This window comes from Pipistrellus hanaki (genome assembly GCF_964339955.1).
Source record: "Pipistrellus hanaki genome assembly, chromosome: 3".
In the NCBI taxonomy this organism is placed as follows: Eukaryota; Metazoa; Chordata; class Mammalia; order Chiroptera; family Vespertilionidae; genus Pipistrellus; species Pipistrellus hanaki.
The window spans coordinates 168,344,170-168,405,117 of record NC_140505.1 but is presented as its reverse complement, the minus strand read 5'-3'; the positions used below and the strand labels follow the sequence as shown (position 1 = coordinate 168,405,117).

At 38.6% G+C, this 60,948-nt stretch overlaps 1 protein-coding gene across 1 annotated transcript; it reads right to left on the bottom strand.

Annotated features, from left to right (window-relative positions):
• Nucleotides 1-3,797: 3,797 nt before the first annotated feature.
• On the bottom strand, nucleotides 3,798-55,220 carry LOC311619763 (NKG2-A/NKG2-B type II integral membrane protein-like; the record flags this gene model as incomplete). Its single annotated transcript, XM_084878288.1, has 6 exons — nucleotides 3,798-3,943; nucleotides 5,566-5,669; nucleotides 53,403-53,554; nucleotides 54,020-54,073; nucleotides 54,563-54,658; nucleotides 55,034-55,220. The coding sequence occupies 6 exons, from the start codon at nucleotides 55,218-55,220 to the stop codon at nucleotides 3,823-3,825; spliced, it is 714 nt and encodes a 237-aa protein (XP_084734414.1). The 3' UTR covers nucleotides 3,798-3,822.
• Nucleotides 55,221-60,948: the final 5,728 nt, after the last annotated feature.

Sequence of the window (60,948 nt, the reverse complement as noted above, 5' to 3'; positions counted from 1 at the left end):
CTGGTTTGGCTCAGTGGATAGAGTGTTGGCCTGTGGACAGAAAGGTTCCAGGTTTGATTGCAGTCAAGTCATGTACCTTGGTTGTGGACACATCCCCAGTTAGGGGTGTGCAAGAGGCAACTGATCAATGATTCTCTCTCATCGATGTTTCTAACTCTCTATCCCTCTCTCTTCCTCCCTGTAAAAATCAATAAAATATTTATATATTTTTTAAAAGTGTTTCCTCTGCAGCTCATGCGGCTCTTGCATTGTGTCCACTGGGCTATTGGCATGTCCCCACCACTCAGAGGTGGCCGCTGGGGTCTCCGCAGCCCCAGAGGCTGGTAGCCAGCCCCCTGTTTTGGGTGCTGGTCTGGGGGCGTGGACCTGAACCACAGCTTGGCGCTGGAGCACATGCAAGCGTCTGGGGGCGGGGCAGAAACATACCTGACTTTGAACACCCTCGAGGGGAGGCCAGCACCCAACTGGGCTGGTGGGCATGTGTGGACCTCTGGGACACGCATGGCAGCGGCTGCCAGTGTCTGCACATGCCCCAGAGGCCAGCAACCAGACCCCTGTCATGGGCCCTGGGCTGGGAACTTGGACCCAAAATGCAGCTTCACCCCAGAGCACCTGCAAGCATTGGGGACAAGGTGGGACCATCCCCCACACCTGTTGAAATTTTCCCACCACGCCTCCAGCTATTTGGTGCCTGCACTCATAGTCCAGGAGTGGTCAGGGGCATAAGCACAGGTCTACAGGCTAGGAGTGGCCTGTGTCTCGAGGATACTCTTGGGACCTAGGCAGCTCAGCACCTGCATATTCAAATTAACCACTATCTTTGTTAGGTTAATTTGCATACTCACTCTGATTGGGTGGTTGCTGTAGTGGAGGTGCAGTTAATTTGCATGTGTCTCTTTTATTAGATAACATTGGTTTTGGGGGAATCTATATTTTGTCCCTCTGGCCACTATGAGAAGAGTATACTTTGTACACAATGAAAAAGGTTGGCCATGTCACCTGTTTTGATAATATAGTGTGATCTGGGAAGTGACAGTTTATGAATTCTGAGTTCAAGCATCAAGAAGCACATTCCTGCTAGACATGCTGAGAGTTGCTCATCACTGCTATGAAGTTATGTACCAGTTAGTCCACTGTTCAGAGAATAAAATATTAAAACAAAGATATGAGCTTTATGTGTGGTCTTGAGCTGAGCTCATACATACCCAGTCTACATCAACTGAAAGCCAACCAAACCACAATACGGGAACTGAGAAATAAATGAATAAAATGAATGCTGGTGTATAAATGTCAAAGCAACTTCAGCAATTAGATACAAATTAACTTTGAATATTGACACATTTCTCTATGTGAACCTAAGGAATAAATGTACAGAACATAAAGACAACATCTATGTCCAAAGAGATAAATGCATATAACTATTAATTCATTTTGCAATTATTAAGTGAGTGCAGGATCTCTCCCACCTGTAATGGAATTATAGCAAAAATATCTCCAAATGATTGTGTCAAATTACTATGGTTCATCCCACATTCTGTCAATAACTAACTCTTTGATTCACACAGATATTATGTCCTTTTAATTTCTGTTTTCTTCATTACTTAACACTTGATAACACTTGATTGCGTCCATCAAACATGCTTCCAATGCATGTTTTTAAGTAATTAAGAGTGTCAAAAGGAGAGACAGAGAATTTAATAAAACAAGGTACATTCCAAAATATCTAAAATCCAGTAGAAAAACAAAACAAAACAGATATGTAAAATATAGCAAATAACTCTGATTATTATCCAGTGAAACCAACAGTCTGCACCAAAAAAAGATGAATCTAATGATTGATATTGCTGCACCAAATTAGATTTAGAAGATATGTGTGTTGGTTCCATATTCTGAATGAGTGGCACATATTTAAATGGCTGTTCTATAGAAATCTTGGGGTTGGGGCATAATAAAGAACCTTGAGTGTCGATTAAGAATGTATTACTCTGGGCTCCAAATCTATGTTTACTGCCTTTGGTGAGTGAATGGTGCTAGGTCTTCTACACCGTTTCTTCCCTGTCAGCTCACCTGATGTTTTCCTGGTAAAAGGCACCAGAGAGGTGTGCCAGAGAAAGGGCCCTTCTTCCTGGTTTCACGGTGCGTTATCATTTTTTGCTAGAGATGTGGTTAACAGCTGAGAGCATGCAGGAAGCTCCTGAGATGCTGGCCCTCCAGCAAGTGTTTGTGGCTGGTCATAGTTCACTCTCCTCCAGCCTCTGCCTGCTGACCTGTGGCAGGGAGGCCTTCCTGCTTGTTAGTCATGACTTGAGGTCCATCCTCACCAGTGTGGGCCAGCAGACTTGGAACTGCTCTGTCCTAGCACAGCCCAGTGAGCATTCCTGCCATAAAGCTTTCTGCAGTGACACTGTCTTCAATGAAGTCTAAAACCTGGCACCCGAGTGATTTTCCTTTTGGTAACCTTCCGTAGACCTAGGGTATATTTTGTAATTTCCTTTTATTCCCCTCTCCTCAGGCTCTCGCCAAAAAGTAGGTAATAATAACCTTGAATCAAACTTTCCTGAGTTTTTTCACTCCTGACTCAATACATGTATACACCTTGTAACCCTGGGATGTTCAGCCCCCATTTTGAACATTTAAAAGCTAGGTCAAGCACATTAATTTGAAAATATTTGCTCAATTATTCATGTGATTGGAGACTTAGAAATAACAGTTTTTTGTTTTGTTTTTTTAATTAATTTCAGAGATGAAGGGAGAGGGAGAGAGAGATAGGAACATCAATGATGAGAGAGGATCATTGATTGGCTGTCTCCTGCACCACCCCAACTGGGGATCAAGCCAGCAACCTGGGGCATGGACTGTTGACCAGAATCAAACCCAGGATCCTTTAGTCCAAATGCTGACACTCCAAACCAGGAAGGGCAGAAATAACAGTCCTTGATATTATGATTCATAATATGTACATGATTTATTTTAGTGAATATCAGAAGTTTAAAAGTGTATAATATGTAACTGGATAGATAGATAGATAGATAGATAGATAGATAGATAGATAGATTTAAAAATAAATTTGGAATACCAAGAATGAAACATCAAATAAACTATAGACTTTGAAATAGAAGTTTATAATGATTTTAGAATGAGGAATAGAGAGATAGAAAGATCGAAGGGAGAGGAACTTGACAGGCTGCCTCCTACACACCTCCTAATAGGGATTGAGCCTGCAACCTGGCATATTCCCTGATTAGGAATTGAACCATTGACTTCTCGGTGCATGGGATGATGCTCAATTGCTGATCCATGGCAGTCAGGCCAAACTATCGACTTTAAGTGCTATGAAGAGTCAAAGTACAATATGTACCAGGGTGGTGAGTGATGTTGATAAAAGGGAGGCTCTGGCCCAAACCGGTTTGGCTCAGTGGATAGAGCGTTGGCCTGTGGAACAAAAAGGTCCCAGGTTCGATTCCAGTCAGGGGCATGTACATTGGTTGCCGGCACATCCCCGGTAGGGGGTGTGCAGGAGGCAGCTGGTCGATGTATCTCTCCCATCGTTGTTTGTAGCTCTCTATCTCTCTCCCTTTCTCTCTGTGAAAAATCAATAAAATATATTTTAAAAAAAAAGGAGGGGGGGCCTCTGCTTGGATAGGGACAGAGGAATAAGGGAAATCCCAATAACTTCCTCTTCATTTTCTTGTGAGTCTAAAGCTGATCTCAAAATAATATCTTAAAAAATAGTTCTACAAAAATAATTGCGGTGCTTTTAAAGAAACTAGAAATGTATTATTTTTAGATGGTGCAGGTACCATTCTACTAGATTTAGCTAAGCTAATGTGGCTGGTGCTTACAAACATAGTTGTTACGTTGTAAACAGGATGCAGAAGAGATGTTGTGATTGTAAAGGATGGCAAATGTACAATTCTTAGGAAATCCTGACGTGATTGAGGATCTGAAATACAGAAATAATATATCATTAGTCTGATCATATATAACTTCATATTTTAATGAATAAACTCTTTACAGTAATATTTACATATCTAAATCTGAACACCTCTTACAATTTTTGAACAGAAACATTTAGTTTATGGTAAACACTGGATTCAATGGACTCAGGATTTAATGAACAAAATTTCAGGTTTGTATATAATATGTGAAATTAACACCTTGCTAATTTTTAAATGTTTTAAAGAAAGGTTTAGCCCTGACCAGTTTGGTGCAGTGGATAGAGCGTCGACCTACAGACTGAAGGGTCCCAGGTTCGATTCCAGTCTAGGGCATGTACCTTGGTTGCAGGTACATCCCCAGTAAGGGTTATACAGAAGGCAGCTGATCAATGTTTCTCTCTCAACCATGTTTCTTTTTCTTTTTTTTTTTTTTTCTTTTTTTTTTACAATAAGGAAGGGAGAGGGATAGAGAGCCAGAAACCTGGATGAGAGAGAATCATAAACTGCCTACTGCACACCCCCCACCGGGGAAGTTCCCACAACCAAAGCACAAGCCTTTGACTGGAATCGAACCCTGGACCCCGCAGTCCACAGGTCGACACTCTATCCACTGAGCCAAAAACGTTTTGGCTCTCATTGATGTTTCTAACTCTGTATCCCCATCCCTTCCCTCTCTATAAAAAAATCAACAAAAATACCCGAAACCAGTTTTGCTCAATGGATAGAACATAGGCTTAGTGACTAAAAGGTCCCGGGTTTGATTCTGGTCAAGGGCATGCACCTTAGTTGCAGGCATATCCCCAGTAGGGGGTGTGCAAGAGGCAGCTGATCAATGACTCTCTCTCATTGATGTTTCTAACTATCTCTCTCTCTTCCTCTTTGTACAAAATCAATAAAATATATTTTTAGAAATCAATGGAAATATTTTTTTTAAAGTTTACTTAAAATTAAATTAACAGATTATTTTTTCTTTTGTTCTTAATCACCATTATTTTTTAAATTTGGCAACTAGGCCATATGTTGGGAAAAAACAATGTAGTAATTTTACTGACATGAATAAATATTACATATTTACTACTAGATTCTACATATTTAAATCCAAGAGTCAAAGCTCATAAACAATGTACTGCTAATGGTTAGCACATGATCACACCACCTCAACTGTGGTAACTGGTGCTGTTGCCTGAGGCCAGACTCTGCAGCTGTTTTACAGCCTGAGGGCTGAAGCCACACCCCAGCCAAGAACATTTGTTCACAGGCCAAGACTGGTAATTGCCTGCATTTACTAAACCTTTCAGTATAAAATTTAAATTATAGTATTACATACAGAAAGCTTTCCTGTGAAATGAAACTTTTCATATGTACTTCATGTAAATTACACAAATGTGTCATCATAAGTACAAACAGGTGAACTAATTGGTCAATTTTTGAACATATATATTTGTAAAACCTACTTTCTAACATAATGGCTTTTGACTCTAGTGGGTAGCTCCTTACCTGAGTTAGTATGCTCTACCGAAGTTTTACTGTATTTATGTAATCGTTCATGCATTGATGTTCATTTCTAAGATTAATTTCTGACTTAAAGCACAAAGACATAAAATATATACGTTCTCAAGAAACTTACAGTTTGGAAGAGAAAGCTAAGCCATTTTGCCACACCAACAGATTATTATTGTCTCTCTGGTAGGGTTGAATCCATGAATATTTAACAAAAATGTACAAAAAATTCTATGAGAGATAAAAATGTTTAGGAGAAATTAGGTAATTGATTTCATACAAAGAACTAAGTTGGTCCCTGGCTGGAGGAGGAGAAGGGAAACGAGGAGGCTGGGTGACTGCAATTAGTGAATAAACTACCACTTGTGTCTCGCATATCAGGAATTGTCGTGACCCCACCCAGCTGGCCCACCATATCCAACATCCAGAAGATCCCACACTCTCCCGTGGAAACATAGAGGTCTTTGAATCCACTTGAAACACCTCAAGATTCATGTGAATTGAGGCAACAGCTGCAACAGAAGCAGCAGCATCCTAACAAACTTGCCAAAGGAACAGAAAAGTATAGAAAAAAATTGGAAAACTAAAAACATATAATATTAATTAATGCAGAAAAAGCATCTGATAAAATCCAACAGCCAATTTTGATAAAAAGTCTTTTAGGGCCATAGATGACATACCTACAGCTAACATCATACTAAATGGCCAAAACTGAAACCATTTCCCTTAAGAACAGGAACGAGACAAGGAAAACCGACTTCACCACTCTGATTCAGCTTAGTACTGGAAGTTCTAACTATAGTGAGCAGAAAGGAAGGAATAAAAGGCATCCAAATAGGAAAAGAAGAAGTAAAGCTGTCATTATCTGCAGATTATATAATACTGTACATAGAAACCCTTAAGGCTCCACTAAAAGACTACTAGATTAAAAAAATGAATTTGGCAACATAGCAGAATACAAAACTAACACCAGAAATCTATGTCATTTTTATACACCAAAATGAACTCACAGAAAGGGAAACTTAAAATAAAAAAATCCCATTTATCATTGGAACAAACAAACAAACAAACAAACAAAAAAGAAACATAGGAATAAACTAAACTAAGGAGGTAAAAGACCTATACTAAGAAAATTACAGGACATAAAAAAAAAAAGAGATAGAGGACCCTAACAGGTTTGGCTCAGTGGATAGTACATCGGCCTGCAGACCATAGGGTCTCAGAATAAATTCCTATCAAGAGCATGCACCTTGTTTGCAGGCACATCCCCAGTAGGGGTTGTGCAGGAGGCAGCTGCTCAAAGTTTCTCTCTCATCAATGTTTCTAACTCTCTATCCCTCACCCTTCCTCTCTGTAAAATAATAATAATTCTTTTTTCAAAAGAGATAGAGGAAAATATAACAAGTCAAAGAAGACACTGTATTCATGGATTGGTAGAACCAACACCATTAAAATGTCCATACTATACAAAGCAATCTATAGATTCAATGAAATCCCTAATAAAACAGTATATTTCACAGATCTAGAAAAATGCTTCAAAAATTTATATGGAAAGAAAAAAAGATCCCAAATAGCCACAGCAAAATTGAGAGATAATAACAAAGTAGGAGGAATCACAATACTAGATATGAAATTATACTACAAAGCCACTGTAATCAAAACAGCCTGATACTGGCACAAGAATAGGAATATACATCAATGGAGCATAATGGAGAACGTAGAAATTGACCCAAACCATTATCCTCAATTAATATTTAACAAAGGAGGCAAGAGCATACAATGGATTAAAGAGCATACAACTGAGTAAAGACAACCTCTTCAATAAATGATATGGAGAAAATTGGACAGGTACATTCAAAAACAAAATACAACTAGACCACCAGTTTACACCATACACAAGAATAAACTCAAAATAAATGAAAGACTGAAGTGAACGGTGTTGAACATTAAATTTTAGAAGAATCCACAGGCAGCAAAATCTTGGATATCTCTCATAGCAATATGTTTGTGGATACATCTTTAGGGCAAGAGTAACTAATGATAAGTAAATAAATGGGACTACATAAAAATAAAAGGCTTCTGCACAGCAAAAAAAAGAAAAATGCCAACAAAATGAAAAGGGAGCCCACTGCATGGGTGAACATATTTGCTACTGATACACCTGATAAAACATTAATATACAAATTATATAAGGAACTTAAATAACGGCAAAAAGAAAATAAACAAACCAATTAAAAATGGACAAAGGACCTAAAAAGGCACTTCTCCAAAGTTGACATACAGAAGGCCAAGGACAAATAAAAAATTGTTCAAAGTTAATAATCATCAGAGAGATGCAAATTTAAATGACAGTGAAGTATCACCTCATACCTTTCAGAATGACTACCATCAACAAAGCAACAAATGACAAGTTGCTGGTGAAGATATGGAGAAAAGGGAACCCTAGTACACTGCTGGTGGGAATGCAGATTGGTGCAACCACTATGGAAAATAGTATGGAGTTTCTCAAAAAGTTAAAAATTTCCCTGGCATTTGGCCCAGTGATCCCACTTCTGGGAATATATCCTAAGAAACCCTAAACACCTATCAGAAAGAATGTATGCACCCCTATGTTCATAGTAGTGCAATTTACAACAGTTAAGATGTGGAAACAGCTCAAGTGTCCATCAGTAGATGGGTGGATTTAAAAGGCATGGTATATTCACACCATGGAATACTATGCCAGAGTACAAAGGAAGGATTTCTTACTCTTTGAGACAGCATGGAAGACCTGGAAAATATTATGGTAAGCAAAAGAAGCCAGTGAGAAAGATAAGTATCATAAGATCTCACTCATGTGTGGAATCAAATGAACAAAATTAAATGATGAACAAAACAGACCCAAATATAGAAGCATAGGATAGACTGATGAATCTCAGAGGGAAGGCTGGGGTAGGTAGGTGGAGAGGAAGAGATTAACTGAGAAACCTATATGCATATATGCATAGCCCATGGGCACAGACAATGGTCTGGTGAAGGCCTGGAAGTGGGAGTAGGGTGGTGGGAGTCAATGGGGGAGAAGACAAGGGGAAGATCTGTAAAACTTTCAACAATGAAGATAAATTAAAAAGTGAAAAGAGTTTGGATCTCTGCCCGCCACCCCCAGTGAACAGTGTCAAAGGAAAATATAGAAGGATCACTTAGTTAATTTTGAGTTCACATTGACAACCTTTCTGAAGGTTCAAAAGCAAGCTGATGAGAAATAGAAAGTGTTTGTTGCTCCAGTGGGAGCCCGTTCCAGAGACTTTGGTAGTTTTTCCTGAGGAAAGCTCAGAAGAAAAGAATCTTATATCCTGGGAAAGCCAAAGTCCACCTCAGGAGCAGGTGCAGGATGAGGAAATTAGGGAGGATGACCTTTGCCTTGCTCATGAGAGTCTTCTGTTAGGTAATTTGAAGCTGATACTATGGATATAAAGGACCTATTAAAAGATTTGTGCATGCCAAAACTGGTTTGGCTCAGTGGATATAGCATCAATTTGGGGACTGAATGGTCCCAGATTCGATTCCAGGCAAGGGCATGTACATTGGTTGCGGGCACATCCCCAGTGGGGGGTGTGCAGGAGGCAGCTGGTCAATATATATCTCTCATCGATGTTTCTAGCTCTCTATCCCCCTCTCTTTCTCTCTGTTAAATATCAATAAAGTATATATTTTTTTAAGATTTGTGCATGTTAATTCATGAGCAAGGAGATGTGATAGATAGCATAGAAAGCAAAGTTGAAAGTGCAAGAGTGCATGTCCAACATGCCAACCACCCACTGTCAAGGGCAGCAGAATATCAGAGAAAAGGATTCCTGCATGTTGCTGTGCAATGCCCAAGCCATTAAAGAAGTATAGAAACCAACAAATGGCTAGCAATGAAGAATGGAACAAAACTCTTTACCTTTATATTTTGTGACTATATTATCATTACTTTGCCTCCGGTTTTAATTTGTATGTTGAGATTTTGGATGCAGTTTCCAGTAATAATAAACAAAGAAAATAATTTTTTGAGCAATTTTAAAAAAAGATTTTTCAGTTACAATTGACATCCAGTATTGTTTTGGTTTCAGGTGTACAGCATGTTGATTGGGCACATGTATACCTTTTGAGATGAACACCCCAATGGCTCAGCTACCCATCTGACACCATGCATGATTATTAGAATACTAGAGGCCCAGTGCACAAAATTCATGCAAAAAGGGGGTTCCTCAGTCCGGCCCGCACCCTCTCCAATCTGGACTCCTTAGGGGTTGTTCTATTGCCGGTTTAGGCCCAAAACTGGCAATCAGACATCCCTCTCACAATCTGGGACAACTGGCTCCTACCCTCTCACCTGCCTGCCTGCCTGATCGCCCCTAACTCCTCTGCCTGTTGGTCTGATTGCCCTGACCTTGCCCCCCTACAGGTCTAATCACCCCTATCTTACCCCCTGCCAGCTTAATTGCCCCAAGCTTGTCCCCCTGTCAGCCAGATCGCCCCTAACATCTCTTCCTGCCTGCTTAATTGCACCTAACTGCCTTCCCCTGCAGGCCTGCTCATCACCACTGCCCTCTCCTGCATGCTTGGTCCCCCTCAACAGCCATCTCAAGCAGGCATTATCCCTTCCAACTGCCCTGCCCTGCAGACCTGGTCCCCCCTCCAACTGTCTTCGCCTAAAGACTTGATCACTCCCAACTACCCTCCCCTGCAGACCTGGTTGCTCCCAACTGCCCTCGCCTGCAGGCCTGGTCCCCCACAACTGTCTTCTCCTGCTGGTCTGATCTCCCACAACTGTCCTCCCCTGATGGCCATCTTGTGGTGGCCATCTTGTGTCCACATGTGGGCAGTCATCTTTGACCACATGGAGGAGGCCATCTTGTGTGTTGAAGTGATGGTCAATTTGCATATTACCCTTTTATTAGATAAGATGGGTCATTTAAGTTTTTAATTAATGTGCACAATCATGATACCTTCAGTTTCCTTGATGTATAGTAAAATCAAGTAGTAAAGTTTACATTAGAAAAAAGCATTTATAGAAGCATGGCTGTCTATAAAATAAAATGGAAACATTTAAATCTTACCATTTCTTCTTCATTATCTATGTAAAGCAGGCTAGAGTTCTTAGAAGCACAGGCCTTTAAACTCTCATTCCATGTTTTTTTTTCAGTACCAATGTAATAGCAATTTTTGGAATATGTCAACCAATCCAGTGGACAATGACCACAATGATTTGCTAAAGAAAAATTATAAATGTTTAACTGAACACATTTTGAATAAAAAATTAATCTACATATATGCACAGATAATACAATGCATATTTGTGCACAATATCTATGTACATTCACAGGCTGATACATATACCCACTCACAGAGAAGGATCACCCCTTATTGTCTAATTCATGTGCTCACATAAAGAAATAACACATAGAAAAATATTCAGTCTCTAATACCTGGAAATCATTGAATGAAACCACTTTTTTTAGAATAGCAATTGGATTTTGTCTCAACATAATAGAGCAGTAGAAATTTTTAGATAATTGGCAATAGTGGGTATGGTGATTTTTAAGTAAATATTTTTCTTATTGTTGCATAAGAAGAAATACTTCCTTTACAATTATTTGTAAATATTTATTGCTCATTTTAAAATTTATGTTCTCCCCACTGAAAGGGTCTATTGTCATTTTTGCCCAACTTAGAATAGAGACAAAAATATAAACTTTGCTAGTATCAGAACTTTGAAAATCATTATGTACCTTTGAGGTTCTTTGTTTGGGGCGATGAATTGTTCTTCTCCAGTTTACCAATATCTTAAAAAATTAAAAAGTAATTAATCTAATTAAAACATATCACTTTTTGTTTTTAGCTTGAAGTCTTTTTAAATATTGTCTATGATGAGATTTATTTTTAACAAAATTGATTTTACTAAGAAAAATGAATAAAGTAATACAGACTTAGGGAGAAATATTTTAAAAGCCTATGGGAACAAATTAGAACATCACTTACAGTATTGACTTACCCAATATAAATAATTAATTTGTACTTCTAAATTAGGTCTTTTATATTCCTATAAAGAATGTGTTTAAGTTATGAAGTCAGAATATATAAATATTTGTAAAATATTTTCTACAAGTCACTCTATCTCTTTGCACTTGACAAATTCGGCATAGCACATTTATCTAAATGTAGACACTAAAATTAGAATTCTATTCTGTAATGCCGTATTATGAAATCCTTAGAACAATCAGATTCTTTAAAATTATGTCTCCTTGAAATCTTCCAAAAACTTACAAAGCATAAAATGTATCGCACTCACTACACTGTACATCAAGATCAGGCAGATAACTCCCAGGACACAAGCAAAGACCTTCTCTGGAGGTGATGGTGAATCTGCAGGAAGAGAAAGGAGAGATGGAGACATTATTTAGACAGTCTACATATAAGAGAACCCACATGCACAGTGAATCATATATAAAGTTAAACCCCCAAAAGCATATCTACCAGTGGAATCTTCCTCTCAGATGAACCATTTCATTTTCATGATTCTCCATGAGTTGTTGGTCAAAGACAACACCTTACAACAATGCCTGAATAAAATTAGCCCTCAGATTTCATTTTAGAATACTGTGTTCCAACTTCAAGCTCTGGCCCTTACAAATGAAAAAACGTGAGCTAATTCCCTACTCCTTTGCACACCTCTGTTTCTCAGCTGCAACTGCTAGGACCCTTATACCGTGAGTCTATTAAATGTGTCACCTTTGCTTTAGTCATCCCTGTAATTTTATTGAAGATCTTGAAAAGCACTTGAAAGTTTATTCCCACATAGAATACTTACTGTTCAGTTGGTACAAAGGAGCTTTTCACGCCCTTACCTTTCACTTGCTGTCTCCTTAAGTCCTTAGCCAGATTCATTTCTGAGTCATTTTCTTGTTGGACATCCATCTCAGAGGCTGAGTAATGACAGGATGGTGTTTAGGGTAACAGTACTTAAGTATTTATAAATGATGTGAACAATGACAAGACCCCAAGGAGAGCCTTTGGGGGTGGGGTGTGAGATAAGTAACAGTACTCACTTTGCATTTGACCAATGTGAAATCTTGTTCTAATTTACATAGAGATTTAAATGTGCTTCATGATAGAATAATAGTTCTTAAAATGATATTCTGTGTTTGGCATAATATGATTGTTTGAAGCAATGAAAACTAAGTTATTGAAGAATAAAGAAATTCTGAATAATGATATCATTATTAAAGTCAGAGTTCACTGAAACATTTTAATACAGTTAGAATAACTGTGAGAAGTAAAATGCTGTATAGAAATTGATGCCCTAATTTTTATGACAATTTTTAATTCAGTAATAAACATACTGAGTGTTTTAAAGTTGGGGGAATACTAGTATTAGAATACTTTTCTGGAAGAAATTAATTTTATTTAGTAACATACATTTATTTATTAAAAGGGCAAATTATATTTTAAAATTTCAAGTGATATTTTAAATAATTGTGGAGTTCTGAGAAATCATTATAATTTAAGAAAATATTTTATCTCTGAAAAATACTAATGACATACTAAAAGTGACCAAAACTTACAAATACTAAAAGCAATAGAACATTAAAAGAATTTTAAAAATACTAACTTTACACAAGTAACTTACAATTTATTTAATGGTTAAGATATGAAAACATAAAATGACTAAGAAATATCTATGTCATTTATGGAGGAACATTGTTGGTTCAAAATTCCAGAAAGATTCTATAGCGATCAAAGTCAGTGAAGGTGACTTAAGCGTGTAGGCAAATGAATAAATCTGATAATTTATTCAATAATTCAGTCAATGGGCTCTGCAATCAGTGAGAACTAGAATAAATTCTGGCTTTGAATTTATTAATAGTGTATTACCTTTAAAAGTTATTTAGTGTTTAAGAACCTAGCTTACTAATCTAAGGTGGGAATAAAAATATGTTAAGAGTCAATGCACGTAAAGATAACACTCAATCTGACATTTATTAACCCTCAATATGTCACTTGATTTAATTATTTTAACACAATTGTCTTGTTACTATTTTTGATTCTTATTAGACAATGAAAACATAATTCATTAGACAGGACTCTCTTATAAGTATGGCATATTTTTGCACGTGTTGTTCAATTTCTAAAAATATTTTGATTATTTATGATTAAGTTTAAATATTCAACAACAAACATTTTTAAAAGTTTAAATAAGCATTTTACCGAGACTACTAAATTCTGATTTTTATTGCAAGTCACACTGATTTTATTTAATTGAAGTGTATATATGAGGAATTATGTTTTACCTTCACGGCTTGATGAATTCTTGTTAAGAATTTATTTTTAAAATCTGGGATAAATATGAAATAATATACATTTATAATTATATCTATTAATTACAAAATGCAATGGAATTTTATGGAAGTTATAATGATTTTCAAGCCAAAACATACATGCATTTATGCTCTTTAGTAATTTTATACAGGCAAAAACTTGAATATTTTAAGATAGCTACCAACATATTTCATATTTTACCCTTTTTGCCCTAAATTGTTCAAATAAGGATAACAATGTTGTCTTTTATTTGGTTGTATGTGAATTGTACTTCAGTAATACCACATCTAGCATTTGCAATTTCCCATTAAATGAACTGGGCCAGTAGAGAGACAGGAGAGTAGACACACATACCTCTGGGAGCCAGAAAGTTATGAATCCTTAGTGAGAGGCCAGGTCACTCCTGCAAACAAACAATGTCTGTGATGTCCACAGACTGTCCTGTGAAGACTGGGAGTGAATCAAAAAAGAAAAAAAAAAAAAAAAAGTAGATTTCTCATCTCTGTGTCACTTAGAGTTTGAACAGGAAATTCTTACACTTGGGCAAATCTGAAGGTGATTTATCTCATCACACATCTTCCTAGTATAGGAGACTTTGGTCTTGCAATGTGTCACTTGGTTTGTCCATTGGGAAATGCCTCTGAGAAATTATTTTCATATTCTAAAAGATTTCTGGGACAAAAGACTTGACCCCTCACCATGTTAGCTTATTTCATATTAACATCATGAAATCTTAGGCCTGGTCAAGAGTATCTCAGATGTGTAAGTTCTATTCTTAGACAAGGTTGCTAAGTAATGGCCTCACCTCATTTTACTTATATACTCATTGTGTTATTTTAATTAGAATAAATCTAAAACCATAATTCCATTAACAATAGCTACTTAATGATATTTGTCACTAGGATTCTGTAGAATTACTACATTTTCAAAGTATAGTAACTGTTATAACTATTTATTCTCAAATATATCTTCTCACACTCTTGTTTTTAAAATTTCTATATTTAATTTTATTATTTATATATTAAAAATATAAAATTTCTCGATATTAATAAATGTCTGTGAAGGATAAGATAGTAAGCAACACTGAACTATACCATAATGTATAAAATTGAAATATCAAATTAATACTCATATTGTTGATTAATTCATATTCAAATTATAATCAGTAATTTATATTTTAATAGAAGTATTTGTTTTAAATAACGAACACCCAAGTCTAACTATGTAGGAGGAAAACAAATGTAATTTTTAAAAATTTCACTTGATCATAACTGGGGAGGCAAAAATATTAGACTTTGAAAACACATGTTAATTGGCACATGAACATTAGAAGAAATCAAACATTACATTAGAATTATCTAGTTTGTATCAGAATTTTTTCATCTGTCTCATATTACATCATGAAAAGAGGAAATGTTTATCTTCTTTAGTAAGTAAGTTAAAACTGGGAGTACCACATCATCCAGCAATCTCATTTCTGAATGTGCATCCAAAGAAACAACACAATTATTTTATAATTTTTAATTTATTGATTGATTTTCAAAATAGAGAAGAAGAGGTTAATAGATAGATAGATATAGATAGATAGATAGATAGATAATAGAAATAAGTCAACTTGTTTGATTCTTTTTTAAGATTTTTAATTCATTTATTTATTTAACATTTTTACAGTTTAAAATTTTTAATAAATTGACTGAATTGTGCATCTATTAAAAAAAAAAACACATCTAAAAACCAGGAAAACATTTTTAGATTCTTTTTTTTTTTTTTTAAAGAACAATATTTATTTATTCATTTATTTTTACATATTTTGATTTCTTTCTTTTTGCCCCCCTCCCTTCTTCCCACACATCCCCTTCCTCCCCAGAGTTTTATGTCCTTTGGTTTACTTATATGCATGTATACAAGTCCTTCGGTTGATGTATTATCTCCCCCAGATCCTCCTCCCCTCCCCGCTGAAATTTGACAAACTGCTTGTTGCTTTACTGTCTCTATATCTATCTTTTGGTTTATCAGTTTATAATGATCTTTATTATCCACAAATGAGTGAGGTCATGTGGTGTTTCTCTTTCATTGATTGGCTTATTTCACTCAGCATGATGTTCTCCAATTCCATCCAGGTTGCTGCAAATGATGAGAATTCCTTCTTTTTTATGGCAGCATAGTATTCCATTGTGTAGATGTACCATGGTTTTTGGATCCAATCATCTGCTGACTGGCACCTAGGCTGTTTCCAAATTCTGGCTATTGTAGATTGTGCTGCTATGAACATAGGGGTGCATATATCCTTTCTGATTGGTGTTTCTAGTTTCTTGGGATATATTCCTAGGAGTGGGATGACTGGATCAAATGGGAGTTCCATTTTCAGTTTTTTGAGGAAATTCCACACTGTTCTCCACAGTGGTTGCACCAGTCTGCATTCTCACCAGCAGTGCACGAGGGTTCCTTTTTCTCCGCAACCTCGCTAACACTTGTCATTTATTGATTTGTTGATGTTGGCCATTCTGACAGGTGTGAGATGGTACCGCATTGTTGTTTTGATTTGCATCTCTCGGATAATTAGTGACTTTGAGCATGTTTTCATGTGCCCTTTGGCCTTCCTTCTGTCTTCTTTTGAAAATATTCTATTTAGTTCCATTGCCCATTTCTTAATTGGATCATTCACCTTCCTTTTATTTAGTTGTATCATCTGTCTGTAGATGTTGGAGATTAAACCTTTATCAGTAGTGTTATTTGCAAATATGTTCTCCCACACCGTGGGCTTTCTTGTTGTTTTGTTGATGGTTTCTTTTGCTGTTAAAAAGCTTTTTATTTTGATGTAGTCCCAATTGTTTATTTTCTCTTTAGCTTCCATTGCCCAAGGGGCAGTATCAGTGAAGAAGTTCTTTTGGCATACGTCTGAGATTTTGCTGCCTGTGGATGCTTCTATTATTTTTATGGTTTCCCGTCTGATGTTTAAGTCCTGCATCCATTTTGAGTTTATTTTTGTATATGGTGTAAGTTGGTGATCTAGTTTCATTCTTTTGCATGTGTCTGCCCAATTTTCCCAACACCATTTATTGAAGAAACTGTCTTGACTCCATTGTATATTCGTGCCTCCTTTGTCAAATATTAATTGAGCATAGTGATTTGGGTTGATATCTGGGTTCTCAATTCTATTCCATTGATCTATATGTCTGTTGTTGTGCCAGTACCAGGCTGTTTTGAGAAGAGTTGCTTTGTAATACAGTTTGAAGTCTGGTATTGAGATCCCTCCTACTTTACCCTTCTTTCTCAGGATTGCTGTGGCTATTCGGGGTCTTTTATTGTTCCAAATAAACTTTTGGAGAGTTCTTTCTAGGTCAGTGAAATATGTCGTTGGTATTTTAATGGGGAGTGCATTGAACCTATAGATTGCTTTAGGAAGTATGGACATTTTGATGATGTTGATTCTACCAATCCATGAACATGGTATGTTCTTCCATCTCCTTACATCTTCCTCTATCTCTTTTTTCAGTGTCGTGTAGTTTTCTGTATATAGGTCCTTTACTTCCTTAGTTAAATTTATTCCTAGGTATCTTAGTTTTTTTGGTGCGATGGTAAATGGAATTGCTTTTTTAGTCTCTGTTTCTGTAGTTTCACTGTTGGTGTATAGAAATGCCATGGATTTCTTGGCATTAATTTTGTATCCTGCTACGTTGCCAAATTCATTTATTAAGTCAATTAGTTTTTTAATGGAGTCTTTTGGGTTTTTTATGTACAATATCATGTCATCTGCAAATACGGATAACTTTACTTCTTCTTTTCCAATTTGGATGCCTTTTATTTCCTCCTCTTGTCTAATTGCAATGGCTAGTACTTCCAGTACTATGTCAAACAGGAGTGGCGAGAGTGGGCATCCCTGTCTTGTTCCTGTTCTTAGAGGGAATGGTTTTAGTTTTTGCCCATTGAGTATAATGTTGGCTGTGGGTTTATCATATATGGCTTTTATTATGTTGAGGTATGATCCTTGTACTCCCACCTTGTTGAGGGTTTTTATCAGGAAAGGGTGTTGGATTTTGTCAAATGCTTTTTCTGCATCAATCGATATGACTATATGATTTTTATCTTTCAATTTGTTTATGTGATGTATCACATTTATTGATTTGCGGATATTGTACCATCCTTGCATTCCTGGAATAAATCCTACTTGGTCATGGTGTATGATCTTTGTGATGTTCTTCTGGAGTCGATTTGCTAGAATTTTGTTGAGGATTTTGGCATCTATGTTCATGAGGGATATTGGCCTGTAATTCTCTTTCATTGAGTTGTCTTTATCTGGTTTTGGTATTAGGGTGATGCTGGCTTCATAGAAGGAGTTTGGAAGTGTTCCTTCCTCTTGGATTTTTTGGAATAGTCTGAGGAGGATAGGTTTTAGTTCTTCCTTGAATGTTTGGTAAAACTCTCCTGTGAAGCCATCTGGCCCTGGGCTTTTGTTTGCTGGAAGCTTTTTGATGACTGTTTCAATTTCTTCCCAAGACATTGGTCTATTGAGATTTTTAGATTCTTCCTGATTGAGTTTTGGAAGTTTGTATTTTTCTAGGAATATGTCCATTTCCTCCAGGTTGTTCAGTTTGTTGGAATAGAGTTGTTCGTAGTATTTTGTAACAATCCGTTGTATTTCGGTGGGGTCTGTTGTTATTTCACCTCTTTTGTTTCTGATTTTGTTTATTTGGGTCCTCTCTCTTTGTTTCTTAGTTAGCCTGGCTAGAGGTCCATCTATCTTGTTTATTCTTTCAAAGAACCAGCTCTTGGTTTTGTTGGTCTTATGTATTGTTTTTTTGGTCTCTATGTCGTTTATCTCTGCTGTGATTTTTGTTATTTCCTTCCTTCTGCTTACACTGGGCTTTTCTTCTTGCTCTTTTTCAAACTCTTTGAGTTGTAGAGTTTACCAACCATTGCCTTAAACTAGGGGTGTCGAACTCAATCAGAGAAGGGGCCAAAATCTAAAATCCAGCCTAAATCGCGGGCCGAATGGTTTACTGAACAGTCATAAACTGACAATGTCATAAACTGACAGTGGAGTGCAGTGATGACAGCGCGGTGCGGGCCACATTGCAAGGCCTGGCGGGCTGGATTTGGCCCGCGGGCCTTGTGTTTGACACATGTGCCTTAAACAGTGAATAACTAGAGTCCTCGTACACAAAATTCATGCACGTGGGTGTGTGTCCCTCAGCCCAGCCTGACTCTCTCCAGTCTGTGACCCCTCAAGGGATGTCCAACTTCCCCTTTAGGTCTGATAAATGGGCAGTCAGACATCCCTCTCGCAACCAAGAAGGTTGTCTGGAAAGTTGTTTGGCTATTTGGTCTAATTATCTTATTACTCTTTTTATTATTATAAACTAGAGACCCAGTGCTCGAATTCGTGCACAAGTGGCATCCAGCAGGCCTGCCCTGATTGGAGCTGATCAAGCGGGGCCAGCTGAGGGGAGAGTTGCAGATGGTTAGCCTGCTGGCCCCACCCCCAATGGGTTGTGGGGGGCCAATCAGGGTTGGGGCCAGCCAGAGTGGGAGGGAACTGTGGGCTGTTGGCCAGTCAGCTTCCCCCACCGCCCCGGTTAAATTCCAGGTTGAACTCCCAATAAGGGTATAATTTACATATTAGCATTTTATTATATAGGATGGTAAGAGTATGGTAACATTCAAATGAGATATTAGGTAGAACCATGTAAAATTACAACCATTTGGCTATTTTTGAGTTGAAAAACCCTAAATTTATGTGGTTTAACATAACCAAGTGTTTAGCACAGGGGTTGGTGAAGAACAACTGCCCAGTATGTGCTAGTTTTGCTTCTTATTATCCAAACCAGTGACCGGTTGCACAAAATTTATGCAAAGTGGAGGGGTTCCCTCAGCCCAGCCTGTCCCCTCTCACAGACTGGGAGCCCTCAGGGGGATGTCCATGGGGAGCGGGCATCAGCCACAGTATGGGCTGATCAAGGGAATGTGCCAGCCCCATGACTCTGCTGCTGCAGCCACTGCAGCCGCCAAGCTCTTTTCATCAACACAAATGCCAGTCCCTTCACCACGAAAAAATGACAACTTTCTTTAGGCACTTTCAAGATGTGTCTTTCATAGGATATGACTTTTCTTTCTTTCTTTTTTATCCTCACCTGAGGATATGCTTCCATTGATCTTTAGAGAGCTTGTAAGGGAGAGAGAAAGACAGAGAGAAATGTCAAGTGAGATCACTGCAATTGGCTGCCTCCTGCATGAGCCCAGACCCAGGCCCTGGACAGGGAGGAGCCTGTAACCTAGCTATATGCCCTTGATCAGAATCAAACCCAGACCCTGTGGTGAGCAGGTCAAGGCTCTATCCTCTGAGCCAAACCGGCTAGGGCAGGATATGACATTTTTAGCCCCTCCAGCAGTGGACCTTCATTTTTTCCTCCAGGAGTGAGGTGGAATAACCCTAGATCACCTTATTGGATTCTTATTACCCAAGTTACCAAGAACACTGCAAGTGGAGGTGTACAGGAAGCTTAGCCAATGAGCTCTCAGAAAAGGTATTTACTCTTGAACTGGTTTGGCTCAGTGGATAGACTCTGGGTCTGCAGACTGAAAGGTCCCAGGTTTGATTTCTGTTAAGGGCATGTACCTTGGTTGGAGGCACATCCCCAGTGGGGAGTTTGCAGCAGGGAGCTAATTGATGTTTCTCTCTCATTGATGTTTCTGAATCTCTATCCCTCTCCCTTCCTCTCTGTAAAAAATCAATAAAATATATATATCTTTTTAAAGTTTATCCTCTGCTGCTCATGCAGCTCTTGCGTTGTGTCCACTGGGCTATTGGCATGTCCCCACCACTCAGAGGTGGCCGCCGGGGTCTCCACAGTCCCAGAGGCTGGCAAGCAGCCCCTGTTGTGGGCACTTGTCTGGGGGCGTGGACCTGAACCACAGCTTGGTGCTGGAGCATGCACAAGCGTCTGGGGTGGGGGCAGGAACATACTTGTCTTCGAACATCCCTGAGGAGAGGCTAGCTGCCAACTACATGTTGTCACTGGGTTGGGGGACATGTAGGGACCCCTCAGACATGCATGGCAGTGGCTGCCTGGGTCTCCACAGGCCCCAGAGGCCAGCAGCCAGACCCCTGAAATGGCCGCTGGGCTGGGGTCTGGGACCCAAACTGCAGCTTCACCACAGAGCACCTGTAAGGTCTGGGGACAAGGTGGGAACATCTCCCACCCCCATCGAAATTTTCCCACCCTGCCCCCAGCCACTTGGTGCCTGCACTCATAGTCCAGGAGTTTATATGGTTTAACATAACAAAGTGCTTAGCACAGGAGTTGGTGAAGGACAATTGCTCAGTATAGTCCCAGAGTGGTCAGGGGCATAAGCCCTAGCCTATAGGCTAGAAGTGGTCTGGGTCTTGAAGATGCTCCTGGGACCTAGGCAGCTCAGCACCTGTGTATGCAAATTAACTGCCATCTTTGTTGGGTTAATTTACATACCGACTCTGATTGGATGGTGGGTGTGGTGGAGGTACAGTCAATTTGCATGTGTCTCTTTTATTAGATAGGATTAGTTTTGGGGGGATCTACATTTTGTCCCTCTGACCACTATGAGAAGAGTATACTTCATAGACAATGAAAAAGGTTGGCCATGTGACTTGTTTTGATAATATAGTGTGATCTGGGAAGTAACAGTTTATGAATTCTGAGTTCAGGCATCAAGAAGCACATTTCTGCTAGACATGCTGAGAGTTGCTCATCACTGCTATGAAGTTATGTACCAGGTAGTCCACTGTTCAGAGAAGAAAATATTAAAAACAAAGATATGAGCTTTATCTGTGGTCTTGAGCTGAGCCCGTACATACCCAGTCTACAACAACTGAAAGCCAACCAAAGCACAATAGAGGAAATGAGAAATAAATGAATAAAATAAAAGTTATTTTTTAAATGTCAAAGCAACTTCAGCAATTAGATACAAATTAACTTTGAATATTGACACATTTTCTCTATATGAACCTAAGGAATAAATGTACAGAACATAAAGACAACATCTATGTCCAAAGAGATAAATGCATATAAACCATTAAATCATTTAGCAATTATTAAGTGAGTGCAGGATCTTTCCCACCTGTAATGGAATTACAGCAATAATATCTCCAAATGATTGTGTCAAATTACTAAAGTTCATCCCACATTCTGTCAATAACTAACTCTTTGATTCACACAAATATTGTATCCTTTTAACTTTTGTTTTCTTCATTACTTAATAATTTATTGCGTCCATCAAACATGCTTCTAATGCATAGTAATTAAGAGTGTCAAAAGGAGAGACATAGAATTTAATAAAACAAGGTACCTTCCAAAATATCTATAATCCAGTGGAAAAACAAAACAAAACAGACATGCAAAATATAGCAGAGGACACTGATTATTATCCAGTAAAACCACCAGTCCGCAACAAAAAAAAAAAAAAAAAAAAAAAAAAAAAAAAAAAAAAAAAAAAAAAAAAAAAGAAGAAGAAAAAGAAAAAAAAGAATCTAATGATTGATATTGCTGTACCAAAATAGATTTAGAAGATATATGTGTTGGTTCCATATTCTGAATGAGTGGGAAATATTTAAATGGATTTTCTATAGAAATCTTGGGGTTGTGGCATAATAAATAACTTTGAGTGTAGATTAAGAATGTATTAAGTTGTTTTCCAAATTTATCTTTACTGCCCTTGGTGAGTGAATGGTGCTAGGTCTTCGACAACTTTTCTTCCCTGTCAGCTCACCTGATGTTTTCCTGGTAAAAGGCACCAGAGAGGTGTGCCAGAGAAAGGGCCCTTCTTCCTGGTTTCACGGTGTGTTCTCATTTTTTGCTAGAGATGTGGTTAACAGCTGAGAGCATGCAGGAAGCTCCTGAGGTGCTCGCCCACCAGCAAGTGTTTGTGGCTGGTCACAGTTCCCTCTCCTCCAGCCTCTGCCTGCTGACCTGTGGCAGGGAGGCCTTCCTGCTTGTTAGTCATGACTTGAGGTCCATCCTCACCAGTGTGGGCCAGCAGACTTGGAACTGCTCTGTCCTAGCACAGCCCAGTGAGCATTCCTGCCATAAAGCTTTCTGCAGTGACACTGTCTTCAATGAAGTCTAAAACCTGGCACGCGAGTGATTTTCCTTTTGGTAACCTTCCTTAGGCCTAGGGCACATTTTGTAATTTCCTTTTATTCCCCTCTCCTCAGGCTCTCGCCAACAAGTAGGTAATAACAACCTTGAATCAAACTTTCCCGAGTTTTTTCGCTCCTGACTCAATACATGTATACACCTTGTAACCCTGGGATGGTCAGCCCCCATTTTGAACATTTAAAAGCTAGTTCAAGCACATTAATTTGAAAATATTTGTTCAATTATTGATGTGATTGGAGACTTAGAAATAACAGTTTTTTGTTTTGTTCTTTTAAATTCATTTCAGAGATGAAGGGAGAGGGAGAGAGAGATAGGCACATCAATGATGAGAGAGGATCATTGATTGGCTGTCTCCTGCACGCCCCCCACTGGGATCAAGCCAGCAACCTGGGGCATGTGCTGTTGACCGGAATCAAACCCAGGATCCTTCAGTCCAAACGCTGACACTCCAAAACAGGAAGGGCAGAAATAACAGTCCTTGATATTATGATTCATAATATGTACATGATTTATTTTAGTGAATATCAGAAGTTTAAAAGTGTACAACATGTAACTGGATAGATAGATAGATAGATAGATAGATAGATAGATAGATAGATAATTAGATAGATTTAAAAATGAATTTGTAATACCAAGGGTGAAACATCAAATAAACTATAGACTTTGAAATAGAAGTTTATAATGATTTTAGAGTGAGGAATAGAGAGATAGAAAGATCGAAGGGAGAGGAAATTGACAGGCTGCCTCCTACACACCTCCTAATAGGGATTGAGCCTGCAACCCAGCATATTCCCTGATTAGGAATTGAAGCATTGACTTCTCGGTGCATGGGATGATGCTCAATTGCTGATCCATGGCAGTCAGGCCAAACTATCGACTTTAAGTGCTATGAAGAGTCAAAGTACAATATGTACCATGGTGGTGAGTGATGTTGATAAAAGGGAGGTTCTGGCCAAAACCGGTTTGGCTCAGTGGATAGAGCGTTGGCCAGTGGACCAAAAAGGTCCCAGGTTCGATTCCAGTCAGGGGCATGTACATTGGTTGCAGGCACATCCCCAGAGGGGGGTGTGCAAGAGGCAGCTGATTGATGTATCTCTCCCATCGTTGTTTCTAGCTCTCTATCTCTCTCCCTTTATCTCTGTGAAAAATCAATAAAATATATTTTTTTTAAAAAAGGGGCGGGGGGAGTCTCTGCTTGGATAGGGACAGAGGAATAAGGGAAATCCCAATAACTTCCTCTTAATTTTGTTGTGAGCCTAAAGCTGATCTCAAAATAATATCTTAAAAAATAGTTCTACAAAAATAATTGCGGTGCTTTTAAAGAAACTAGAAATGTATTATTTTTAGATGGTGCAGGTACCATTCTACTAGATTTAGCTAAGCTAATGTGGCTGGTGCTTACAAACATAGTTGTTACGTTGTAAACAGGATGCAGAAGAGATGTTGTGATTGTAAAGCGTGGCAAATGTACAATTCTTAGGAAATCCTGACGTGATTGAGGATCTGAAATACAGAAATAATATATCATTAGTCTGATCTTATATACCTTCATATTTTAATGAATAAACTCTTTACAGTAATATTTACATATCTAAATCTGAACACCTCTTACAATTTTTGAACAGAAACATTTAGTTTATGGTAAACACTGGATTCAATGGACTCAGGATTTAATGAACAAAATTTCAGGTTTGTATATAATATGTGAAATTAACACCTTGCTAATTTTTAAATGTTTTAAAAAAAGGTTTAGCCCTGACCAGTTTGGTGCAGTGGATAGAGCGTCGACCTACAGACTGAAGGGTCCCAGTTTCGATTCCAGTCTAGGGCATGTACCTTGGTTGCAGGTACATCCCCAGTAAGGGTTATACAGAAGGCAGCTGATCAATGTTTCTCTCTCAACCATGTTTCTTTTTCTGTTTTTTTTTTTTTTTTTTTTTTTTTTTTTTTTACAATAAGGAAGGGAGAGGGATAGAGAGCCAGAAACCTGGATGAGAGAGAATCATAAACTGCCTACTGCACACCCCCCACCGGGGAAGTTCCCACAACCAAAGCACAAGCCTTTGACTGGAATCGAACCCTGGACCCCGCAGTCCACAGGTCGACACTCTATCCACTGAGCCAAAAACGTTTTGGCTCTCATTGATGTTTCTAACTCTCTATCCCCATCCCTTCCCTCTCTATAAAAAAATCAACAAAAATATCAGAAACCAGTTTTTTTTTTTTTAATTTATTTATTTATTTATTTTTTACATATTTTCTTGATTTTTTTTTATTGCCCCCCTCCCTCCCTCCCACACATCCCCTCCCTCCCCATAGTTTTATGTCCATTGGTTGTACTTATATGCATTTATACAAGTCCTTCGGTTGATCTATTATCTCCCCCTGATATCCCTTATAGAGAAAGTAAAGCAACAGGCAGACTGTCAAATTACAGAAACCAGTTTTGCTCAATGGATAGAACATAGGCTTAGTGACTAAAAGGTCCCGGGTTTGATTCGGGTTAAGGGCATGCACCTTAGTTGCAGGCATATCCCCAGTAGGGGGTGTGCAAGAGGCAGCTGATCAATGACTCTCTCTCATCGATGTTTCTAACTATCTCTCTCTCTTCCTCTTTGTACAAAATCAATAAAATATATTTTTAGAAATCAATGGAAATATTTTTTTAAAGTTTACTTAAAATTAAATTAAAAGATTATTTTTTCTTTTGTTCTTAATCACCATTATTTTTTAAATTTGGCAACTAGGCCATATGTTGGGAAAAAACAATGTAGTAATTTTACTGACATGAATAAATATTACATATTTACTACTATATTCTACATATTTAAATACTAGAGTAAAAGCTCATAAACACTGTACTGCTAATGGTTAGCACATGATCACAAACCTCAACTGTGGTAACTGGTGCTGTTGCCCTGAGGCCAGAACCTGCAGCTGTTTTACAGCCTGAGAGCTGAAGCCAAACCCCAACCAAGGACATTTGTTCACAGGCCAAGACTGGTAATTGCCTGCATTTACTAAACCTTTCAGTATAAAATTTAAATTATAGTAGTATATACAGAAAGCTTTCCTGTGAAATGAAACTTTTCATATGTACTTCATGTAAATTACACAAATGTGTCATCATAAGTACAAACAGGTGAACTAATTGGTCAATTTTTGAACATATATATTTGTAAAACCTACTTTCTAACATAATGGCTTTTGACTCTAGTGGGTAGCTCCTTGCATGAGTTAGTATGCTCTACCAAAGTTTCACTGTATTTATGTAATCGTTCATGCATTGATGTTCATTTCTAAGATTAATTTCTGACTTAAAGCACAAAGACATAAAATATATACGTTCTCAAGAAACTTACAGTTTGGAAGAGAAAGCTAAGCCATTTTGCCACACCAACGGATTATTATTGTCTCTCTGGAAGGGTTGAATCCATGAATATTTAACAAAAATTTTCAAAAATTTCTATGAGAGATAAAAATGTTTATGAGAAATTAGGTAATTGATTTCATACAAAGAACTAAGTTGGTCCCTGGCTGGAGGAGGAGAAGGGAAACGAGGAGGCTGGGTGACTGCAATTAGTGAATAAACTACCACTTGTGTCTCGCATATCAGGAATTTTCGTGAGCCCACCCAGCTGGCCCACCATATCCAACATCCAGAAGATCCCACACTCTTCTGTGGAAACATAGAGGTCTTTGAATCCACAAGAAACACCTCAAGATTCATGTGAATTGAGGCAACAGCTGCAACAGAAGCAGCAGCATCCTAACAAACTTGCAAAAGGAACAGAAAAGTATAGAAAAAAATTGGAAAACAAAAAACATATAATATTAATTGATGCAGAAAAAGCATGTGATAAAATCCAACACTCAACTTTGATAAAAAGTCTTGTAAGGCCATAGATAACAAACCTACAGCCAACATCATACTAAATGGCCAAAACTGAAACCATTTCGCTTAAGAACAGGAACGAGACAAGGATAACCGACTTCACAACTCAGATTCAGCTTAGTACTGGAAGTTCTAACTAGAGTGATCAGACAGGAAGGAATAAAAGGCATCCAAATTGGAAAAGAAGAAGTAAAGCTGTCATTATCTGCAGATTATATGATACTGTACATAGAAACCCTTAAGGCTCCACTAAAAGACTACTAGATTAAATAAATGAATTTGGCAACATAGCAGAATACAAAACTAACACCAGAAATCTATGTCATTTTTATACGCCAAAATGAACTCACAGAAAGGGAAACATAAAAAAAAAAAAAAATCCCATTTATCATTGGAATAAACAAACAAACAAACAAACAAACAAGAAACATAGGAATAAACTAAACTAAGGAGGTAAAAGACCTATACTAAGAAAACTACAGGACATAAAAAAAAAGTGATAGAGGACCCTAACCGGTTTGGCTCAGTGGACAGAACATCGGCCTGCAGACCATAGGGTCTCAGAATAAATTCCTATCAAGAGCATGCACCTTGTTTGCGGGCACATCCCCAGTATGGGTTGTGCAGGAGGCAGCTGATCAAAGTTTCTCTCTCATCAATGTTTCTAACTCTCTATCCCTCTCCCTTCCTCTCTGTAAAACATTAATTATTCTTTTTTAAAGAGAGATAGAGGAAAATATAACAAGTCAAAGAAGACACTGTATTCATGGATTGGTAGAACCAACACCGTTAAAATGTTCGTACTATACAAAGCAATCTACAGATTCAATGAAATCCCTAATAAAACAGTATATTTCACAGATCTAGAAAAATGCTTCAAAAATTTATATGGAAAGAAAAAAAAGATCCCAAATAGCCACAGCAAAACTGAGAGATAATAACAAAGTCGGAAGAATCACAATACTAGATATGAAATTATACTACAAAGCCACTGTAATCAAAACAGCCTGGTACTGGCACAAGAATAGGAATATACATCAATGGAGCATAATGGAGAACCTAGAAATTGACCCAAACCATTATACTCAATTAATATTTAACAAAGGAGGCAAGAGCATACAATTGATTAAAGAGCATACAACTGAGTAAAGACAACCACTTCAATAAATGATATGGAGAAAATTGGACAGGTACATGCAAAAACAAAATGCAACTAGACCACCAGTTTACACCATACACAAGAATAAACTCAAAATAAATGAAAGACTGAAGTGTACATTGTTGAACATTAAATTTTAGAAGAATCCACAGGCAGCAAAATCTTGGATATCTCTCATAGGAATATGTTTGTGGATACATCTCTAGGGCAAGAGTAACTAATGATAAGTAAATAAATGGGACTACATAAAAATTAAAGGCTTCTGCACAGCAAAAAAAAAAAAAAAAATGCCAACAAAATGAAAAGGGAGCCCACTGCATGGGTGAACATATTTCACCTGATTCATCTGATAAAACATTAATATGCAAATTATATAAGGAACTTAAATAATGGCAAAAGGAAAATAAACAAACCAATTAAAAATTGACAAAGGACCTAAAAAGGCACTTCTCCAAAGTTGACATACAGAAGGCCAAGGACAAATAAAAAGCTGTTCAAAGTTACTAATCATCAGAGAGATGCAAATTTAAATGACAGTGAAATATCACCTCATACCTTTCAGAATGACTACCATCAACAAAGCAACAAATGACAAGTTGCTGGTGAAGATATGGAGAAAAGGGAACCCTAGTACACTGCTGGTGGGAATGCAGATTGGTGCAACCACTATGGAAAATGGTATGGAGTTTCCTCAAAAAGTTAAAAATTGCCCTGGCATTTGGCCCAGTGATCCCACTTCTGGGAATATATCCTAAGAAACCCTAAACACCTATCAGAAAGAATGTATGCACCTCTATATTCATAGCAGTGCAATTTACGACATTTAAGATGTGGAAACAGCTCAAGTGCCATCAATAGATGGGTGGATTTAAAAGGCATGGTATAATCACACCATGGAATACTATGCCAGAGTACAAAGGAAGGATTTCTTACTCTTTGAGACAGCATGGAAGACCTGGAAAGTATTATGTTAAGCAAAAGAAGCCAGTGAGAAAGATAAGTATCATAAGATCTCACTCATATATGGAATCAAATCAACAAAATTAAATGATGAACAAAACACACCCAAATATAGAATCATAGGATAGACTGATGAATCTCAGAGGGAAGGCTGGGGTAGGTAGGTGGAGAGGGAGAGATTAACTGAGAAACTTATATGCATATATGCATAGCCCATGGGCACAGATAATGGTCTGGTGAAGGCCTGGAAGTGGGGGTAGGGTGGTGGGAGTCAATGGGGGAGAAGACAAGAGGAAGATCTGTAAAACTTTCAACAATGAAGATAAATTAAAAAGTGAAAAGAGTTTGGATCTCTGCCCGCCACCCCCAGTGAACAGTGTCAAAGGAAAATATAGAAGGATCACTTAGTTAATTTTGAGTTCACATTGACAACCTTTCTGAAGGTTCAAAAGCAAGCTGATGAGAAATAGAAAGTGTTTGTTGCTCCAGTGGGAGCCCGTTCCAGAGACTTTGGTAGTTTTTCCTGAGGAAAGCTCAGAAGAAAAGAATCTTATATCATGGGAAAGCCAAAGTCCACCTCAGGAGCAGGTGCAGGATAAGGAAATTAGGGAGGATGACCTTTGCCTTGCTCATGAGAGTCTTCTGTTAGGTAATTTGAAGCTGATATTATGGATATAAAGGACCTAGTAAAAGATTTGTGCATGCCAAAACTGGTTTGACTCAGTGGATAGAGCGTTGATATGTGGACTGAAAGGTCCCAGGTTCGATTCCAGGCATGGGCATGTACATTGTTTGAGGAAACATCCACAGTGGGGGGTCTGCAGGAGGCAGCTGTTTGATATATCTCTCTCATCGATGTTTCTAGCTCTCTATCCCTGTCCCTTTCTCTCTGTAAAATATTAATAATTCTTTTTTAAAGAGAGATAGAGGAAAATATAACAAGTCAAAGAAGACACTGTATTCATGGATTGGTAGAACCAACACCCTTAAAATGTTCATACTATATAAAGCAATCTATAGATTCAATGAAATCCCTAATAAAATAGTATATGTCACAGATCTAGAAAAATGCTTCAAAAATTTATATGGAAAGAAAAAAGATCCCAAATAGCCACAGCAAAATTGAGAGAGAATAACAAAGTAGGAGCAATCACAATACTAGATATTAAATTATACTACAAAGCCACTGTAATCAAAACAGCCTGGTACTGGCACAGAATAGGAATATACATCAATGGAGCATAATGGAGAACCTAGAAATTAACCCAAACCATTACCCTCAATTAATATTTAACAAAGGAGGCAAGAGCATACAATGGATTAAAGAGCATACAACTGAGTAAAGACAACCTCTTCAATAAATGATATGGAGAAAATTGGACAGGTACATGCAAAAACAAAATGCAACTAGACCACCAGTTTACACCATACACAAGAATAAACTCAAAATAAATGAAAGACTGAAGTGTACGTTGTTGAACATTAAATTTTAGAAGAATCCACAGGCAGCAAAATCTTGGATATCTCTCATAGCAGTATGTTTGTGGATACATCTCTAGGGCAAGAGTAACTAATGATAAGTAAATAAATGGGAATACATAAAAATAAAAGTCATCTGCACAGAAAAAAAAAATGCCAACAAAATGAAAAGGGAGCCACTGCATGGGTGAACATATTTGCTACTGATACAACTGATAAAACATTAATATACAAATTATATAAGGGACTTATACAACTTATCAAAAGGAAGACAAACAAACCAATTAAAAATGGACAAATGACCTAAAAAGACACTTCTCCAAAGTTGACATACAGAAGGCCAAGGACAAATAAAAAACTGTTCAAAATTCCTAATCATCAGAGAGATGCAAATTTAAATGACAGTGAAGTATCACCTCATACCTTTCAGAATGACTACCATCAACAAAGCAACAAATGACAAGTTGCTGGTGAAGATATGGAGAAAAGGGAACCCTAGTACACTGCTGGTGGGAATGCAGATTGGTGCAACCACTATGGAAAATAGTATGGAGTTTCCTCAAAAAGTTAAAAATTGCCCTGGCATTTGGCCCAGTGATCCCACTTCTGGGAATATATCCTAAGAAACCCTAAACACCTATCAGAAAGAATGTATGCACCCCTATGTTCATAGCAGTGCAATTTACAACAGTTAAGATGTGGAAACAGCTCAAGTGCCCATCAATAGACGGGTGGATTTAAAAGGCATGGTATAATCACACCATGGAATACTATGCCAGAGTACAAAGGAAGGATTTCTTACACTTTGAGACAACATGGAAGGCCTGGAAAGTATTATGTTAAGCAAAAGAAGCCAGTGAGAAAGATAAGTATCAGAAGATCTCACTCATATGTGGAATCAAATGAACAAAATTAAATGATGAACAAAACACACCCAAATATAGAAGCATAGGATAGACTGATGAATCTCGGAGGGAAGGCTGGGGTAGGTAGGTGGAGAGGAAGAGATTAACTGAGAAACCTATATGCATATATGCATAGCCCATGGGCACAGACAATGGTCTGGTGAAGGCCTGGAAGTGGGGGTAGGGTGGTGGGAGTCAATGGGGGAGAAGACAAGAGGAAGATCTGTAAAACTTTCAACAATGAAGATAAATTAAAAAGTAAAAAGAGTTTGGATCTCTGCCCGCCACCCCCAGTGAACAGTGTCAAAGGAAAATATAGAAGGATCACTTAGTTAATTTTGAGTTCACATTGACAACCTTTCTGAAGGTTCCAAAGCAAGCTGATGAGAAATAGAAAGTGTTTGTTGCTCCAGTGGGAGCCAGTTCCAGAGACTTTGGTAGTTTTTCCTGAGGAAAGTTCAGAAGAAAAGAATCTTATATCCTGGGAAAGCCAAAGTCCACCTCAGGAGCAGGTGCAGGATGAGGAAATTAGGGAGGATGACCTTTGCCTTGCTCATGAGAGTCTTCTGTTAGGTAATTTGAAGCTGATAGTATGGATATAAAGGACCTATTAAAAGATTTGTGCATGCCAAAACTGGTTTGGCTCAGTGGATATAGCGTCAATTTGGGGACTGAAAGGTCCCAGATTCGATTCCAGGCAAGGGCATGTACATTGGTTGCGGGCACATCCTCAATGGGGGGTGTGCAGGAGGCAGCTGGTCAATATATCTCTCTCATCGATTTTTCTAGCTCTCTATCCCCCTCTCTTTCTCTCTGTTAAATATCAATAAAGTATATTTTTAAAAAAGATTTGTGCATGCTAATTCATGAGCAAGGAGATGTGATAGATAGCATAGAAAGCAAAGTTGAAAGTGCAAGAGTGCATGTCCAACACGCCAACCAGCCACTGTCAAGGACAGCAGAATATCAGAGAAAAGGATTCCTGCATGTTGCTGTGCAATGCCCAAGCCATTAAAGAATTATAGAAACCGACAAATGGCTAGGAATGAAGAATGGAACAAAACTCTTTACCTTTATATTTTGTGACTATATTATCATTACTTTGCCTTCGGTTTTAATTTGTATGTTGAGATTTTGGATGTAGTTTTCAGTAATAATAAACAAAGAGAATAATTTTTTGAGCAATTTTAAAAAAAGATTTTTCAGTTACAATTGATATCCAATATTGCTTTGGTTTCAGGTATACAGCATGTTGATTTGGCACATGTATACCTTTTGAGATGAACACCCCAATGGCTCTGCTACCCATGTGACACCATGCATGATTATTAGAATACTAGAGGCCCAGTGCACAAAATTCATGTAAAAAGGGGGTTCCTCAGTCTGGCCTGCACCCTCTCCAATCTGGACTCCTCAGGGGTTGTTCTATTGCCGGTTTAGGCCCAAAACTGGCAATCAGACATCCCTCTCACAATCTGGGACAACTGGCTCCTACCCACTCACCTGCCTGATCGCCCCTAACTCCTCTGCCTGTTGGCCTGATTGCCCTGACCTTGCCCCCCTACAGGTCTAATCACCCCGATTTTACCCCCTGCCAGCTTAATTGCCCCAACCTTGTCCCCCTGCCAGCCAGATTGCCCGTAACATATCTGCTTGCCTGCTTAATTGCACCTAACTGCCTTCCCCTGCAGGCCTGCTCACCACCACTACCCTCTCCTGCAGGCTCGGTCCCCCTCAACAGCCCTGTCAAGCAGGCATTGTCCCTGCCAACTGCCCTGCCCTGCAGGCCTGGTCCCCATTCCAACTGTCTTTGCCTGCAGACTTGATCACTCCCAAGTACCCTCCACTGCAGGCCTGCTTGCTCCTAACTGCCCTCCCCTGCCAGCCTGGTTGCCCCCAACTGACCTTGCCTGCAGGCCTGGTCCCCCACAACTGTCCTCTCCTGCTAGTCTAATCGCACACAACTGCCCTCCTCTGAGGGCCATCTTGTGGTGGCCATCTTGTGTCCAAATGAGGGCAGCCATCTTTGACCATATGGAAGAGGCCATCTTGTGTGTTGAAGTGACAGTCAATTTGCATATTACCCTTTTATTTGATAGCATGGGTCATTTAAGTTTTTAATTAATGTGCACAATCATAATACCTTCAGTTTCCTTGATGTATAGTAAAATCAAGTAGCAAAGTTTACATTATAAGAATAGCATTTATAGAAGCATGGTTGTCTATAAAATAAAATGGAAACATTTAAATCTTACCATTTCTTCTTCATCATCTATGTAAAGCAGAGTAGAGTTCTTAGAAGCACAGGCCTTTAAACTCTCATTCCATGCTTTTTTTTCAGTACCAATGTAATAGCAATTTTTGGAATACGTCAACCAATCCAGTGGACAATGACCACAATGATTTGCTAAAGAAAAATTATTAATGTTTAACTGAACACATTTTGAATAAAAAATTAATCTACATATATGCACAGATATTACATATTTGTGCACAATATCTATGCACATTCACAGCCTGATACATATACCCACTCACAGAGAAGGATCACCCCTTATTGCCTAATTCATGTGCTCACATAAAGAAATAACACATAGAAAAATATTCAATCTCTAATATCTGGAAATCATTGAATGAAACCACTTTTTTTAGAATAGCAATTGGATTTTGTCTCAACATAATAGAACAGTAGGAATTTTTAGATAATTGGCAATAGTAGTTATGGTGATTTTTAGGTAAATACTTTTTCTTATTGCTGCATAAGAAGAAATACTTCCTTTAAAATTATTTGTAAATATTTATTGCTCATTTTAAAATTTATGTTCTCCCCACTGAAAGGGTCTGTTGTCATTTTTGCCCTGCTTGTAATGGAGACAAAATATAAACTTTCTAGTATCAGAACTTTGAAAATCATTACGTACCTTTGAGGATCTTTATTTGAGGCGATGAATTGTTCTTCTCCAGTTTACCAATATCTTAAAAAATTAAAAAGTAATTAATCTAATTAAAACATATCACTTTTTGTTTTTACCTTGAAGTCTTTTTAAATATTGTCTATGATGAGATTTATCTGTAACAAAATTGATTTTACTAAGAAAAATGAATAAAGTAATACAGACTTAGGGAGAAATATTTTAAAAGCCTATGGGAACAAACTATAACATCACTTACAGTATTGACTTACCCAATATAAATAATTAATTTGTACTTCTTAATTAGGTCTTTTATATTCCTATAAAGAATGTGTTTAAGTTATGAAGTCAGAATATATAAATATTTGTAAAATATTTTCTACAATCATTCTATCTCTTTGCACTTGACAAATTCAGCATAGCACATTTATCTAAATGTAGACACTAAAATTAGAATTCTATTCTGTAATGCCGTACTATGAAATCCTTAGAACAATCAGATTCTTTAAAATTATGTCTCCTTGAAGTCTTCCTAAAACTTACAAGGCATAAAATGTATTGCTCTCACTACACTGTACATCAAGATAAGGCAGATAACCCCCAGGACACAAGCAAAGACCTTCTCTGGAGGTGATGGTGAATCTGCAGGAAGAGAAAGGAGAGATGGAGACATTATTTAGACAATCTACATATAAGAGAACCCACATGCACAGTGAATCATATATAAAGTTAAACCCCAAAAGCATATCTACCAGTGGAATCTTCCTCTCAGATGAACCATTTCATTTTCATGATTCTCTATGAATTGTTGGTCAAAGACGACACCTTACAACAATGCCTGAATGAAATTAGCCCTCTGATTTCATTTTAGAAAACTGTTTTCCAACTTCAAGCTCTGGCCCTTACAAATGAAAAAACGTGAGCCAATGTCCTACTCCTTTGCACACCTCTGTTTCTCAGCTGCACCTCCTAGGACCCTTATACCATGTGTCTATTAAATGTGTCACCTTTGCTTTAGTCATCCCTGTAATTTTATTGAAGATCTTGAAAAGCACTTGAAAGTTTATTCCCACATAGAATACTTACTGTTCAGTTGGTACAAAGGAGCTTTTCACGCCCTTACCTTTCACTTGCTGTCTCCTTAAGTCCTTAGCCAGCTTCATTTCTGAGTCATTTTCTTGTTGGACATCCATCTCTGAGGCTGAGTAATGACAGGATGGTGTTTATGGTAACAGTACTTAAGTATTTAACAAATGATGTGAACAATGACAAGACCCCAAGGAGAGCCTTTGGGGGTGGGATAAGTAACAGTACTCACTTTGCATTTGACCAATGTGAAATCTTGTTCTAATTTACATAGAGATTTAAATGTGCTTCATGATAGAATAATAGTTCTTAAAATGATATTCTGTGTTTGGCATAATATTATTGGTTGAAGCAATTAAAACTAAGTTATTGAAGAATCAAGAAATTCAGAATAATGATATCATTATTAAAGTCAGAGTCCACTGAAAGATTTTAATACAGTTAGAATAACTGTGAAAAGTAAAATGCTGTATAGAAAGAAAGCGATGCCTTAATTTTTATGACAATTTTTAATTCAGTAATAAACATATTGAGTGTTTTAAAATTGGGGGAATACTAGTATTAGAATACTTTTCTATAAGAAGTTAATTTTATTTAGTAACTTAAATTTATTTATTAAAAGGGCAAATTATATTTTAAAATTTCAAGTGATATTTTAAATAATTGTGGAGTTCTGAGAAATCATTATAATTTAAGAAAATATTTTATTGCTGAAAAATACTAATCACATACTTAAAGTGTCCAAAACTTACAAATAATAAAAGCAATAGAACATTAAAAGAATTTTTAAAATACTAACTTTACACAAGTAACTTACAATTAATTTGACGGTTAAGATATGAAACCATAAAATGACTAAGAAATATCTATGTCATTTATGGAGGAACATTGTTTGTGCAAAATTCCAGAAAGATCCTATAGCGATCAAAATTAGTGAAGGTGACTTAAGTGTGTAGACAAATGAATAAATCTGATAATTTATTCAATAATTCAGTCAATGGGCTCTGCAATCAGTGAGATCTAGAATAAATTCTGGCTTTGAAATTGATAGTGTATTACCTTTAAAAGTTATTTAGTGTTTAACAACCTAGCTTACTAATCTAAGGTGGGAATAAAAATATGTTAAGATACAATGCATGTAATGATAACACTCAATCTGACATTTATTAACCCTCAATATGTCACTTGATTTAATTATTTTAACACAATTGCCTTGTTACTATTTCTGATTCTTATCAGACAATGAAAACATAACTCATTAGACAGGAGTCTCTTATCAGTGTGGCATCTTTTTGCATGTGTTGTTCAATTTCTAAAAGTTTCTTGATTATTTATAATTAAGCTTAAATATTCAACAACAAACATTTTTAAAAGTTTAAATAAGCATTTTACCAAGACTACTAAATCCTGATTTTTATTGCAAGTCACACTGATTTTATTTAATTGAAGTGTATGTATGAGGAATTATGTTTTACCTTCACGACTTGATGAATTCTTGTTAAGAATCTCTTTTTTAAAATCTGGGATAAATATGAAATAATATACATTTATAATTATATCTATTAATTATAAAATACTATGGAATTTTATTGAAGTTATACTGATTTTCAAGCCCAAATATACATGTATGTATGCTCTTTTGTAATTTTATACAGGCAAAAATTTGAGTATTTTAAGATAGCTACCAACACATTTCATATTTTACTCTTTAGTCCTAAATTGTATAAATAAGAATACCAATGTTTTCTTTTATTTGGTTGTATGTGAATTATATTTCATTAGTACCACATCTAGCATTTGCAATTTCCCATTAAATGAATTGGGCCAGTAGAGAGACAGGAGAGTAGACACACATACCTCTGGGAGCCAGAAAGTTGTGAATCCTTAGTGAGAGGCCAGGTCACTCCTGCAAACAAATAATGTCTGTGATGTCCACAGACTGTCCTGTGAAGACGGGGAGGGAATCAAAAGTAGGAAGAAAAAAAAAGTAGATTTCTCATCTCTGTGTCACTTAGAGTTTCAACAGGAAATTCTTACACTTGGGCAAATCTGAAGGTGATTTATCTCAATACACATCTTCCTTGTATAGGAGACTTTGGTCTTTTAATGCGTCACTTGGTTTGTCCATTGGGAAATGCCTCTGAGAAATTATTCTCATATTCTAAAAGATTTCCGGGACAAAAGACTTGACCCTTCACCATGTTAGCTTATTTCATATTAACATCACGAAATCTTAGGCCTTAGGAAGTGTTTCTCAGATGTTTAAGTTCTACTCTTAGACAAGGTTGCTAAGTAATGGCATCACCTCATTTTACTTATACACTCATTATGTTATTTTAATTAGAATAAATCTAAATCCATAATTCCATTAACAATAGCTACTTAATGATGTTTGTCACTAATGTTCTGAAGAATCACTACATTTTCAACGTATAGTAACTGTTACAAATATGTATTTTCAAATATATCTCCTCACAGTCTTGTTTTTAAAGTTGCTATATTTAATTTTATTATTTATATGTTAAAAATGTAAATTTTCTTGATAATAATAAATATCTGTGAAGGATAAAATAGTAAGCAACACTGAAGTATACAATAGTGTATAAAATTGAAATATCAACTTAATACTCAGATTGTTGATTAATTCATATTCAAATTATAATTAGTAGTTTGTATTTTCATAGAAATATTTGTTTTAAATGACAAACACCCAAGTCTAACTATGGAGGAGGAAAAAAAATGTAATTTTTTAAAATTTCACTTGATCATATCTGTTGTGGTAGAAATAGTAGACTTTGAAAACACATGTTAAGTGACACATGAACATTAGAAGAAATCAAACATTACATTTAAATTATCTAGTGTGTATCAGAGAGAATTTTTTTATCTTTCTCATATTACATCATGAAAAGAGGAAACGTTTATCTTCAGTAGTAAGTAAGTTAAAGCCAGGATTACCACATGATCCAGCAATCTCATATCTGAATGTGTATCCAAAGACACAAAACAATTATTTCATAATCTTAATTTATTTATTGATTTTCAAAATAGAGAAGGAAAAGAGATTAAATAAATAGATAATAGAAAGAAATAAACTTATTTGATTCTATTTAAGATTTTTAATTCATTTATTTAATTTTTTACAGTTCAAAATTTTTAATAAATTAACAGAGTTGTGCATCTATTAGAAAAAAAAAAAAACAGCATCCAAAAAATACAGAAAAGCATTGTTAGATTCTTTTTTTTTCTTCATTAAGATATTGCATATGTGTCCTTATTTCCCCATTGACTCTTTCTCCCACCCACCCACCCCAATCATGCCTTCACCCCCTTGGTGTCTGTGTCCATTGGTTAGTCTTATATGCATGCATACAAGTCCTTTGGTTTATCCATACTTTTTACCACCACCCTCCCCTACCTTCCCTCTGAGGTTTGAAGGTCTGATTGATGCTTCTCTGTCTCTGGGTCTGTTTTGTTCAGCAATTTATGTTGTTCATCATATTCCACAAATGAGTGAGATCATATATGCACCCTGACCAGGGATCAACCAGTAACCTTGGTGGTACAGGGACCATGCTCTAAACCAGTGGTGGGCAAACTCATTAGTCAACCGAGCCAAATATCAACAGTAGAGCCCTTGAAATTCCTTCTGAGAGCCAAATTTTTTTAACTTAAACTTCCTCTAATGCCACTTCTTCAAAATAGACTCGCGCAGGCTGTGGTATTTTGTGGAAAAGCCACACTCAAGGGGCCAAAGAGCCGCATGTGGCTTGTGAGCCACAGTTTGCCGACCACGGTTCTAACCAATTGGGATATCCAGTCAGATCAACACAATTATTGGCAGAGATATCTGTCTCCCATGTTCACTGACGCACATTCACCATGGTTAATGTTTGAAAGCAACCGAGGTGTCTTCAATGGATGGACGGATAAAGAAAGTATCACACACACAGAGGGTTATTATTCACCCAGGAGAAAAAGAGATTTCCCCGATTTGTCATAGGAATGAACCTGAAGGCAGTTTGCTCAGTGAAACAAGCTAAACAGAGAAAATAAAAATACTGTATGGTATAATTTCTATGTAGAATTAAAAAAATATATGAAATTCATTAAAAAGTGGTTGCCAGAAGTTGGGGGTGGAGAAAAGTAGGTTGCTAAAAAGGTACAAACTTCCAGTTATAAGATAAAAAAGGCCTAAGGAACTAAACTCTTACAGGTGGACTAAAGTCAATAGCATTGTATTTTAGAGTTGAAATTTACTAAGAGATAGAACTTAAGAATTCTCAACCAAAGGTAAAAACGGTAACAAAATAAACCACAGATTATAAAAATTCCCATTGAGAGGCACCCTTGCTGAAAATTTGAAAAATTCTAAGAGAAAATTCTGTAAATTGATAGTTACAACATTGTCATGGGGATGTAAAGCATCAGGAATATAGTCCATAATATTGAACTCCTATATTATAAAAGCCCAGGGAACATAATGGCATAAAAACAACAAAAAATGAGAGACCAGAACCACCTCTGCCCCTTGTAGGGCTGGTCCCGCCCCCCAGCAGGCACTTAGGGGTGATTAGGTAGGCAGGCAAGCAGCTGTGGGCAATGAGGAAGTTAGGCAGAGCCCCAGGGTCAATGCCTCAAAGAGGGAGTATAGGACTCTCTTTCACGGCCTGCATAGAAAGAGTTCCAATTCAGAGTTCAGGTTCTGGAGAAGGGCCGGACACAAATGAAGAGACTTGAGACTTGAAGAAATTCAACTTGGCGATATGGGGGGGCCAGCCGGTAGTCCAACTCTAGTGGGAAAACTACTCTTGCTCTGGCCCTGCCATCCCCTTTTATTGAGGCTTTGGGGAAAACATCTTAGCAACCTAAACAGAAATTTACATGTGGCCCTTAGGCAGTAAATAAAAGACACTTTCACAGGATAAACAAGGTGGAGGTTGCTTCAGCTAACAATGTCTCAACTAAAGGTCAGAGCAATTAAGGTTGGTGACCAGCCTTCCTGGCTTCCTGTCAACATCTTTTTTTAGTGAAACTGATTTGTTTTCCAGCAAGGGAGACCCAGGCCACAGCTCCTGGGAGGGATTCTGGGTGGCTGCAATGGGAGGTGCTGGCAGGGTGTGGTGCATTTCCATCCTGGTGAACCCTTCATAATACTCAGTTCTGTATCTCTCTGTAAACATTCCTCTTACTTAAAATAAAATACAAAAGAAAGAGGGAGGCCCAGGCCACCAGCTGGTGACGCTGTGGCAGGTGTGCAGCTGGCCAGCGATTGCCCAGCAGAGGGAGGCCCAGGCCAATCAAGCCACCAGTGTCAGGGGAGGGAGGGAGCAGGGCTGCACAGATGTCACGTAGTGGCAGCAGTGGGGGCAGGACCAGCTGCCTGCAGCGGGGTGGGGGGAAGGAAAGCCCTAAAAGTCCCTGATCTCAGGCCAGGCCTAGGGACTCTATCTGAGGGTTCCCAGATTGTGAGAGGGTGCAGGCCTGGCTGAGGGACCTCTCCGAGTGCACAATTTTCCATGCACCGGGCCTCTAGTAACTATATATGGTACCAAGTGGGTAAGAGACTGATTTAGGGGTTACTTCATAAATTACATAAATGTCTAACCACTATCCTCAATGCCTTAAACCAGTGGTCTACAAACTCTTTAGTCAACAGAGAGGTGAGCTGCTGTTTACCAACCATTGTCTTAAACAGTGAATAACTAGAGTCCTCATGCACAAAATTCATGCACGTGGGTGTGTGTCCCTCAGCCCAGCCTGACTCTCTCCAATCTGGGACCCCTCAAGGCATGTCCCCTTCAGGTTTGATAAATGGGCAGTCAGACATCCCTCTCCCAACCCAGCAGGTCGTCTGGAAAGTTGTCTGGCTATTTGGTCTAATTAGCTTATTACTCTTTTTATTATTATAAACTAGAGACCCAGTGCTAGAATTCGTGCACAAGTGGCATCCAGCAGGCCTGCCCTGATTGGAGCTGATCAGGTGGGGCCAGCTGAGGGGAGGGCTGCAGATGGTTAACCAGCTGGCCCTGCCCCCATTGGCATGTGGGGGGCAATCAGGGTTGGGGCCAGCCAGGGTGGGAGGGAACTGTGGGCAGTTGCCAGTTGCCTCCATCTCCCCCTCCCCCACCCTGGTTAAACTCAAGGTTGAACTCCCAATCAAGAGGACAATTTAAATATTAGCCTTTTATTATATAGGAATGATAAGAATCAAATGAGATATTAGGTAGAACCGTGTGAAATTACAACCATTTGGCTATTTTTGAGTTGAAAACCCTAAATTTATGTGGTTTAATATAACCACGTGTTTAGCACAGGGGTTGGGGAAGAACAACTGCTCAGTAAGTGGTAGCTTTACTTCTTATTACCCAAACCAGTGACCGGGTGTACAAAATTTGTGCAAAGTCACATGTGTCAAACACAAGGCACGCGGGCCAAATCTAGCCCGCCAGACCTTGAAATGTGGCCCGCACCGCGCTGTCATCACTGCACTCCGCTGTCAGTTTATGACATTATCAGTTTATGACTGTTCAGTAAACCATTCGGCCCGCGATTTAGGCTGGATTTTAGATTTTGGCCCCTTCTCTGATTGAGTTCGACACCCCTATGCAAAGTTGATGGGTTCCCTCAGCCCAACCTGCCCCCTCTCACAGACTGGGATCCCTCAAGGGGATGTCCATGGGGAGCGGGCCTCAGCCACAGTATGGGCTGATCAAGGGAAGGTGCCAGCCCCATGACTCTGCTGCTGCAGCCACTGCAGCCGCCAAGCTGTTTTCATCAACACAAACGCCAGTCCCTTCACCATGAAAAAATTACAACTTTCTTTAGGCACTTTCAAGATGTGTCTTTTATAGGATATGGCATTTCTTTCTTTTTTTTATCCTCACCTGAGGATATGTTTCCATTGATGTTTAGAGAGCTTATAAGAGAGAAAGACAGAGAGAAATGTCAATGTGAGATCACTGCAATTGGCTGCCTCCTGCATGAGCCCTGACCTGGGCCCCAGCCAGGGAGGAGCCTGTAACCTAGCTATATGGCCTTGATCAGAATCAAACCCAGACCCTGTGGTCAACAGGTCAAGGCTCTATCCTCTGAGCCGGCTAGGGCAGGATATGACATTTTTAGCCCCTCCAGCAGTGGACCATCATTTTTTCCTCCAGGAGTGAGGTGGAATAACCCTAGATCACCTTCTTGGATTCTTATAACCCAAGTTACCACAAACACTGCAAGTGAAGGTGTACAGGGAGCTTAGCGAATGAGCGGTCAGAAAAGGGATTTACTCTTGAACTGTTTTGGCTCAATAGATAGACCAATAAACCAGGGGCCTGCAGACTGAAGGGTCCGAGGTTTGATTCCTGTTAAAAGCATGTACCCTGGTTGGAGGCACATCTCAGTGGGGAGTGTGCAGGAGGCAGCTAATCGATGTTTCTTTCTCATTGATGTTTCCGAATGTCTATCCCTCTCATCTCTTCTCTTTAAACAAATCAATAACATATACATATATTGAAAAAGTGTTTCCTCTGCCAAAACCGGTTTGGCTCAGTGGATAGAGTGTTGGCCAGTGGACTGAAGGGTCCCAGGTTTGATTCCAGTCAAGTCATCTACCTTGGTTGTGGACACATCCCCAGTTAGGGGTGTGCAAGAGGCAACTGATCAATGATTCTCTCTCATCGATGTTTCTAACTCTCTATCCCTCTCTCTTCCTCTCTGTAAAAATCAATAAAATATTTATATATTTTTTAAAAGTGTTTCCTCTGCAGCTCATGCGGCTCTTGCATTGTGTCCACTGGCCTATTGGCATGTCCCCACCACTCAGATGTGGCCGCTGGGGTCTCCGCAGCCCCAGAGGCTGGTAGCCAGCCCCCTGTTGTGGTTGCCGGTCTGGGAGCGTGGACCTGAACCACAGCTTGGCGCTGGAGCACACGAAAGCGTCTGGGGGCGGGGCAGAAACATACCTGACTTCGAACACCCTCGAGGGGAGGCCAGCAGCCAACTGGGCTGGTGGGCATGTGTGGACCTCTGGGACATGCATGGCAGCTGCTGCCAGTGTCTCCACATACCACAGAGGCCAGCAACCAGACCCCTGTCATGGGCCCTGGGCTGGGAACTTGGACCCGAACTGCAGCTTCACCCCAGAGCACCTGCAAGCATTGGGGACAAGGTGGGACCATCCCCCACCCCTGTCTAAATTTTCCCACCCCGCCTCCAGGTATTTGGTGCCTGCACTCATAGTCCCGGTGTGGTCAGGGGCATAAACACGGACCTACAGGCTAGGAGTGGCCTGTGTCTCAAAGATGCTCTTAGGACCTAGGCAGCTCAGCACCTGCATATTCAAATTAACCACTATCTTTGTTGGGTTAATTAGCATACTCGCTCTGATTGGATGGTTGGTGTAGTGGAGGTACAGTTAATTTGCATGTGTCTCTTTTATTAGAGGACATTGGTTTTGGGGGAATCTACATTTTGTCCCTCTGACCACTATGAGAAGAGTATACTTTGTAGACAATGAAAAAGGTTGGCCATGTGACCTGTTTTGATAATATAGTGTGATCTGGGAAGGAACAGTTTATGAATTCTGAGTTCAGGCATCAAGAAGCACATTTCGGCTAGACATGCTGAGAGTTGCTCATCACTGCTATGAACTTATGTACCAGGTAGTCCACTGTTCAGAGAATAAAATATTAAAACAAAGATATGAGCTTTATGTGTGGTCTTGAGCTGAGCCCCTACATACCCAGTCTACATCAACTGAAAGCCATCCAAACCGCAATACGGGAACTGAGAAATAAATGAATAAAATGAATGCTGGTGTATAAATGTCAAAGCAACTTCAGCAATTAGATACAAATTAACTTTGAATATTGACGCATTTCTCTATGTGAAACTAAGGAATAAATGTAGAGAACATAAAGACAACATCTATGTCCGAAGAGATAAAAGCATATAACTATTAACTCATTTTGCAATTATTAAGTGAGTGCAGGATCTCTACCACCTGTAATGGAATTATAGCAAAAATATCTCCAAATGATTGTGTCAAATTACTAAAGTTCATCCCACATTCTGTCAATAACTAACTCTTTGATTCACACAGATATTATGTCCTTTTATTTTCTGTTTTCTTCATTACTTAACACTTGATAACACTTGATTGCGTCCATCAAACATGCTTCTAATGCATGTTTTTAAGTAATTAAGAGTGTCAAAAGGAGAGACAGAGAATTTAATAAAACAAAGTACATTCCAAAATATCTAAAATCCAGTAGAAAAACAAAACAAAACAGACATGTAAAATATAGCAAATGACTCTGATAATTAACCAGTGAAACCAACAGTCTGCACCAAAAAAAGATGAACCTAATGATTGATATTGCTGCACCAAATTAGATTTAGAAGATATATGTGTTGGGTCCATATTCTGAATGAATGGGAAATATTTAAATGGATTTTCTATAGAAATCTTGGGGGTGTGGCATAATAAATAATCTTGAGTGTCGATTAAGAATGTATTATGCTGTTTTCCAAATCTATCTTTACTTGGTGAGTGAAGGGAGCTAGGTGAGCCCTTGGTAAGTAAATGGTGCTAGGTCTTCTACGCCTTTTCTTCCCTGTCAGCTCACCTGATGTTTTCTTGGTAAAAGGCACCAGAGAGGCGTGCCAGAGAAAGGGCCCTTCTTCCTGGTTTCAAGGTGTGTTCTCATTTTTTGCTAGAGATGTGGTTAACAGCTGAGAGCATGCAAGAAGCTCCTGAGGTGCTCGCCCTCCAGCAAGTGTTTGTGGCTGGTCACAGTTCCCTCTCCTCCAGCCTCTGCCTTCTGACCTGTGGCAGGGAGGCCTTCCTGCTTATTAGTCATGACTTGAGGTCCATCCTCACCAGTGTGGGCCAGCAGACTTGGAACTGCTCTGTCCTAGCACAGCCCAGTGAGCATTCCTGCCATAAAGCTTTCTGCAGTGACACTGTCTTTAATGAAATCTAAAACCTGGCACCCGAGTGATTTTCCTTTTGGTAACCTTCCTTAGGCCTAGGGCACATTTTGTAATTTCCTTTTATTCCCCTCTCCTCAGGCTCTCGCCAAAAAGTAGGTAATAATAACCTTGAATCAAACTTTCCTGAGTTTTTTCACTCCTGACTCAACACATGTATACACCTTGTAACCCTGGGATGGTCAGCCCCCATTTTGAACATTTAAAAGTTAGGTCAAGCACATTAATTTGAAAATATTTGCTCAATTATTCATGTGATTGGAGACTTAGAAATAACAGCTTTTTGTTTTGTTTTTTTAATTCATTTCAGAGATGAAGGGAGAGGGAGAGAGAGATAGGCACATCAATGATGAGAGAGGATCATTGATTGGCTGTCTCCTGCACTCCCCCCACTGGGGATCAAGCCAGCAACCTGGGGCATGTGCTGTTGACCAGAATCAAACCCAGGATCCTTCAGTCCAAATGCTGACACTCCAAACCAGGAAGGGCAGAAATAACAGTCCTTGATATTATGATTCATAATATGTACATGATTTATTTTAGTGAATATCAGAAGTTTAAAAGTGTAAAATATGTAACTGGATAGATAGATAGATAGATAGATAGATAGATAGATAGATAGATAGATTTAAAAATAAATTTGAAATACCAAGGGTGAAACATCAAATAAACTATAGACTTTGAAATAGAAGTTTATAATGATTTTAGAGTGAGGAATAAAGAGATAGAAAGATCGATGGGAGAGGAAATTGACAGGCTGCCTCCTACACACCTCCTAATAGGGATTGAGCCTGCAACCTGGCATATTCCCTGATTAGGAATTGAACCATTGACGTCTCGGTGCATGGGATGATGCTCAATTGCTGATCCATGGCAGTCAGGCCAAACTATCGACTTTAAGTGCTATGAAGAGTCAAAGTACAATATGTACCAGGGTGGTGAGTGATGTTGATAAAAGGGAGGCTCTGGCCGAAACCGGTTTGGCTCAGTAGATAGAGCGTTGGCCTGTGGACCAAAAAGGTCCCAGGTTCGATTCCAGTCAGGGGCATGTACATTGGTTGCGGGCACATCCCCAGTGTGGGGGTGTGCAAGAGGCAGCTGATTGATGTATCTCTCCCATTGTTGTTTCTAGCTCTCTATCTCTCTCCATTTCTCTCTGTGAAAAATCAATAAAATATATTTAAAAAAAAGGGGGGGGGGGGCGGGGAGAGGCTCTGCTTGGGTAGGGACAGAGGAATAAGGGAAATCCCAATAACTTCCTCTTAATTTTGTTGTGAGCCTAAAGCTGATCTCAAAATAATATCTTAAAAAATAGTTCTACAAAATAATTGTGGTGCTTTAAAAGAAACTAGAAATGTATTATTTTTAGATGGTGCAGGTACCATTGTACTAGATTTAGCTAAGCTAATGTGGCTGGTGCTTACAAACAAAGTTGTTATATTCTAAACAGGATGCAGAAAAGATGTTGTGATCGGAAAGCTTGGCAAATGTACAATTCTTAGGAAATCCTGACGTGATTGAGGATCTGAAATACAGAAATAATATATCATTAGCCTGATCATATATAACTTCATATTTTAATGAATAAACTCTTTACAGTAATATTTACATATCTAAATCTGAACACATCTTAAAATTTTTCAACAGAAACATTTAGTTTATGGTAAACACTGGATTTAATGGACTCAGGATTTAATGGACAAAATTTGAGGTTTGTATATAATATGTAAAATTAACACCTTGCTAATTTTTAAATGTTTTTTAAAAAAGGTTTAGCCCTGACCAGTTTGGTGCAGTGGATAGAGCGTCGACCTACAGACTGAAGGGTCCCAGGTTCGATTCCAGTCAAGGGCATGTACCTTGGTTGCAGGTACATTCCCAGTAAGGGTTATGAAGGAAGAAGCTGATCAATGTTTCTCTCTCAACCATGTTTCTTTTTCTTTTTTCTTTTTTTTTTTACAATAAGGAAGGGAGAGGTATAGAGAGCCAGAAACCTGGATGAGAGAGAATCATAAACTGCCTCCTGCACACCCCCCACCGGGGATGCGGGCACAACCAATGCACAGGCCTTTGACTGGAATCGAACCCTGGACCCCACAGTCCACAGGTCGACACTCTATCCACTGAGCCAAAAATGTTTTAGCTCTCATCGATGTTTCTAACTCTCTATCCCCATCCCTTCCCTCTCTAAAAAAAAAATCAACAAAAATATCTGAAACCAGTTTTGCTAAATGGATAGATAGACCATAGGCTTAGTGACTGAAAGGTCCCAGGTTCGATTCCGGTCAAGGGCATGCACCTTAGTTGCAGGCATATCCCCAGTAGGGGGTGTGCAAGAGGCATCTAATCAATGACTCTCTCTCATCGATGTTTCTAACTATCTCTCTCTCTTCCTCTCTGTACAATATCAATAAAATATATTTAGAAATCAATGGAAATATATTTTTTTAAAGTTTACTTAGAATTAAATTAACAGATTATTTTTTCTTTTGTTCTTAATCACCATTTTTTTTTAAATTTGGCAAGTAGGCCATATGTTGGGAAAAAACAATGTAGTAATTTTACTGACATGAATAAATATTACATATTTACTACTACATTCTGCATATTTAAATCCAAGAGTCAAAGCTCATAAACAATGTACTGCTAATGGTTAGCACATGATCACACCACCTCAACTGTGGTAACTGGTGCTGTTGCCCTGAGGCCAGACTCTGCAGCTCTTTTACAGCCTGAGGGCTAAAGCCACACCCCAGCCAAGCACATATGTTCACAGGCCATGACTGGTGAATGCATGCATTTACTAAACCTTTCAGTATAAAATTTAAATTATAGTAGTATATACAGAAAGCTTTCCTGTGAAATGAAACTTTTCATATGTACTTCATTTTAATTACACAAATGTGTCATCATAAGTACAAACAGGTGAACTAATTGGTCAATTTTTGAACATATATATTTGTAAAACCTACTTTCTAACATAATGGCTTTTGGCTCTAGTGGGTAGCTCCTTGCCTGAGTTAGTATGCTCTACCAAAGTTTTACTGTATTTATGTAATCTTTCATGCATTGATGTTCATTTCTAAGATTAATTTCTGACTTAAAGCACAAAGATATAAAATATATACATTCTCAAGAAACTTACAGTTTGGAAGAGAAAGCTAAGCCATTTTGCCACACCAACAGATTATTATTGTCTCTGTGGTAGGTTTGAATCCATGAATATTTAACAAAAATTTTCAAAAATTTCTATGAGAGATAAAAATGTTTATGAGAAATTAGGTAATTGATTTCAAACAAAGAACTAAATTGGTCCCCGGCTGGAGGAGGAGAAGGGAAACGAGGAGGCTGGGTGACTGCAATTAATGAATAAACTACCACTCATGTCTCGCATATTAGGAATTGTCGTGACCCCACCCAGCTGGCCCACCATATCCAATGTCCAGAAGATCCCACACTCTTCCGTGGAAACAGAGAGGTCTTAGAATCCACTTGAAACACCTCAAGATTCATGTGAATTAAGGCAACAGCTGCAACAGAAGCAGCAGCATCCTAACAAACTTGCCAAAGGAACAGAAAAGTAGAGAAAAAAATTGGAAAACAAAAAACATATAATATTAATGCAGAAAAAGCATGTGATAAAATCCAATACCCAACTTTTATAAAAAGTCTTGTAAGGCCATAGATGACAAACCTACAGCCAACATCATACTAAATGGCCAAAACTGAAACAATTTCGCTTAAGAACAGGAATAAGACAAGGATAACCGACTTCACCACTCTGATTCAGCTTAGTCCTGGAAGTTCTAACTATAGTGATGAGACAGGAAGGAATAAAAGGCATCCAAATTGGAAAAGAAGAAGTAAAGCTGTCATTATCTGCAGATTATATGATACTGTACATAGAAACCCTTAAGGCTCCACTAAAAGACTACTAGATTAAATAAATGAATTTGGCAACATAGCAGAATACAGAACTAACACCAGAAATCTATGTCATTTTTATACGCCAAAATGAACTCACAGAAAGGGAAACTTAAAAAAAAAAAAAAAATCCCATTTATCATTGGAATAAACAAACAAACAAACAAACAAAAAAGAAACATAGGAATAAACTAAACTAAGGAGGTAAAAGACCTATACTAAGAAAACTACAGGACATAAAAAAAAAGAGATAGAGGACCCTAACCGGTTTGGCTCAGTGGACAGAACATCGGCCTGCAGACCATAGGGTCTCAGAATAAATTCCTATCAAGAGCATGCAACTTGTTTGCGGGCACATCCCCAGTAGGGGTTGTGCAGGAGGCAGCTGATCAAAGTTTCTCTCTCATCAATGTTTCCAACTCTCTATCCCTCTCCCTTCCTCTCTGTAAAATATTAATAATTCTTTTTTAAAGAGAGATAGAGGAAAATATAACAAGTCAAAGAAGACACTGTATTCATGGATTGGTAGAACCAACACCGTTAAAATGTCCATACTATACAAAGCAATCTATAGATTCAATGAAATCCCTAATAAAACAGTATATTCCACAGATCTAGAAAAATGCTTCAAAAATTTATATGGAAAGAAAAAAAGATCCCAAATAGCCACAGCAAAATTGAGAGAGAATAACAAAGTAGGAGGAATCACAATACTAGATATTAAATTATACTACAAAGCCACTGTAATCAAAACAGCCTGGTACTGGCACAAGAATAGGAATTTACATCAATGGAGCATAATGGAGAACCTAGAAATTGACCCAAACCATTATCCTCAATTAATATTTAACAAAGGAGGCAAGAGCATACAATGGATTAAAGAGCATACAACTGAGTAAAGACAACCTCTTCAATAAATGATATGGAGAAAATTGGACAGGTACATGCAAAAACAAAATGCAACTAGACCACAAGTTTACACCATACACAAGAATAAACTCAAAATAAATTAAAGACTGAAGTGTACGTTGTTGAATATTAAATTTTAGAAGAATCCACAGGCAGCAAAATCTTGGATATCTCTCATAGCAATATGTTTGTGGATACATCTCTAGGGCAAGAGTAACTAATGATAAGTAAATAAGTGGGACTACATAAAAATAAAAGGCTTCTGCACAGCAAAAAAAAAAAAATGCCAACAAAATGAAAAGGGAGCCCATTGCATGGGTGAACATATTTGCTACGGATACATCTGATAAAACATTAATATACAAATTATATAAGGAACTTAAATAACGGCAAAAAGAAAATAAACAAACCAATTAAAAATGGACAAAGGACCTAAAAAGGCACTTCTCCAAAATTGACATACAGAAGGCCAAGGACAAATAAAAAATTGTTCAAAGTTACTAATCATCAGAGAGATGCAAATTTAAATGACAGTGAAGTATCACCTCATACCTTTCAGAATGACTACCATCAACAAAGCAACAAATGACAAGTTGTTGTTGAAGATACGGAGAAAAGGGAACCCTAGTACACTGCTGGTGGGAATGCAGATTGGTGCAACCACTATGGAAAATAGTATGGGTTTGGCTCAAAAAGTTAAAAATTGCCCTGGCACTTGGCCCAGTGATCCCACTTCTGGGAATATATCCTAAGAAACCCTAAACACCTATCAGAAAGAATGTATGCACCCCTATGTTCATAGTAGTGCAATTTACAACAGTTAAGGTGTGGAAAGAGCTCAAGTGCCCATCAATAGATGGGTGGATTTAAAAGGCATGGTATATTCACAGCATGGAATACTATGCCAGAGTAAAAAGGAAGGATTTCTTACTCTTTGAGAAAGCATGGAAGACTTGGAAAATATTATGTTAAGCAAAAGAAGCCAGTGAGAAAGATAAGTATCATAAGATCTCACTCATATGTGGAATCAAATGAACTAAATTAAATGATGAACAAAACAGACCCAAATATAGAAGCATAGGATAGACTGATGAATCTCAGAGGGAAGGCTGGGGTAGGTAGGTGGAGAGGGAGAGATTAACTGAGAAACTTATATGCAAATATGCATAGCCCATGGGCACAGACAATGGTCTGGTGAAGGCCTGGAAGTGGGGGAAGGGTGGTGGTAGTCAATGGGGGAGAAGACAAGGGGAAGATCTGTAACACTTTCAACAATGAAGATAAATTAAAAAGTGAAAAGAGTTTGGATCTCTGCCCAACCACCCCCAGTGAACAGTGTCAAAGGAAAATACAGAAGGATCACTTAGTTAATTTTGAGTTCACATTGACAAACTTTCTGAAGGTCCAGAGGCAAGCTGATGAGAAATAGAAAGTGTTTGTTGTTCCAGTGGGAGCCAGTTCCGGAGAATTTGGTAGTATTTCCTGAGGAAAGCTCAGAAGAAAAGAATCTTATATCCTGGGAAACCAAAGTCCACCTCAGGAGCAGGTGCAGGATGAGGAAATTAGGGAGGATGACCTTTGCCTTGCTCATGAGAGTCTTCTGTTAGGTAATTTGAAGCTGATATTATGGATATAAAGGACCTATTAAAAGATTTGTGCATGCCAAAACTGGTTTGGCTCAGTGGATAGAGTGTTGATCTGCGGACTGAAAGGTCCCAGGTTCGATTCCAGGCATGGGCATGTACCTTGGTTGAGGAAACATCCGCAGTGAGGGGTCTGCAGGAGGCAGCTGATCGATATATCACTCTCATCGATGTTTCTAGCTCTTTATCCCCCTCCCTTTCTCTCTGTGAAATATCAATAAAATGTATCTTTTTTTAACAAGATTTGTGCATGATAATTCATGAGAAAGATGATGTGATAGATACCATAGAAAGCAAGGTTGAAAGTGCAAGAGTGCATGTCTAACAACTGTCAAGGGCAGCAGAATATCAGAGAAAAGGACTCCTGCATGTTGCTGTGCAATGTCCAAGCCATTAAAGAAGTATAGAAACCTACAAGTGGCTAGCAATGAAGAATGGAACAAAACTATTAACCTTTAAATTTTAAGTGACTATATTATAATTATTTTGCCTCTGGTTTTAATTTGTATTATTGAGATTTTGGATGCAGTAAAAATAAACAATGAGAATAATTTTTGGGCAATTTAAAAAAAGATTTTTCAGTTACAATTGATATCCAGTATTGTTTTGGTTTCAGGTGTACAGCTTGTTGATTGGGCCCATGTATACCTTTTGAGGTGAACACCCCACTGGGTCTGCTACCCATCTGACTCCATGCATGCTTATTAGAATACTAGATGCCCAGTGCACAAAATTCATGTAAAGAGGGTTTCCTCAGTCCGGCCTGCAACCTCTCCAATATGGGACCCCTCAGGGGATGTCCTATTGCCCGTTTAGGCACAAAACTGGCAGTCAGACATCCCTCTCACAATCTGCGATGACTGGCTCCAGCCTCCTCACCTGCCTGCCTGCCTGATAGCCCCTAACTCCTCTGCTTCCTAGCCTGATTGCCTTGACCTTGCCCCCCTACCGGTCTGATCACCACTATCTTGCCCCCTGCCAGCCTAATCACTCCAACCTTGCCTTTCCCCCAAGAGCCAGATCACCCCTAACATCTCTACATACCTGCCTGATTGCCCCTAAGTGCCCTCCCTGGCTGGCCTGGCCACCACCAACTGTCCTCACTTGCAGTCATTGTCCCTGCCAACTGCCATCCCCTGCAGGCCTGGTCCCCCCTCCAACTGTCTACACCTGCAGACCTGGTCACTCCCAACTACCCTCCCCTGCAGGCCTGGTTGCCTCTAAATGCCCTCCTCTACCAGCTTGGTTGCCCCCTACTGTCCTCCCTGTAGTACTGGTCACCAACTTCCCTGCTCTGCTAGCCTGGTCACCCCTAAATTCCTTCCCCTGCAGGCCTGATTGCCGCCAACTGCACTCCCCTACTGGCCATCTTGTGGTGGCCATCTTGTGTCCACATGGGGGCAGCCATCTTTGACCACATGGAGGAGGCCATCTTGTGTGTTGAAGTACACGCAATTTGCATATTACCCTTATATTAGATAGCATGGGTCATTTAAGTTTTTAATTAATGTGCACAATCAAGATACCTTCAGTTTCCTTGATTTATAGTAAAATCAAGTAGCAAAGTTTGCATTAGAAAAAAGCATTTATAGATGCATGGTTTTGTATAAAATAAAATGGAAACATTTAAATCTTACCATTTCTTCTTCATTATCTATGTAGAGCAGGCTAGAGTTCTTAGAAGCACAGGCCTTTAAACTCTCATTCCATGTTTTTTTTTCAGTACTAATGTAATAGCAATTGTTGGAATATGTCAACCACTCCTTTGGACAATGTCCACAATAATATGCTAAAGAAAGATTATAAAATTTTATCAAAAACAATTTAAAATTTAAAAAATGAAAATTAATTTACATATTTGCCTAGGTATAGACACATTTGTGCAATACATATAAAAGAAAAAACACTCACAGAGAAGGGTTAGTCTCTTGTTTCCAGGTTTATGTCCCATATTAAGCTAACACAAAAACAAAAGTATCTACTCTCTACATGTCCTGAACGTCAATTCACATTTTTAGAATCCTTAAATTATCTTTGAGCCCATCTGCAACAATGAGTATGATGATCTTAAATGAATATTTTTTCATATTGTTGCATAAGAAAACACTTCTCTATAATCATTATTTATGAGCATTTATTGCCAGGTATTATAATTTATGTCCCCATTCCATAAGAGCTATTATTTTTGACTACCCAATTTTAGAGATAAAGTATAAACTAAACTAATATCAGCACTGAGAAAATAATTATGTACCTTTCTGGATCCTGATTTTTAAGGAAGAATTATTCTGTTCCAGCGGAGCATTAGCTGTGGGGGGAAAAGTAATTCTTATAAAAATCAATCTTAATCTAACTACCTCATAATACTTCTCTTTCTTACATTTAATTTGTTTTATTGTCTAGGATTAGAACTATCTGGAATAAAGTTTAGTTACCAATGAAAATTAATGTAGTAATGATAATTTTGAGGAAAAACGTTTTGAAAGTCTAGAGAACTACATCACTCACAGTATTTGGATAAACAATCTCAAAAAATAATTTGTATTTCTCAATAAGGTGTCCTAAAGCATGCCTTACATTATAAAATATGGTCATATATATGTACATATATTTACAAACTACTCTCTAAAATCGTTCTGATATTTATACCTTGGACAATTTCAGAATTACTATTTTTCACTTAATCTAAACGCATTCTTTAAGATAACAGTTCTATTCTATAACACTATGAAGTATTCAGAGGCCTTGATGGACATAAAAGTGAAACGTTCTGTATAACATTCAAAAATTTACTTACAGGGAATGACAGTGATTGTCACCACAGCGGATATCAGCACAAGGCAGATGACCCCTAGGGTCCCAGCAATGAGCTTCTCTGGAGGTGATGGTGAAACTGCAGGAAGAGAAAAGGAAACACTGAGAAAGGAGTAAGAGACCATTTGTTTAAACAGTTTACGTACAGAGAATCAAATATATAAACTTGGACACTAAGCCCATCCCTACAACTGTAATCCTTCTCTCAGAATATGCTATTGCATGTTTAGGAAATAGAATGCTCCATGAGTTACTGGTCAAAGACTACATCTTCAACAATACCTGAATAAAATTAACCCTCGGCTTTTGTCTTAGAATGCTGTATTCCAACTTTAAGCACTGATTCTCACAAATGAAAAAAATATGCAAGCTAATGCCCTATTTTCCCCCACATCGCTGCACCCCAGCTGCACACACTAGAACGGTTAGACTGTGTGTCTATTGAATGCGTTACCTTTGGAGTGGTCCTTCTTGTCCCTCCCTGGAAGATCCCGGAAAGCATTTCCAAGAGTTAAGTCTGGGTAGGTTATTTCCTGCTCAGTTACTGGAGTGCAGCTTTGAGTGTCCTTGGGTTTCCTTTGCTGTCTCTTGGCGGACTTGGCCAAATTCAGTTCTGCATAGGTTACACTTTGGTTATTCATCTCTGCAGCTGAGTGCCATTTGAGTCTGTGCTCTAACTTAAGTGTCCTTACAAATAAGTGACATAAGCAATAATGCGATCTCCAATACAGTAAAACTGGGCGGGGTAAAGGGTAGTAGGGCTCATTTCCTTGTTGAAAAAACTAAAGTTCTGATTTTGAATTTGTTAGATCTTTAAAGAAGTGCTTCATAGTAGATGTAAATTTTACGATATTCTACATTTGGCAATATATTATTTGTTTGAGCCATAAAATCAAGAAATCAGTGAGGAATAAAGAATAGCATAAATAATGGCATTGTCATTAATTGAAAGACAGATTCCATGAAAATATTTTTAACATTATTAGAATGCTTGTATTAAAATTGAAATGTTATATGAGAAAAAAGAGTCTCCAATATATATGATAAATTTGAAATCAAATAATGATTAAAGACTGAATGCTTCAAAGATGGGACATCAGTTGTGTTGGCATATATAGTAATTTTGAAGTAAATTAATTTTATTTAATGACATACTTTATTTATAATGCAACATAATTCGTTAAACAAGAGTTTCATTGTCAGTGTGGTGCCATTTCTTGCAATGTTTGTTTAATTTTTTTTAAATATCTTTTGATTTTTTATAATTCAGCTTAAACTTGCACTTTATGAGAGCTACTTCATCCTGACTTTTATTAAAAGCCAACTATTTTTATTTATTCTAAATAAGTGTACATTTAGATTACCACTGTAATTCAGAAAACTCATTTAAAGAATCTCTTTTTAAAGGCTGGGCTAAGTATAAAATATACCTATATTGATTATAAAATTAAAATAACTCTTCTTTGTCATGATTATTGCTGGATTCTCCATTAAATTGTTTTTGCTTAACACATCAATTGTGCATGGGTGTATGCACTTGAGTCATTCTCTAACAGGCAAGAATTTGAATAGTTTGATTGCCTCCAACATATTTCATATTTTATTCTTCTCATTTTTTTGTCCCCAATTTTTTAAATAAAGACACCAATGTTTTCTTTTATGTGGTTGTATCTTAATTGTACCTCACTTGCATCACATCTACCATTTGTAATCTCCCACTACATGAGACAGGCTAATAGAGGGACAGGAAAATAGACACATACCTTCTGTAGTCTTTAGTGAGAGACCAGGTTTCTCTAGTAAACAAACAATGACTGTGGTCTTCACAGACTGCCCCGTGAAAGTTCAGAATGAACCATGAGTGATAAAAGTAGATTTCTCATAAAGTTTGAACAGGAAATTCTTACACATGGGCTATTTTTAAGATAGTTTACGTCATCAAACACCTCCAGAATATGGGATACTTGGGGCTAGTAAGTGTGTGCTGTGGTTTATCCCCCTTGACAGTGCCTCTGAGAAGTTGTTTTCTTATTCGAAAAGATATCAGAGGACAAAAGACCTCAGCACCCATGCTGTTAACTTATATGTAAATCACAAACTCTGAACATTGAAGCCTTGTTAGGAGTATCTCAGATGTTTAAATCCTACTCCTAGACATGTTACTAAACCCTGGCATTACATACTTCTTTTCCTTATACTCTCATTATGGAATTTCTATTACAAATGGGGAAATTTCTAAAATCATAATCCCATTAAGTATAATTGTTTAATGATATTTGTCTCCAATGATCTGGAGAATTGCTATTATTTTCACCTTTATGTGAACTGTCACTACAATCATTAATCTTAAATTTCTTACATTCTCAATTTCTCCTTCTTGGTTCTTAAAAAAAAAATCCCTCATTCATTTTATTATTCTAAAATGTTAGACTTCCCTTGGCAAAAATAATATCTCTGTGAAGGATATAACATTAGATAATGTTGAACTATAACACCATGACAGAGATTAAATTATTATATAACTAATGATTGTATTTTTGTTGGCTCATTTTCTAATCAAAACCATCTCTATTTTAATGATTAATTATGGTAAACGACAAAGCAAAACTCTACCTATGAAGGGGGAAACAAAGTAATTTTTTTAAAAATGTCCCTTATTTTAAAAACCAGAGGTCTGGTGCACAAAATTTGTGCACCAGGAGGTCCCTCAGCCCACCCTGTCCTCTCTCACAGTTCAGGAGCCCTCAAGGGATGTCCTACTGATGGCTTACGCCCACTCCTAAGCCATCAGTAGGCCTCCCTCTGCAAGAGGCAACCTGGCTGATCCGGGGAATGCGCCAGCCCCATCACCCCACTGCTGCTGCCACTGCCAGCTACCACAGCTGCCAAGATGTTTTCATCAACACGGACTCCAGTACCTTCACCACAAAAAAATGACAACTTTCTTTAGGCATTTTCAAGATGACTTTTATAAGCTATGACCTTTCTTCCTTTCTTCCTTTTTCTCTATCTTTATTTCTTCTTCTTTCTTTTTTTCTCTTTCTTTCTTTTTTTCTCTTTCTTTCTTTCTCTCACTCTTTCTGTCTTCCTTCCTTCCTTCCTTCCTTCCTTCCTTCCTTCCTTCCTTCCTTCCTTCCTTCCTTCCTTCCTTCCTTCCTTCCTTTCTCCTCACCTGAGGATATTTTTCCATTGATTTTTAGAGAGTGTGGAAGAAAGAGGGAAAGACATAGGGAAACAGCACTGTGAGAGGGACACGGCAATTGGCTGCCTCCTGCATGAGCCCAGACCCAGGCTCTGGCCAGGAAGGAGCCTTCAACCTAGGTACATGCCTTTGATCAGAATCAAACCCAGACCCTGCAGTCCACAGGCCGGGGCTGTATCCAATGAGCAAACTCACTAGGGCAGGATATGACATTTCTTAGCCCCTCCAGCAGCAGACTTCCATTTTTTTACTCCAGGAGTGAGGTGGAAAAACCCTAGAACACCTTCTTGGATTCTAATTGCCCAAGTTACCAAGAATACTGCAAGTAGAATCCAGGGAGCTTAGCTAATGAGCTGTCAAAAAAGGTGTTTCTTCTGCAGCTCAGGCACAGAGGTTGCTTTGCTGGTGAGGGCCTGCCCTCGGATAAATTTGAAATCAAATAATGATTAAAGACCGAATGCTCCAAAGATGGGGCATCAGTTGTGTTGGCATATATAGTAACTATAAAGTAAATGAGTGGTTTGATATACATGTACTGCAAAATGATCGCCACAATACGTTCAACTAACACCCATCTTCTCATACAGAAGAAATAAGAAAATAAAGAGGATATAGTGTATTCACTCTGTATACTCTACCCGCCCACTAATCACATAATAGCTGTCCAGGCTGCAAGACAGTCTGCTGTGACATTGCAGTGCTTGTGTTCAAGCAAGCCTTATTTTACAAAACGTGTGCACAGTATCATCCCATGGAATGCAGCGTTAACGTTACCCATATGATCACCAAAGGATTACAACTTTGCAGCAACACATTGATGAGTTGAAAAAAAAAACCCGAAAAAAACACGCACACAGCTACTTCCAATAACAGTGTTCTTTCAACACTATACTACAGTGATAGTTCCTGCCCCAGTGCATAGTGACCACACTCTGCTGAGGCAGGAATCCGGGAAGTTAGGCCCATCCCTCCTGCTTTGGGCCCTGGGGGCCCTCATCTGACAGCAGCGCAATGGCAATGTCCCACCAAATTGATGAGGGGATAGGATGAGGAACTGGAGACCTATTTCTACCCTGCTCTTGTGGTGATAACTTCTGCATCACCAAGAAAAACGTGGAGAAGGGGGAAGACATGGCAACCTGTCCTAGCTGCTCTCTTTAAAGAAAGTGACTTATGGGCCTGGCCAGGTGGCTCGGTTGGTTGGAGCATTTCCTTTACAACAAAAGGTTTTGGATTCCACAATCCCTGGTGGGGCACATTCGGAAGGATTGATGGATGGTCTCTCTCTCTCTCCCTCTCCCTCTCCCTCTCCCTCTCCCTCTCCCTCTCCCTCTCCCTCTCCCTCTCCCTCTCCCTCTCCCTCTCCCTCTCCCTCTCCCTCTCCCTCTCCCTCTCTCTCTCTCTCTCTCTCTCTCTCTCTCTCTCTCTCTCTCTCTGTCTACCTCCCTCTCTTAAAAAAATGATAATAATAAAATAAATAAAAAATAAAAAAATAAAAACGTGAGTGGCATTTTTGCTGTTCTTGCTGTCATTGTTGCCTGCAAGCAGCAAGGTTATGTGAGGCCATTAGCTGAGACACAAAACAAATTACCAAAAATGTGTGCTGGAAGTGCTTGGTACATTATATGAAACACTAGGGCCCAGTGCATGAATTTGTGCACCTTGAAAGGAACTGTGGGCCGCAAGACTGCAGCTGGCACAGGGGTATGTTTTGGCCTATCCTCTGGCCCCCACCTGGCTTGTCCTTCTGTGGCCCCTGGTCACCTCTCTACTGGCAGCTCCACTCCTGCCACTGCTGCTCCCATGTGCTGACAGCACTGAGCAATTGGGGCTGCTACCAGCAGTGGTTGTGAGCAGGGCCAGCACTGCCAGTAGGTGTCAGCCACAGCTGCTGCCTTATTGACCCTCAGGAGCAGGGGGAGATGGAGTAGCCCTCAGGGGCAATCAGGACCAGTGCAAGGTGCCAGCAGCAGGTGCAAGAGGGGACATCACTGGCAGCAGGTGCAAGAGGCAGCTGCTGCCCCAATTGTCCCTCAGGAGCAAAGGGAAGTGGAGAATTCCTGAAGGGTGATCATGGACAACAGCCACCACTCACACCTGCTGATGCTGCTGAGCAATTGGGGCCAGTGCCGAGTGTCAGGAGCAGGTGGAAATATGGGCATCACCAGCAGTAGGTGTGAGTGCCTGGCAGGGCAGCGAACCATGGGAGCAAAGAATCTTCAGTAACCACCAGAGGCTTGTCCCAATGACAGTGACTGGAACCCCACCTTGGTCTGATGCCCTGTTCACCTGCTCCACCCTCCTTCTGTGGCCGACACCTGCTATGTTCTGCACATGCCCCCTGGTGGTCAGTGCACATCATAGTGACAGCTTGGTCAGTTGTTCAGTTGTTCTGTCGTTTGGTCTATTTGCATATTAGGGTTTTATATGGAGAGATTTTATATGAAAAAGATTATATGGCATAGGCTGATGTGATGAGACTTCGCATTGCTGTTTGAGACATCTCATTGTTAATGCCCCAGAAGTAACCCACACTTGCTTTGGAACCAGTGATGGCTCAGATGACCAGAGCAGGTGTGATCTGTCAGAGATGAGCTACAGAGAGAAACAAACTGCCCCGTATTCAACGTTGGTGGCTCTGTAAACATTGATGATTTTAGTTCCCTTGGTTAAGGGTGAATTTCAAACAGGAGCAGAGACTTTAGATACAGGTCTGTGAGCACAGAAGAGCAGGAAGAAAGGTGGTCAGATCCAGATGTTTCAGGAGAAAAGAAGCATGAATGGCAGTGATCAACTGTCAACCTGCAATCATGGGAGCGATTTTGTTTCCAAAGCAACCAAGTCACCAAATTTGTTAACAGGAATAAAAGAACTTAGCAGAATTTGATCTAAACTTCTGTCAAACAGGAAGTAAAACCAGAGGCTTTCAGACATGACCAGAATTCTGTGTGATATGTGTGCCTTAGTTAACATAAAAGGCTTTTCTGGATCCCCTCTTGAGTACTCATCTGTCTTTTACTATATTGTAATCTTCTGAAAGGAGAGTGGATTCTTTAGCTCTACACTTAGGATACCGGGGCAGGTGATTTTTAAACTGTCAGTTCAGGCTTCATAACCCGCAGGAGCTGAAATGCTCATTGAAATATATATAAACGCAACACTATCGA